The sequence below is a fragment of the Ciconia boyciana genome, chromosome 2, assembly GCF_034638445.1.
Source record: "Ciconia boyciana chromosome 2, ASM3463844v1, whole genome shotgun sequence".
Taxonomy (NCBI): Eukaryota; Metazoa; Chordata; class Aves; order Ciconiiformes; family Ciconiidae; genus Ciconia; species Ciconia boyciana.
The window spans coordinates 13,147,562-13,219,159 of NC_132935.1; the positions used below are offsets into that span (position 1 = coordinate 13,147,562).

General features: G+C 41.3%; 3 protein-coding genes across 5 annotated transcripts in view; 2 read left to right on the forward strand and 1 right to left on the reverse strand.

Moving 5' to 3' along the window:
- Positions 1-2,530: 2,530 nt before the first annotated feature.
- FAM91A1 (family with sequence similarity 91 member A1) lies at positions 2,531-31,002 on the reverse strand. 2 transcript variants are annotated; one of them, XM_072851927.1, is made up of 24 exons: positions 30,818-31,002; positions 28,806-28,890; positions 27,931-28,082; positions 26,969-27,026; positions 25,223-25,290; positions 23,881-23,994; positions 22,732-22,822; positions 20,397-20,459; positions 19,215-19,321; positions 18,376-18,414; positions 18,158-18,270; positions 17,151-17,269; positions 16,618-16,730; positions 16,335-16,421; positions 15,429-15,561; positions 14,575-14,723; positions 13,974-14,108; positions 11,720-11,833; positions 10,711-10,783; positions 9,292-9,441; positions 8,677-8,784; positions 8,254-8,377; positions 7,112-7,181; positions 2,532-5,670 (listed from the first exon to the last, which is right to left on the reverse strand). In XM_072851927.1, the coding sequence occupies exons 1-24, from the start codon at positions 30,887-30,889 to the stop codon at positions 5,494-5,496; spliced, it is 2,514 nt and encodes an 837-aa protein (XP_072708028.1). In that variant the 5' UTR covers positions 30,890-31,002; the 3' UTR covers positions 2,532-5,493. The 2 variants fall into 2 exon arrangements, with proteins under 2 accessions (XP_072708029.1, XP_072708028.1); XM_072851928.1 differs by lacking the exon at positions 9,292-9,441 and having other exon boundaries at positions 2,531-5,670.
- A 6,117-nt stretch (positions 31,003-37,119) lies between these two features.
- On the forward strand, positions 37,120-62,995 carry ANXA13 (annexin A13). The gene is made up of 12 exons (XM_072855055.1): positions 37,120-37,198; positions 38,861-38,967; positions 50,967-51,045; positions 53,549-53,643; positions 55,342-55,512; positions 56,183-56,216; positions 56,298-56,377; positions 58,299-58,367; positions 58,586-58,687; positions 60,634-60,709; positions 61,553-61,665; positions 62,870-62,995. Exons 1-12 carry the CDS (start codon positions 37,120-37,122, stop codon positions 62,987-62,989), a joined length of 1,125 nt encoding a protein of 374 aa, XP_072711156.1. The 3' UTR covers positions 62,990-62,995.
- A 7,171-nt stretch (positions 62,996-70,166) lies between these two features.
- KLHL38 (kelch like family member 38) overlaps positions 70,167-71,598 on the forward strand; it is a 6,791-nt gene continuing 5,359 nt past the window's right edge. Inside the window, exons 1-2 of one of the 2 annotated variants that reach the window (XM_072851929.1) lie at positions 70,167-70,368; positions 70,918-71,598. The exon at positions 70,918-71,598 is cut by the window's right edge and continues 792 nt beyond it. In XM_072851929.1, coding sequence (XP_072708030.1) covers positions 71,044-71,598 — 555 coding nt within the window. In that variant the 5' untranslated portion in view covers positions 70,167-70,368; positions 70,918-71,043. The remainder of the gene's footprint in view (positions 70,369-70,917) is intronic. The other variant, XM_072851930.1, reaches the window with a different exon arrangement.

The following is a 71,598-nucleotide window of genomic DNA, read 5'->3' on the forward strand; positions in this document are numbered from 1 at the left end:
CCATTTCTGTTTACTCTTTACAGTCAACAACACTGGGCCAAGACTCTACTCACTAAACCTCCTGGCTTATATACATGCTATATATGTCACAGGCTATACACAGCTTACAGATCACTGCAAGTTTAGCACTGATGTCACATGGAACATTTTATTCCTGACGAGTGACTTAATTTTTCCCATTGTTTCTGAATCTCTCTCTTCTCAGGACTGGGGACCCCCCTGTCCTGCAGCTTTTGAAGCAGCATACTTACAAATTGAAGAAACAACAAAACAGTGTCTTGCCAAGCCAAATCATTCAATCAGAACCCATGTCTGAATTCAGCAGCTGCTTAGAAGTAAAGGCCCAGCTAACTCACAGAAATTTAGAGCTATCAATGTATGCAATGCTACCCCCTTCAAACAGGTGGTGTAAGCAGCAGACTCATGGCTAGGGCAAAAGCCCATGTGCACTGTGATGGAAAACAGAATAAGAGAGGTCCCCCCTACCCCCATATGGTATTTTATGCAATAACTACGATGAAAGGAAGTTTTGAGCTTGCCAAAGGCTTTAGACAAGAAAAACCAGCCACATAAACATTATCAATACCAGGAAATACATAAGCAGAAATTCAGGGTTAGATTTTGCACACACGCGACAAGCACTGTGTAAAGCGACCAAGAGGGACGTGTGGGGTAGCCTCAGGTAAAAAGCCGAGGCTGCAGTGCAAAAACCCACAGGAAACAAAATGTCAAGAAGAAAATGGGCATTGCAGAAAACGTGATAGCTTTTCTGTCTATAGAAGGAAAGCGAGCAAAAGTTGCAGCCCAGGAAAAACAAGTTCAAGTCCTACGACAATAAAACCATAAAAGAACTAAACCCTTATTCATTTACAAACAAAACAGCGAACAGGTTGAAACAAGACAAACACAGAAACCACCGTTCTCAAGTGATATTATTATTCATTCATAACAACACAGAAGCAATTCAGAAGACACAACGGAACCTATGAAAGCCTTGCAACAGATCTTTCAACAGTTTCTCACAGTGCAGTTTTTCAGTTGGGATGTTTCTATGGGTACATTACATCTAGAAATAAAGGATTCAGTCAGTCCATTACCATTTCTCTCTTTCATATGGCGAAAAAATAAACCCCAAAACAGTCACATAGAAAAGTCAATAGAAAAGCAGCCACCTCTGAGGTTAGGAAATCAGGTTAGCTGCCCAGTAACCACCAAAAAACCTTCTGGTATTGACCTACACAACAGAGCCATAAAGGAAAACTCACTACTGGTAGACAGTCACAGCCGAAGCAGTGTTATGGGTTTCTCAGCAGCAAAACTCACACCCAGAGCCTGAGGCCACAGAAGCCATTCACTGCTGCTGGATGAGGAAAGCAGTAAATTCCCCCATAGCAGACACCAGCAGGTAAGACAGAACCTGGAAGCACATCAAGAACTTACAAGTTGCTGTGGCCACATGCCTCCTGGCTACTGTTCTCAGCAGCATCACCCCCATCTCCATCCACTCTCTCCTCCTCCAAGGTCCCAGTCCTCAGCACCTTGCTGCTGCCCTGGGCTCTACCCCCAGTCTTCTTGCTGCTCTCAAGTTTTCTTGTCACTGGCTCAAAGTAGCTGGTACCACACAAACCCCACATTCATAAAGCTGGACTAATGGTGGTAGTTTCGTAGCAATGAACTAGGTAAGTTTCACAAAAATGGGTTGTGCTGTATTACTGTCTGTATGTTCTGCTATACTAGTGTTCTCCAAACCCACAATTTGAATTTTGTCTAGCATTTGACTCTGCCCTACTTAAACAAGTGTATAAAATCACTTCATGTATGTTATAACCAGGAGCATAGAATAACGGAGGTTGAAAAGGATCTCAGGTGGCCCGTAGTCCAACCTCCTGCTCAGAGCGAGGTCAGCCATGAGATCAGGCAAAGTTGCTCAGGGCTTTATCCAGTCTGTTTTTTAAAACTTCCACAGATGGATGCTGCACAACACCTCTGCGCAGCCTGCTCCTGTACTTGACTGTCTTAATTGCAAAAAAGCTCTTCCTTATATCCTTTGTAATCAGTCACACTCTCTGCCGTTGTACTGCTAAGATGAATCCTGGGTCTGGATTACTTTAAAGAAACAAACAAATGACAATTTTGGTCTCATTTCTTCCAAGTTCCCAGTCAAAACTGTCTTTAGTCAAAGAAAATGGATAAGAGAACACATGCACAAGTGCCTTCAAATATCCAATATCAAACACTACAGGTTTAGATTGTGGCTGAAAGAGGAGACAGAGCATACATCACCCTTTTGTACTTTCCCTTCTTAGAGGTTAAGCATACGGTATGGAGGAAACTACAATAAAATAAGGGGTTTCCATTGATAAAATGGCATTTCTGCAGAATTGCATGCATATGGGAAAAAGATATTTTGATGACATTTGGTAGTCTTGAGCACTACAGTGAGAGAGTGACATTTTAGTGCTGTGCCCAAGAAGAGAACTACTGCCTGTGAAGGATTCTGCACATGGTTTGACCTACACCACAGTTTATTTGTACACATTTGTTACATGTGCCAATAACTTAATTGAACACAGACTTTGTACAATTCAATGTATAATATTAACAATGTCACACTAGAAGAGTGCAACTGTATGCAGTTACAGTCATACTTTCAAATCTTCAAAATACAAACCATTCGGAACACTAAACAAAAAAGGAAAATTTGAGAACAATGATGGAAGAGAAAAAGAACTGTGAAATAATAAATCACGATCAAAAAACCTGAAAACAAACATAGCACACTTTCTAGTTGGCTCCTGACCATCTTCAGGTATATCCATCTAGACAGAATACTACTTCGGTTGTGCCAGAGCACAAAGCCAACCTCTCTTCTGCAAGTTAAAAATCTTGCGGAAGACAGAAACTTAAAACAGCTTTACAATGTGTAATGCATGTGATTTTCCCCACTGTCAATAAAACTACCCGAAGAAAAGAAATTTATTTAATTTCTCTTTATTTGCAATACAATATAAAATAGATTCTTTTGGTATGGAGATCTTTGAGATCTTATTTTTTTACACCATATTTAAAACAAGAATCACATACTTTGAGTAAAGCCTCTGGACCATCCCAAGCACTGGAGCTGTAGTCGAGTTTCAGGTATTTTATGGACTTCTTTGGTTGCAATCTATTCCATAAACTTCAGATATGCAGACTTGAACATTTAATCTCTTAAACTAGTGTTGAAGCACCTAAATTTGAGTGGCTTGAGTTCTAAAAAACTGCAAGATATCTGGAATTCTCACCATTAACTGTAAGATTTATGGGTATTAAACAACTCTGAAGAGCAGGCTACTTTTATTTAGAAACTTTACTTTAGACAACCTAATAACAAAGGGTATGCTTCACTTAGTAACACTGAAGAATATGCAGTGAGAACAAGAAATTTTCATCCATTTTCAAACTTCCATACAACTTGTGCTATCATCACTTTACATACTAGTATAGACAGTGCATGGCAACATTCGATACAATACACCAAACTAGTTCATCTACTACAGCTCACTGTAGCACTTAAAGTAACATCTATAGTACGGAAAGTATAAGCCATCACCTACTGCTTAGTTCCTCTACAGTGTTAGATATTGGCTTAATCTCCACATAACAATTCTCACAGTAAATGTTTCCTCTGCCATTTCTAGCAGATTGACATCCAATTCTTCTTTAACTTCTTTTGAAGGAAATAAGGCAACTTAAAAAAACGCTGTGGAGAGTATGAACATCCAGTACAAAAGTCACTGTAGTGTAAATGATCAACTTTATATAGATAACCTAGTTCTGTAATATACACAGAATACTAAATTCAGCTGCTGTTGGTAAAATACAAAAACAAAACAGATGTAAGAAAGCAGCACTGAGCAAACTGAAGTACTACGGACTTCCAGTTTCTTAGAGCACAAGTCCTACACTTACACTTTAGGAATGTATATAAAGCAAAGGAAAAAAAGAAGAATGGAATTTTCACAATTGTAACTGAAGCCACTGCATTATCCTATCGTGGTATGTTTGTTCTTTTCAAACTTCTGTCATGTTTTTTCTTACAGCCATACAGAACAGGATACAAACCCAAATGTTGCCATTTTTCTCCTTACTATTGTCCAGCATCATCTATGCCACAAATTTTTGGTCCATTTTGTATTGTAGGCTAGTAATGGCAGGATGGTTAAGTCTCATTTTTAATTATGACTATTTAAAACAAGGCAGTTCCAGTAAAGAAGAGAGTTGGCAGAGTACTTTAGACAGCTGGGTTAAAAGTCTTAACATTTTACATCTCTTGTTTTCCTTGTGTGCTAAATGGGAAAGACTTTAAGCTGGCAAAGAGTTGTTAATGCCTAATATAAACAAAGTGAAATCATGCTACATAAAATCATCCCCTACAAATAGAGCCAGAACATTATTTTAGATGAAACAGCTCACTCTTAATGTTTGTCATAATCAGCAGCCAAATGCTTCAAGGAAAACAGATTCAGAGAAGTGTCTGCCTACATATCCTCTGCTATTATCTTCCTTTGCTAATGACTGTCATGTGAAAAATCAAGAGCTCTGTTCTTTCAAACATTAATCAGCAGGACAGATCTAGATATCTATCTTAAACTCAACTTATGACATCTGGATTTTTCCTACAGCAATCACCACCAGCTTCAAATAACAATGGGACTAACTCCCAGTGTGATCAAATCTCAGACACTCCTGGTTTCATACAAAGAGCAAGATGAATCCATTATCATGAAGAGCCCCATGAACAGAGCCAACCACTTCAGCCCTTCCATAATTCCACACCTCAATCGAATTCTGCCAGCGATGAAAGTGTACCATTCATCTTCAAAGTGGCCTTAAGTCATCAGCAGGCCTTTGAGTTTGCACTAACTCAGCCTCCTGTAAGCATCAAAGCTCTTCCCATTGTACTGACTTGTCAAGGCCCCGGTGTTAAGCTGACCTACAGAATTCAACAATTCTTAATGCCCCATATCACCATGATACTTTTTTTTTTTTAAACAGTAGGTATCACTGAGCTTTCAAAGGAAGAGCCAAATCTCTTGCCTTTATACACAAAGATTTTCAGTAATACAGTACAAAACTAAACGGAATTTATGTCTGAGTAACGAACATAGAAAACTACTACTGCAATTTTGTGGTGACAGCATAGAAATTTAACAATCATCAGAAAGCCCAGAAAGGGCATGTTTAATTACAAAAGAAAGATTGTCTCAAGATAAAAATAGTGCTGACAGCTAAAAAGCTCTCTGTTGCAGCAAGATATGCAGTAATGAGTAACAGGTTCTAGACGGTTTAAGCATTTCCCCAATACTGCAACACAACACATTTTTGTAACACTACTTTTACACGGGTTATGCTGCAGCAGCAGTACACTTCTTAGTGGTTGGCAACTAGGAATTAACCATAGTAGAAGGCATTTAGTGATCAATGCATGAGAATCCCTATTTGACCTGTTCCTTAGGTGTGGTTGAAAAAAACTGAGGAAGGGGACCATCCGTTCCATTCAGATAATACACCTTCTTTGAACATGAGATTCTTGGCGGGAAGTGGAACACCCATATCTGCAGAAATAGGCTGCAAAAGTGAACTTGAAGAACAAGCATCATGGAGCTGATCCAGTGCTGAAATACCTTCCTAAAAGCAAAAGGAAGGAAAAAATAGTGTCTTAAAAACAAGACAAACAATGAAGGATTTAACAGGTAGAACATGACAGGCTAATCTGATCTGCAAATACACTTAGTGTTTCTGAAGTGTGTTACTTTAATCCAATAAATACCAAATCATTATGGAAGTAAAAACAGAATAAACAAAGGGAAGCATGAAACAAGCATACAGTAGCCTCAGCTGCATCTGTTGAATGATTATGACAATCTGCATGAATTATTTGGCTTCCAAGAAACCTTCAGGGAAGCCTGAGGCCTAAAATTGAAGGAAAGACCTAGCAAAATGAATGTAAAGCTATAAAATCTTCAGGACAGCTATTGTATTGCTATTTATCCCATGCTGTGCTAAGAGCTATACATTATTTGGAGGCACTGACTTGACCATATTTTGAGTAGTTGTATTTCGCAGAAGTTTGGTTTTCTCAGCTTAAAAAATCACTTCAGTACCTTCTTTTTTTTTTCCTGTCTATACAGATCATCATCAAAAAAAGTGTATCTCAGAGATAACGTCTAAGAGATTAGGACAGGAGTCACTTGAGACTGTTTGACAGATGGTTTCAAGGCTTCAGACCTACTGGAAATCTCCAACGTTCTCATGAGGAAGTGGTTTCAGGGTCACACCATCCATAACACTACCTCGTTAAGTAACCTGCAAGTTCCTTACCTTACTGAAAAGATAGAATTTTAGACAAAAGTATCATAAGATATAAGCAGCTAAGCAGATTCCATGTTACATGTGAATATGCCTTGCTAGCATACACCTCTATGCAGAATTATAGCAGGCTGTGGACCTGGCACTCCTCTCTGCTTGCTACACAAAACCCCTATTCTCTATCTATATTCTTAAAAAATCCTCCCAGAGTACACAGTTTTACATATTTCTACTCATTCAACACCAAGTTCTAGAAGATCTTAGGACAAGTGCAAAAAGTATACCGGTATGAAATAAATGTTAATATATTTTATTTTTTCCTAAGGGAACACAGTTGACTTGAGATGCAGATAAAAATCTCAAAAGATTAGCGTATCCATGGTTTGCAGTAAATCTCCCTAACATATCTAAGAAGCAACCAAGTAATCAGCAGAGTAGGCTGTGTTATAACAGGAGGAGTGAAGAACAATTTTGCTGTGCATATCCCATAAAAAACAATGAAACTGATTACACACAAGATGCAACCACGGAAGTTAAGAGACAAGTATTAAATAAGGCCAGAAAAGGGATAGGGAAGTACTCACTTTCTGCTACCAGCAGAATTTGAGGTTGATAGTGCTCTTCATACAGTTACCATTTAAAGAAAAAGCAAATAAAACAAACCATGTGTGTTTCCATAAACCCAAGAATGGCAAGTAGGAGGGCAAAAAGGGATAACAGATCATAAAGAATGATTTACATCCGGATTATTGCTCCTTACCTGGAATGAATGAACAAAATTAAGGACCTGAAGAGACAGCTTTCTACTGGAATGTAAGAGTTTTTGAAGGCTGTCAAAAACAAGAGAGAAAAATTATGTCCAAGGTGCACGAATTTTTACTAGCAAAGTAACACCATAGTAACTTGCTCACAATTAACTCTAGTAGTACCTCACATCATGTGACAAAGTTAAAAGCTTTCACACAGAAAGCTTGATAATATTGTCACCACTGAAGAGCTGCTGAACTTCTCAACTGCTCTTGAGTCTAGTCAGCTAAATGCTATTTTCCCTATCATTTACACCATGCTAAAGTGAAACTATTGCAATTGAAAAAATGCCATTGTACATAAGATATATTAATATATTAGATTTCACCATGTCTCATTCTTATCTAAGACAGTCTGGTAACATGACTTTTAAGAAGCAGATTAGTGACACACTGTTAAAAAGCAGGTCAACTACTGTAATCAAATCCCTAAGCCAGGTTTTCAAGCAGCCTTATTTTTGGTCTCCAGAACTAGGCTGGGGGGAGGAGGGGGGAAGGAACACCACACCAAACAAAACCACAAACCCAAAAATCCCATTGTTGAAAGAGTAATCTTTTATAAAGAAAAGCTACAGTAAAAAGTAGAAGATAGTTTGATCATAAGCCATGACTAAACTTAGCAAATAACATAACAATAGTAAAGAAAATTACCGCAAGAGCTAAATGCATTTTACATCAAAGCATTACTGGTAAGCTTCCCCTCCCCTGCCCCGTAACAGGGGCAGGGGGGTTAGGAGGAGGAAAGAAAGCCTGTGCTAGGCTAGGAAGGGGAAATGAGTAGGAAGGCACCCAAATTTACTTTTTTTTCCTGATCTGTTCATAGACAGTTTACTACAAAGAATTAATTTTCAGCTTGCAGAAACTACAAAAACAGCCTAATCTTAACCTTACCACAACTAAGGACTACTAGATTGTACATCATAGCTGGTATCTCTGAGCCAAAAAGCAGCCACCTTACACACTAGAATCAGGTACTCTATGAAACTTAGCTCAGTTCTGCTCCTACAGTCATCAAGTTTAGGTATCATTTTTTGCAGAAGCTCTGGGCATAACACATATAACCTGTTAAACCTGTAGCTGATAAATTACAGCTCACCTTTCTTTTCTACATAATCCATGAGTGGCAATTTTTTTGCAGACTTTCTGATTCAACTCAGAGCTGAAGAGTGGAATGCCAAAGCATAATTCCAGGGGAACCCATTCCAGTTCTGTTGTGGGTGCTGCAAAAAGAAAACCAAGAGACAACCAAATTTTAAGAAAAGACAAAGCAAGAATATTGATCCTAGAACCAGTTCTCTCAGATCAGGCTCCACTGGACAGTTCATACTTTTTAAGCACAGTTCATTTCCTGAACTGCTCAAAGATTTAAGGGAATGTGAATTTTAAGGAGGAAGAACACATTGTGTTGCACTTACAGTCCCAGACAATAATCAAACAACAATACACATTCAGGTCCCTGAAAACAAGATATCTCATTGGACTGAAGATGTTTAGTACAAGCCATTTGTCATGTTTTTACCTTCAAGGCTTTGCTTGACTGCAGAATCCATTGAGGTTTCTTCTATTACCATCTCAAATGATTCTGTGCTCCCATTTACATCAGATCCTGATGCTAGGTCAGCCTCTCCTAAAGGTAAAGTAATTCTTACATAAACATTTAAGTGAATATAAGTTTAGATATCACCTGATGAAATGAACATGACACAAGTTTTGGCCAAAGATGATACAACTACAAAACTGGAGGAAGGGATATGGAGAAAAATAGGGCCTCAATCATTTTAGGACTAAAGAGCCACTTAGGGATCCTAAACACACTTAAAGATTAAGTTCTGGCATATAAAAATGGCACAATTTACTTTTAATGTTCTGAAATTATTTTTTTTTCTTCTGTTGACTGTTCTAGTCCAGTGATTTTCAGCCTGTATTTGCTATTTTTGAGTTAGTCACAAAAAAGAATTAGGAAGTAAGCCTACTGCCAATAGATTCACACTAAAGAAGAGTTCCTATCTGTGTTGGATAGTATTTTGTAGAGTTCCAAATCAAAGAATTATAATCCTTTGTTCAACTTTGCTGAAGTGATTGTATGCAAAATTAAGGGAACACAGCCAAAAAAAGACAATTATTGGTAACTAACCTCTTCCATCAGAAGCATCGCTCAGCTTTCTGTTAGCGTGCCGACTTGTAGGATTCAACATAGTGACATAGCCACAAAAATGCTGCAAGTCTACTTTGTTTCTCAGTATTTTTAAAGCCGTATGAATGCCCATGTTCACACGAGAGAAGTCTAGTAGAAAACAACACAACACATATTCCAGCTTACTTTACTAGAAGCCTCCTCCATAACAATATAGTTTGTCTCTAGGCCAGGCTAAGTTTTTTATGTGCATTTTCCTCTCTTGCAATGCTCCAGGTTAATGATCACATTGGTAGATCTGGGATAACACATAAGTGATCACAGCCTTCCCACACCAAGCACTAACTGGTATTTTATAGTATAGTAAAAGAGCCAAGGAGGAAGAAACATACAAACAGAAAGTGCTCTCTCTCACACACAGACACATACAGTCACACACAGACAGCAGAGATGGCAAGGTTCAGCTAGGAATCAGATGTCCAGCTCTTTCAGTGCCAAAGTCTTTTATGGCAAATTCAATATATGTTCCACATATCTGAAATTCTGAAGAATTAGAATACAGTATTAGAGGGTAACAAGGAGTGTCAACTCTGAGTTGTTCATGATAGAACTTAGAGATTTTGCCTTCAAGATTTTTCACCTAGCATCATGTGGGAAGAAAACAGACATCCCAGAGAGAGCAAATATAAAAGTAACTAATTTTGAACCTAGTAAAAACTAAATTAGGAAATGAGCTTTACTTCTAGTTGGCCCAGCTTTCTCTAAGTAGCAGCTGAAATAATTTTATATTTCATATCTGGAAATTTATACTTTTATGACAGCTCTCAGCCGGGAAGGCTATGGCCTCAACTATCCAAAGTTTGCGTCCTACTCATCAAGGAGTATTTCAGAACGTGTTAATTCCTGCCTATCAAAATCAGTTGAGGTAGGCAGACTTTGAAGGAATAGGAGATTTTGCTAGCAAAGCTCTTCCTGGGGAAAAAAAACCTCTGTAATAGTTTCTAGTGTTACTAATCAAGATAAGCTTGTTCAGTTTTGGTCTCACCTGTCTTATAGTGAAGAGATGCTGAATAGAATATATGGAAGATTTATTTATGCAGTTAATAAATATGCTAGTTAATAAGCAAGTATGCACAAAGAGAGGTGTTTGTGGAAGTTACTTCTTTACATCTGTGCTACGAGAGAAGAGAGGCAAGAAAACACATTCTAATTAGGACAGAGAAGATAGAAAGGACACTGCACCTCTAAGCTCAGAACAGACTAGTCAGCCACTTAAATATTCTTTCCATTTTCTCAAATTCGACTCAGAAGTCCAAGAAAATTTGTATTAAAAGGACTACTGCAACCTTATTGCACAAGGTAATGTGCAAGAAAATTAAATATGGAGGTGTAGAGATTACATTAAAGACAGTCAGTTACCTCCCTGCTGCTCAGCTTCATCAAATGGGAAAGGTATGTGCATTGTTTCTCCCATTCCATGCATGCCATGCCCCTGAACATCAAGAAATTAAATTAGGAACAGAAAAATATACTCATCAGCTTAGCTTAGTCCTATTTGTGCTCCCTTTTAAGGGGTACCAGTCAAGTTGATGAAACAAATAAGCAGACTGAGATACATTAAAGTTCTTGCTTAGCTGAAGTAAGTAATTAAATAAAATACCCCACCCTTCCCCCTAAAATGCATGCGAGTAAACACAATGAAGTTAAACATCTGTGAAGAGGAGCAATTTTTCTCTCCAATTACTGGTTATAAACAGATTGCCTAATCGCTGAGCACTTCTGGAGCAAAACAGAGTTTCCACTCCTAAGTACAGAACATTTTTGAGCAGTCAAAGCGTTCACAAGTGGGCCTTTGAAAATGTGTAATTTTGTGTTTGTTACAACATTAAACACCTATTTATTTGAATGATTAATTCTGAGAGTTCAGCTGAACCAAAGACACAGAAGAGGAAGCTATTTTACTTCTCCCAAATAGACAAACCCACTCTATTTCTGCTGTTTGTGATGAAGAGCATATTTTGCTCATACTTTACTGTAAATACCAAGCACCCCAAAAAAGTGCATTTCTTGAATAACACTTCATATTCCCAGTTACCTTATACCACTGCTGTCTAAAATACCTGTGGGCTCTTCAATTTCATTCCAGTTTCCTACATCCCCACTCTCATAAATCCACATCTCATTTTTAGCTAGCAAAACTCTATTATGTCTGCCCTTAATACAATAATGCATACATAATATGCATTCAGTTCAAAACCCATGTTTTCACCACCACTGAATCATAGCAGCACTGGCTACAGAAGTTAAACATATTTTTCAGCTCTTAGTTAAAGTGTAGCTCTCCTACATTGTTAATCTCCTCCACCATGTAATAGCTTAACTCAAAAAATTATGCATGTTTTCATCATTTATACAGAGGACTCTGTACCTGAATTAGAACAGCAGAATGTGTTAAAGCATCATTCAACATTGTGAGCACATTTGAAGTAGGAACTACTCCTGGGTCGTGACCCCAAGATGTTATTAGTAAGCGATCATAACCCTAGAAGAGAGAAGTTAAGAGTATTTACAGTAGTAATGGACTTTCCAAGCACGTAAAGTGAAATACTAGAGTTAGGCATTAGCATATTGTTACAATTAGGAAGTTACCACAGGTAACTACAACTCTATAGTGTTATACTTTGTGCCAAGGATCACTCATGTTCATATTCCTGGTAAAGACAGAAGTTTGCCAATCTCGAAATTAAGATGCTATTTTGAACAGAAGGTGTATGTGGCCATCGCAGCAGTCTCCTAGCAAATAGGAGATGAAAATAATCCCACATAAACTTAAAAGCAAAATATAAGCTAGATAAACTCACACCATCAGAGAACAAAAATATATCAGTCCCCAAAATACCTATCCAAGGGGGAGGGACAGGAAGACAAGAACACTGACTAGGAAGTAATTTCCTAGTTTCTGTTTTCAAGATTGAACTCCCCTGCATCTCCACAAGACTTCTAGAAATGTCTTGACAGTTCCCTAAGAAAATGACACTGCAAAACAGTAGCAAGAGAGAAGCATTCACATATGCACACAAAGAAAAAAAAGCTCCAATAAGTTTGCGATAGTGCAGAATGTGAGATCATTTAGTACAAGAAAACCTGACCTATCAGCACACTGAGATTCATGCAGTATTGAAGTTTTCCAAGGCTACCACACTGAATGCTTTTTACTAATAAAAGCATAAAATCCATACATTTACTGGTAGTTAAGCTAATGACAGACTAAGGTTTGAATCAAGCTTATCACCAATGGCCTTACAAAATGCCTTCTGCGCTAGAAACTGATTCACTTAATCCTATGTTATCTTAAAGGAAGTCTTAGAAATAGAAGTATTTACAAAATTTTTGAAATCAGAAAGGGAAGGGACACGTCAAAGAGGTTTGAGGAATGGAAGATATATCTACAATTCCTAGAGCCAGAGATGACTGCTGATGTAGGTACACCAAAGAATGCACATCCCTCTATGAATGTCTCCATACCATTCTAATATATTTAGCTCAAGTGTCTACTCAGAATGATGAGATGAAAAATGTAGAGGCCTCTCTGCAATTATAAATTTGAACAATATTATTTTACAAAATCCATTGTGAGCAGCGAGACCCAAACACTGCTAAGCGTCTGCAGCATTTCAAATTAAAGTCAACAGATACAATGATTTTTGGTTCAGGCAAATTTAGAAGTTGCCATGGCCACTTCCACCTAGGTTTGCTAGTATACAGAATACCTAACAGTACTCCTTTGTGGCACATTTGTCCTTATTAGCATCTCGGAGACAGAATGGGAGAAGGCAGCATCTGAAGTCTTTCAGGCGTGAGTTGATCACCTGCACTGTTTTGTGGGACTCCTTGCCAAAGCACTGTATGGATGCTAATAAGTTAGGTAGATCAAGGCTGGAAGGAATTCGGGAGAGCAACTGATCACTGCAGAGACAAGAATTCCAGTCACAATCTCTATATACACAAAATCACATACAGCTCAGGAAGTTCCAGACCAGAACATGGGGAGGGCTAGAAAGGTCTTAAAAGGAAGTATTACATATTGTGCTTATTCTTCCTACTTGCAGCCACTGCTAGAGACAGGCTACTGGTCTAGGAAGACCTTTTGTCCAACCTAGTGCAACCTTTATTAAATTATTCTGTTATTTAAACTGCAGGGAGAATTACAGCCGAGAACTTCAAAGTCTCCATCAGATTTCTACAGTGTACAAACTGGAAGTGATAATCTTGGCCATCTTCTAAACCAGGCGAAGTTGTATGTAGAGGTGTCCTTTCTTATATGATACTAGAATGAGCACAACATACTATGTCTCTATCTTTTGATATAGCTCTTCTACATCTTTGTAACACACTCTAGGGATGGGCTTACAAACCTATATTCACAATGACTGCAGTACCACATTTTACAGTAAAATTGAAAGACGTGGCATCAAATGCACTGGAGTCACATTGTGACAAGAAGAGACATAAATGGCATTCCTTTTTCAGAACCCTGAAATAAAAAAACCAAGATGCTACATAAAACTTGCTTCTAGAAAAGGTATGTCTTCGACAATTAATTATACCTCTGACTTCAACTGTTATCCCTGAATAGCATGCAGCATATGAAGGGAGGGAGAATAAATCTGTGCATATGCTACCTGAAAAATGTCTGGAAGTTTTCGAAGACGTGTTCCTTTAGAGAGCAACAGAGAGGGTGGTCCTTGTCCAGTTATATGGTAAATATACAGTTTGAACCAAACTGAACTGACTTCTGGTATCGCAGGTCCAATATGCTGAAGAGATTATTCAAGAAATGAGAAAGAACCTAATATTGCAACTGTTATATGTACAGATATCATTTAAGAATAAACAGTTTTAGAGAAATATAAATCTAGTTTTGCAAAGGAGTTCAAATGTATTACTCTGCTATTCATTATATTCTAGATACTTAGTCCAGTATTGCAAGACTCTACAGAAAGGTGATAGTAAGGTGTTTTCTATGAATATAAAGTCAAGAACAAAATATCTGTCATTGACTCTACTTAAACAGATAAATTGTTAATAAATTAAGCAAACTTAATTTACTAAGTATTCACATTTTTACTCACTGAACACTTTTTTAGATGAATTGCAATACTGTTCTACATGCCAATAATTGAGTCACTTTAAAAGGGACATCTAACATGTATCCAAAACAAAGCTCTTAAGAAGATATTGTATTACTAGATACCAGGGGGAAAACCCCCAGTATTTTTTCACCTGGGGTGTACAGCTGCTAATAGGTCGAATTTCATTGGTGAGTGGTGCCATGGAAACCAGGAGAGTATAATTTTTGTTGAGAACTCTGCTGCAGGTAGCTGGATCCAAGCCGAGCAAACTCTCACATCGTAAGAGGTCCAAGGGAAACCCTATGTTGAAAATGTAAGATTCTTAAATTATCACTTGAGATGGAACATACAACCCAAAGTATTATTTCAGATTTTCCATTCTCCCCTGCTAAGCCATAAACACTGTATTTTCCACAAGTAAGTTTTAAATTATTAGGGTGAATTTGAATAAATCTGTACATTATTTTAGCACTACAGCTTGCTCCTCACCAACTAAGTGATCCCAGCAAGTAAGCACAGAGATACTGAGGAAGTTAGGTAAGATTTTAAAATAAAATAAAATAAATCTACCCCCATTAGAAGAATACACTTCCTTTCATGACTTTAAAAATGTTTCTTTGACAGAACAACTGTGTCTGAAAAAATGACGACTCCTTTATTATGGCTTTCAGAAGCATGTGATTTGAAACCAATCTCTTCCGCAAGTTCAGCTTATCTTGCCATCATTATAGAATCATAGAATCATTTAGGTTGGAAAAGACCTTTAAGATCATTATGCTTGAATCTGTTTCTTTGGATGTTAAGTCCGAGCTGTGGCAACCAAATCTGTCATTCAACAGGCAAATCCAGTAATACAGGATGAAAAAGTGATGTTTTGGCTTCAAAATACTTCTAAACAAGTAGGATACAGATTGCTTTCTGAAATAGCAGCTTAATCAGAAAGCTGAGTCCACACCAGATAAGTAAACAAACTTAGAAGGATTTCTTCAAAAGTGTTCACAGTACCGTTATTTGGTTGATCAGGCTGTACAGCTTGTGCCCCTAGGTCTTTATTATGCCGCAGAAACAGTATTGTGTTTCTCAGTGTAAGTGCATGATCGAAGTATCGCTGTGCTTCCCCTTCACCTGTGCTTTGAACCTACACAAGAAGCAAAATAAATGCATACAAGTGGCAAGTTGTTTCCACAAGCATCAGTTACACAAAAGGACAGATTAACAAACTAGCATTTTAAAGCTTTGTACTGAGTGACAACTCTGCAGGTTATATGCTAAGGTGATTTATAGCAACTGTTAAATGAAAAGCGAGCCTCGGCCATGCTAGTCAAATGGTCAAAAAGTACACAAAGACAACATCTATAAATCAGAACTACAACTCAGCCTTTAGGTAAAAGTATTTAAATGTCCAGTCATCCTGACTGGTATAAAAGGATACAGCAATTAACAGCAGTCCTCCTACATAATTCTACAGTTGTCCTTCTAGAATTATCTTTAAGAGGTGGATAGGTTAAACATTCCAGCACATAATGGTCAAATTTTCCTACAAAAATGACATGCAGACTTTCAGAAATATTAACACCTTACTAAAAAGAAAGTGATTTCTGTTGAACAAGCCCTAATGCACGTGTGCATACACACAGACTCAGGCAAATGTAGTTCATGAACTCACTTTGCTCACCAGATTCATCACATTCATATACATGCATGGTGTGTCCCTGAAAGTCACTAGAGGCATAAATGCTGTGAATAAGAAACATTCTAACTGAACCACTTAGGTTCAGTATGATAAGGCGTTTGTTCTTATAATTTTATTGCTAAATAAGCAGTTTTAGACAATGAAAATACTGGGGGGGTTTGGCCCCTTTACACTTCCAAGTGCTGAAAAAGCTTTTGGTCAAACATGTAACAGATTACCTTTTCCAGCTCCACCAAGAAGCTGTCAAGACTCTCATCTGACAGTTTGCCAACTTCAAACATAGTGACTGCATGACTTTTCAAGTTCTGGAACAACAAACCAAAACTGTCTTAATTTTTTGAGAATGGGCAAGCAAAAGTTTTATTAAGGAAAAGCATTTCTTAACAACAAACAATACAGAAGTTTTTTAAAACAATTACAGCTGTATTATATTGAAGTCAAAGTATTTTAAAGCTCTACGTATTTATTCTTGGCATAATAGATTGAACAATTTTGACATACTGGTGAAAGATTTCCCATCATTAAAAAGGCAGTGAGAGTAGAATCAAACAGGAAGGCGATACGCTTTGTGTGTCCACCAGACAGATTCAGGCTGCTCACGCTGGCTGTTTCAGCTAATAGAGAACAAAAAGAAAATATACGACCACATTTGTTTTATTTAAAAATAAAATCATCAAGTTTAAGTCAAAGCTATTAAAAAAAATAATTAAAAAAACATTAGTTATTGCCATAGTGAGTAGAACAGAATTCCCTTATCGCTACTAAACTACTGATTGACTTAATTCAGAAATTGGTATCTTTGCATCAATTGATATCCATGATTCAGATTAGCCAAACAGCCTTTTTCTGAAGATGAGGCTGAAGAACTTTAAATCAAGAAGGAGACACCACCTCCCCCACTGTATATTCCATATGAAGAAAGGATCTACACAATCTGTGTTTCACTTGTTTCTAGACCCCTTTACAGCCTATGGCACTCAAGAAATACAAAAATAATTGATCCTAATGTATTAAAATTTACTGTTAGTGCTAACCTGGATCATCTTGACTGTTGGTATCTGTATCTGTGGCTGATGACCCAGCTTCCTGTATAGGACTTCTGTTTTCCCCACTGTCCCATGAAAGCAGCATCTTTTGAGGGTCCAAAGTACTCCTATTAATGTGAATTAAAATCCACATCTATCGTTCACTGTAGCACCAGAGAAGTATCTCTGTCTTCCAGTGCTAGTAGTCCATGCATAGGCATACCCGATACATGCCTTTCAATACTTCTAAGCCCTAAACCAGTCAAGCTTGATGTCCCTCAGAGTCCTGCTTTAGCTTCAGCAGAAAAGTTTATTTGGGGGTTGAAAATACCAGATTTTGAAAAAGAGATCTGAAAAAATCAAACCACCATTGTTGAAGAAGAATCCAACAACAACAAAAAAAAATCTAATTCACTTTGTTCTCACAGTCTGAATTAGCATTAAAGAAAATTCAGGCATAGCAGTTGTTTTAAATGGCTTAATAGATGTTGAACTAAAAGTGCCTGACAATTCTTAATTAATGCAACTTGGCACTCCAACTTGGAGAACCCTTTTTTGACTGGTATTAACATCGCTTTCCCAGGATTTGATTTAGATACACATATATGTCAGAGTGTCAATGACAGAACTGCAATGGTACCTGACAGCAAGCAAGCAAACTTTATGTACATATTCACTGACAGCAGTGCCAAGAGACATTGTTTCTGTAACTAGCACAGTAACTGCTGTTATTTCTGGCCCCAGGAGTTTAAAGCAAATGCACACTTGTCTGCTTCAAAAGTGAGCAAACTAGGCAATAAAAGTAGTACATTGAACTTACAGGGTAAATTACCACCCCTTATCCTCAGATTAAAAAGAAGATCAAGTATTCTTGCCATTATATACATTAGAAAGCCAAGTGAGATCAGTTGTTGTAGAAGTCAAAGAAAGCAACCAATAGCTTTACAGTCAGATTTTGTTTCTAGCTTTCTCTTCAATGAGAAAAATAAGCCTTGTGAAAAAATGGAGATACTTACTTCAGTTTGTTTACCGAAGGAACATTCTTCCATGATGGATGAAGGTTATCCAGGTTTATTACTTGGCCTTTTTTATGAGCAAAGCCTAACCGACAATACATGGACACAGCATTCTGGAGAAACACACATACAAGTAATAAGGAACTGCTATATGAAATCAGGTTGCAAGACAGTGAACTTTCCACATCAAGTTCAACAGATGCATTATACACGCATACCTTTACTAAAGACAAGTCAATCTCTAGGACATTTGCAAGCTAAAAAAAAAAAGAAAGAAAGAAGAATCAACAATACAGTATTAACAATGCAGGGTAATTCACCACTTGTGGGGTTCAGCATCTTTTTGTTGGTTTTCTTTATTTTTAAACCCAGCCTGTACCAGTAGGAGCAATTTTGTCTTCATCAAAAGTGGTGAAAAAAAGGGGGATGAAGTCTCATAACTGTCCCACTTGAAAGCATGCAAAAGAAATATGAGGCTATCTTCCACTGCATAATTTCTAGGTTAATCATGTGTATCAGAAGACACGCAAAGAGGAGAAAAAATCCTGGATATATTTAATGGGTATTTTTCAGGTGCTTATTCACCAAGTTTTGAGAATAAGACCTTATGAAAACATATTTCTCATATTAAAGTTATAAATATTTACGCAAAAGTTACAGTCCTACTTTAAGCCAACACCCCGCATGTTTTCACTGCCAAAGAAAAAGATTTTAATTTTTTTTATTTCACACTAGCAAAACAGAACCAATCTCATTAGGACAGTGGGAAAAACAGACTCTGTTCCAGTTCTAGCCCATATAAAACAGCCTATATTAGTCACCACTGTATAAATTAATCCCAGCTGATAGAATTGTTTCACTGAATTGAAGGTACTCCTTCAAGCTTATAAAAGTTACATTCAAGATTAAAGAAACAGGTTGGATCTTAAGTCTTGCAATACCTCTGAATAAAATCACTTGATATTGACCCATATCTCTGCCTTAAGTATTTTCAGCACTGTGCTTTGGGCCCTTCCAAGTTTTCCTATCTGCCTGACACAGGGTAAGTTTTACTTACCTCTGCCACATTAGTGTGTTCATCTATTGAAACAAATATCTTGTACAGGAGTGTTTCAAAGTAATCACCTTGCACTCTGTTCATCACAAAACCTTCAAGTGGTGGCACTGAAAAGAAGAGTTACTTGCAAAATTACAATTTGGTAACTTTCTTTATTAAACCGAAACTGCATAAAACCAGAGAAATAAATTTACACTTATTTAGTTTCCATGGTACCTGTAATTCTGAGGATTTCCCAGTCACAAAGAATGAAAGTCTAAAGATAGCATACACAGTATTTACAATTCTCCCACTCATTAAGAAAAGTAATGGTTGTCAATGTGTTTTCTTATAAAAACTAAAGCCACTCTACCTCATATCATAGCCTTGCAGTCTCCAGCTCATCCACTACAGATAATTTCCAGTCACCCAGCCCATAAAATGATTTTGTAATGTGGATGGAGATTAAATCATGGCTCTGATTGCAGTGGGACACAAAAAACCCACCCCACCCACACGATCCAGAGCTGAGACTCCCAAAGCTATTATTTGAGCAGTAAGTCTCTTGTATTTAGAGGACTTCCACTTAACTGATCTCTACTACAGCAATGAGAGGTACTTCTGCATGGCCAGGTTCCAAATGATTTATGTCTTTGCAGATTATACTGAACTTGGAAACCCCTGAGACCTAGCACAGCATAATGAGTTGTTCAAAGGGCAGCCATAAGCTGTGCTAGTTTAAGCTCCTACGTAGTCGCCAGACTCAGCGCATGACTATAATTGAGATGACAAGACCATGAAGGATGGAACCGATATCCACAAAAATGTTGCATCTGTCTAGAAAATAGGAGTCAAAAATCCTGGCAAGGCAACTACGTTTCTCTATGCTATTCTTTCTTTTCATTACAGACATATAGGAGGGTACTTATTGATTCATGCCATGAACCTTTAAAAGAATCTCATGTTACCTAAATAAGTATACAAAATAACCTAAGAATTCAAGTTGAAATAAATCCTATATACAATAAAAACAATGTTTTAATAGGGTTGAAAACATTCAGTCAGGAAGAATTTTCATAGCTCAACTGTTTTGTTTAAGCAAACTCATGCACACAGACAAGCAGCTTCCAAGACAGACAACTACAGGATAACCGAAATTAATCCAAGAAAACATAGGTATAATACCATTAAATATTTACTTACCTGCTATACAGCTGTCATCAGATATTGGTACATCAAGGTAAATAAATCCTTTGTTATACAAACCTTTATAAATAAAAGCATATCATTTTAGAAAAAGCATTTTCCAGAGTGCTAATGATACAAAGTAGACTTCCTCATCAGCCCATTCAGAATTTAAAGTAACTTTTCCTAATAGCCTCCACAGTAGAATATTACTTTGCAATGCATGGATCAATAAACCACATCTAATATTAAACAGGTGTAACCCTAATATAGAAGTCTTTACTTGCAGTCTGATGCAGTACACTTGGAGCTCTACAAGTACTTTCTACACGTACATTCAGCATAGCAGAATGCCCACAGATTGAAGCAGCTACATTTGACAAAGATGAGTACGTCCCTGCCTAAATGTTAACTTAGTTTTCACCATCATCACTGTACTGTCAAGTGGGTTTTTTCATCCTGAATTAGTTTTGTCAGTTGAGGATGCTGGCTGCATTTTGGTCCTGCCCTAACTCAGGCTAGAAGTCACACACTGTAGCAAGGATATAAACTAAATCACATCAGTTCTGATGGTCCTCACATGTCCTTCCCACACATCTTCACTGAAAGTCTTTTTTACACAACTGTAAAAATAAATGCTGGGGCAGTTCAACACCAGGTGTCAGCAAAACTGCAGCAGATACAGAGGCACATTGCATACAATAAGGACAATAACATGGTAGATTTTAAATGACACTTTCCCCACATGAGACTTATTTGAGCACTAAGCATCTCAACTGAGTTCTGCAGAGTACATAAGCCAGGGAGAAGTTTTTAAGGAAGGGCAAAACATTTCTGCATTATTGTCTTTAAAGTATAAGGTTTGTAACAGCTGAATTCTAATAGTAAAGCATAAAGCTAAACTATACAGTATAAAATAAGCCCAATTTATTGTCAGTGGTTCCTTTGATGTTACCCAAGATCACTCTATCTACATCATATTCATTACATCAGGGAGGAAGTGTGCCAACAACCCTCAGGCGAAGTGTTACTAAACACGTGAAGCAAAATTGTCAGGATGTATATACACACACAGCTCAGTCCAGCTGTAGTGTGCATGTATATAGGTATATATCTATAGTATATATAGTAAAATTACTACCCCCAGTCAAATCTTAAATAAAATGCCTGCAGTACACCAACAACTAACCTGAATTCATGCTGATACAACTGCTGTTCAGCATGGGCAGTGACACGTACTCAGCTATGCAAACTGATGTGTACCAAGAAACCAGCTTTAATGGATCAGGATGACATTACAAGCCACCAACATGCTAAGGGTGCTTTTCACTGTCTCTCCTTCAGATTCAGCTCTCACAGCTGATACATTCTTACTGTACCTGAAATGTATTGATAGCATCATAGTTTGGACTAAACAGTCCTCTTTCCCCATAAAATCCCATCCTACTGGCAGTCCATTATATTAACATCTGTACATTCTTTCTCTACCCATGAATTAGGGTAGCAAGGTATGTTAGATCCTTCTAAACCTACTAAACCTGAGCTGTAACCCTCTCCGCAAGCAACACCAGGCCACGTATAGAGAAAGATCATTAAGTGTTTCCTGAATTAAAATTTTCTTAAGCCCTATACTGTTTCAGATCCACTCCAGAGCTTGAATTTCACCTATTTCACTTTTGTTTTTATTGTTTTGTTCTGCTTCAGTAACAGGCAGTGAAATTCTGCCTCAATCTCTTAAGAAAAGTACAGTGCACAGGTTCGATTGCTTGTAGTAAGCCAAGCATTTACAGACCAACTTCTCAAGAAGGAGTTTGTCAGTGAACTTGTACTCCCTTGCCTAATATGATTTGTCTAAATCTAATACTTGTTACACTAAAACAGGGAGACATGTGCACACCATTTTTCAGTAAGAGTTGCAGACCTCTGAGAAACAAGACAGCCTCTTAGATTGAAGCCCCATTTTTATGGTGTTCAAACAGTACAAAAATCACAAAAACTGTCCTTCTTTGAAAAGCAAGGAGTGAAGTTTTACCACCCAGGATTACTAACTCTGACATTTTTCATCTTAGTTTCTCTTGTCCTCATCTACCCTCCCCCACAATCTTTACTGACAGTTTCTAATTAAATAATTTGTTGAATCAAATAATAACAGAGCAACAGCTGCTAAGGGCTCACTGTTAAACCCTTTAAAAGATCTAGACTGCAGTCTGTACAAGCTCTTGAGTATTTTCCTCCACCTCCTCTTATGCTTCAGCTGTCTACATCCCATTTTATTCGTAGTTTTTAGACACTACTCTCAGAATTTACTGAGCAAGATCTACAAACAGAAAAGGAATGTTCATTAAAAACTTACTGTGAACTACATTGAAGTCTAATGAACCAGCAAGCTGAGGACCCGAATCAATTATCTTATCAATAGCAGACTTCTCCGATGTAGTACAAATCTAGGTAAAAGAAATCACGTTAGTCTTTTGTAGAAATGAGTCTATACAACTTACTTAATACCACTCAAAAAAACCCCCAAACATTTCAGCCTCAAATCAGTCATAAGTAATGTAAGAATATAGGAAGTATCCCATGTTCTTAATCAAAATATTTACACTGAAGAATTCACTGCAGTTCCTGTTAAAGTCTTAAAAATTTTTACTCTTGTCCCTGCACAAAATTATGGATGCTTTAGGAATGGTACTTAATTGCACAGGTATTTGGCAAGTGAAGTCCACAGTATAATAGGTTTGCTCTTTAAAACTTCCAAACTCGGTGTTTAACCACACAACTGGAACCATTCTAGAAAGAGGTCTGTTATAATATCAAAGTAATGTGCTTCAGGTTAACTATTCTGGGTTGATGGGATGTCAGAATATAAGTAGCCACCACCTAAGATATTCCAAATAGTAGCCAACAAAAGATTCCATCACTGCTTTAAATATGTTCCAATCTAAACAAAAGACAAAGAAGGAATTAAATCCAGATCTTATGACTAGCTGACTGTGAAAAGAAACTGTGAGAATGCGGATGAAACATTAAATCAGCTCACAAGTTTTTAATGTGCAAACAATTAAAAAAATAAAAAGACACGAGGAGCAGAAACAATGAAAACACATATCAAATTAGGTCCCCTAACATTCTGACTCTAATTATACTGAAAGTGAAGATTCAGTCAAAACTGAGCTGTCAGGGCTTAAATATGAAATTTAAGAAAATGTATTTTGTTGCTTGTTCCCAACAAAGCACGTTATCACACATGTTAGTTACCACAGATTGGTTGATGCAAAACCACCTCAGCACTGTACATAGTACAGAAAGGACAAAGGAGGGAGAGGGCAGAATATGTCAACAAAGAAAACATCTCCATTTCCATTATGGAAATAGAGATTGGAACTAAAAGAGTTGTTATAAACCTGCAACATAATCTTTGTGTATTCTACACAAAGGGAAGCCCCTGTTTTCAGGGACTATCAGTATTCAACCAAAATTAGAGGTGCAACCCATACTAAAATACCTTAATGTCATCCTCAGTGATGTAGCCAGACTGCACGACCCACCAAGCTTCTATAGCAATCTCCACAGGTTTCACAGGTAACAGATCATGAGCAGTTTTCCTTCTGAAAAATTTCTGCAGTGGTACAGTCCATTTGAGATAGTAATAAGGAGCACTTCACGTGTGCAGACAGCCATTTACTTTTATATAAACTGATTTTTATAAGCATCCATTTTTAAGTACATCATATTCACAGACTGGACACACACAAATATCTGTTATTTAGTAAAAGCTTCCCTCCTCTCTCAAATCATGTGAAAATGCGAAGGAAAAAAAATTATTTACCTCTGATACTGTTAAGTCTTCCCATAAACCCATATTTTCATCCATATTGTATGTGTCACTAATTAAAAACCACACTATTCAAAACATTAGGATCGAGTCCAAATTTTAACTATTTATAGCATTTTCTAATGTGAACAGGTAAGAGAGCACAGCAAACAAATTATACAAATGGGGTATTTTAAAGTTCAATGATCTTAAAAAAATTTAGGAGTATATTTTATTTACTTTAAAAGATGAAGTACCCCACATTCTCAGTAAGCATAGTGCTAAAAAAGTACAGTGAATTTCAGTCCAAGAAAGAAAAACTAGAAGATACTGTTTATTTATAGGCCTAAATAGCTTCTTTCCATTATATGGCCATTACTTTTTGGTTCACACTTATCAACTTCATATTTTGGTAAGTACACTTTTGGTTGAAGGAGCACTGTGAAGCTACTGCAAGAGCACTTATGAGTTTCCTGAAAAAAGGAACTGTTGCAAACTAAAGGGCCTACTTTTATCAACAGTAATTACAGTGTTTTCCACATGTGCAGTTCACATGCAAGGATGCCTGTTCAGAATCATTACCGTTGTCTCGGAGATATACATACTACAAAAATTTACACCTAGTTGGAGGACTGTCCCAGAATAAACTCTAATCTCAACTGCACCCATAGAAACATGGAATAATTCTTCCAGAATCAGTATCATTATTCCATGTTTATACTGGCCAGGACACATTAGTTATCAGGTGCCAAAGAGTAAATACAGCTCTGAAAAATATACGGTCGGGGTGGGAAGGCGGAAGGACCTAGGCACTGAATATCTTTTTCTTTAGTATACTTCGATTTTAAATTAAAAAGCTCTTTATTAACTTCAGGAAACACAATATAATTAGCAATACACTATGTCGCATTCAATTAGCCATACTATTAAACTAACCAGATCCATGAAATTATTCCATTCTTCATTTCCTATGAAATAATATGGGGGGAGGGAGTGGGAAAGGAAAGGGAAAGGAAATTAAAGACAAACTTACTTTTGAAGACCTACATTGGTTCATTAGATCTATATACTGGTTTCTTCCTATACCAAGAAGTCTTAGACCTGAAAAATAAGTAAGGTTTTATTTCTCTTAAGACAGGTTTAAGCTGAAGATACAAAAAACATTCTTCAAAGAATCAGACCTACTTCTATAAAAATATTTTTAATTACTCCTTCTTCCCAAAATAAAAGGATAGTTATAGGAGCTAAATTCAGTTTTAAATTAATTTGACAGATAACCACGTGCATCTAAAACCAGAATCCATCCCCATTCATTTACTCCGTACAGGTTAAAAAATAACCCCATATCTCTCAAGTCACGAGGTAGCAGGGAATAATCCAACCCCTTTCTCTCCTACACTCATATCAACGTGTAATAACTATGCTTCAAATTAACAGGACTAAAGTTATACCAGATTTTGGTCAATAGTTTTTCTTCCCCCTAATAAATCCCACACCACGCACTGCATTAGAACTAAGAATTAGAGCACAAAAGGCCACATAAGCCTCTAAGAAAGATGATTAAGATCTAGTTGAGTTAAACTGAATCAGAATTTAATTCTATAATCTCTAGCCTTCAACCATGAACAGATACTGGAAAAGTACTCATTAATTTTAAAATTGAGACAGAATACAAGTTAATTCCAACTTTCTAGTCTGACACTAGTTTTTATGATAAGATGTTAATAAAGATGTTTAACTTAATTATACCTCAGCAACTGACCTGCAGCTGCTACTAAAATAACAGAATTGCTAGGAAAAACAAACAGGGAAGCCTTTCCTCTCTTCATACTCCAGAGTAACACTAGATTTCCAACAAGCTATGTGGCACTGAATAAAAAAGTTTTTCCTGACCTGTTTTCCCAGTGTGAACATTACATAGAGGCAAATTAGTACAGTTAACTGACAATATCATTTTAAAACAAGAAAAAAAACACACCAGAAAAACCCAACTGTTTTCAAAAGCTGCAGGCTACTCCTCACCTGACTACACACTATCCTTAAAGAGAACTATATAAATTCATACTGAAGGTGAGGAATTAAGTCTTTATCTATGAATAACTTCTCAGTGGCAGGTTTGATTAACACCCTCCCTATGCCAGCAGTTTGCATCTTCCTCTATAAGACTTATCAGTAGGCTATTGCTCTTACTCTGTTCTCCTCCACCAAGTTGAATGTTTTTGCTTTCCTAATCTCACCATCCCATACCCACAACAGTCTAACAGAAAGCAGGATAAAACACCTGGCACATCCAGGAGTGTCATAAAATACCAGATTCTCTTCTCTCTTTTCTGGTACATCATTCCTTGATCCACACTGATGCTAATTCACAGGAGTGTTAACAGCCTTTCGGTGTCTTCCCAAAGCTTTCTGCCCAACACATGCCAAAAAACACACTAGGAAGGGACCAGCAGCTCAGATTGCTAACGCACAACAGCCAGTAAGACTTTCCACCCAGAAGTCCAAGCAACCAGGAATGCAATACAAGCAAGGACAATACAAGAAGCTGCACAAGGTTTTGCATCATGCCTATTTGTACTCAAACTATCCCAATTCCAGTGCTGACCATACGGACAGAACTCTGTATGGAGAGCACAGGCTCCTTGATAACACTATTTAAATGCTTCTACACCTTCATTCACACACTTATGTTCAAGCAAACAGATGCCTGCAAAACCGTTTTCAGAAGCTCCTTATTTCCAACTCATTGAAAGCAGTAACACAACTAGATAATACTTACAGTCAGCGGCAGTGAAGTTGGGTAATGAATCATAGCTTTTTTCACTGTTCATTATATCCTTAAAAAGACAAGAAAACTTAGTTGCAACAAGAAAGTCGTCATTTCAGAGAAGCAGGTCCGAAATTCTACCTGCCTTTTTTTTTTTTAAGAACAAAATGAAATTAAAACAAATCTATTAAAGTCAGTACCTTATCAAACTTGCCAATTACTTGATTAATCAGTACACAATAAGTTAAATACATTAAAAGATACTTGTTTAATGTAAGCTTTACAAAGAAAAATACTGATTGACAGAATAATAAAGATAAAATCCTGTATCTGTCTTCACAAAAAAAAAACCCCACAGCACACGGAATTGCTAACAGTAATAACAGAATAAGCTAACAACTAATCCATTATGTCTGCAGTCACTATACTCAAACTAAAAAAAGCACTTCTGATATCCAATGAAAATAAAAGGTTGCCAGAGTGCTGACAGAAAACAGAACCATCTTTGTTCTCATAGAAAAGGATCTGCTTCAAGCCTTTGGAAAAGCTTCTAATATGGTTAAGTGTCATTTTTTGAAAGAGAACAAAAAAGAAAATAATTGTTCAAATGTACTGGATTTTAAAAATGGAAAATCTCTTTGTTTTATTAATCTAACAGAATGAGCTATTGGTTTTACAGTTTGAAGTGAAGAGTCACAATCTCAAATATCAAAAGAGAAAGACTGGCCTCAGAGCAAGTCCCACCCTGTTCCACATGACAAAGTCCAGCTCTTGAAAGGCTTATGGGGGCAGAAGGGAAAAAAATGCAGGTACAGGTAGCTCTCTAGAAAGCTTCCTTACCTTGTCCTCACTTGTTAGCTAACCCTACCCAAAAGCGAACAAACTACATGACACCGCCTCGTATGTATTACAGGGCCATCACCAACATCTCTAGGACAGAAAACAACATATTCTCGCCATAGTTCTGTACTCACCTCCATTATGCCCGTGTAATATGAAAAAGGTGTTACTCTCAGACCTTTTACCATTATGTCAGACAAATGATAAGGGTACAACATGAGATGATCTCGACTGTATTTTAACAGATCTTCATAATATTTACGTTCGTCTTTCTTGACATGCTTAACTACAAGGGGATAAAAAAAACGTTACGCTGTTCTGTGAAGTTCAATTTACAAAAAAAAAGTGTTACAACAAAAGGATTAAAAATAGCATAACGGTAATTGACAGAAAACAAAAAACAAAGGAGTAATGCAGGGCATTCAGCATCCAAGTATTTCTACATATGATACAAGTACTCTCAGAGCCTTTAAGGATGACATTAGAACAGAGTAGATTTATTTTACAGGTTACCAGGAAGTGGCCCATTGAGACAGAACTCATGGAGGCTGTAGAAAATTATCTTTTAATTAGTGAAACTGTTATCTGCTTTGGGAGGATGAATGGATGCAGTCAATGCAAAATAAATTGAAAGTCTGCAAACAAGTCATAGCCAATAGCTCATGTGAGTCAGGGCCACTGCCTGCATCTCATCTAGTGACAGGCTTTATTTTATTAGTCAAATCCTCTGTTAACATCTCTTTAATTTCTTGGAAAAGGACGGCATAACTACAGCAGGAATTCAGTTCCACCTGCCAACTCAGTAACCTGAAAGAGCGCTTCACTACAAAAGCTGCCAAATGCATTCAAAAGTCATGACTTTTCTTGGTGTTTTATCATTTAGAAGTATTTATTTTCAGGGAAGGAGGGACCTTTGAACAGGGCTAGTTCTTGCAGTTTTACAGTAAAGACAAGCTTCCACACAGAAGTATCCGTCAGCAGTTAGAAGTTACTTAGCTTCTTTACTCACCTAAGTTATTCCGGTATCGTAACTGATTGCGGATGCTGTAGAGTACAACCTGCCTTTCATATTCCCTCTGAGAGTTTCCAAGACCCTTAAAAACATAAAGGTCTTTTAGCTGACATGCACAAAACCCCTTTTAGTTAAACCACTGCAAAGTGTCTTAGGAGGAAACATATGAAGGCAGTTGACATTACTCAGGGAGTCCCCCAGTTCAATACAGTGATACTATCTCCAGTCTCTGTACAAGATCAAAAGTGTCTTTAGTTAAATAGGTCTCTCTACATGGGATGCAGATTTAAGCAATAATCTTTAGATTTTTTTTTCCTAGTACCATTCTGATAAAAAAGGAAGCATCTAATTCTCAAATCAAAGGTTTTAAACCTTCTTTTAGATGGCATGAAGTATCAAGCATTTTACCAAGCGTTCAGCATCTTGCAGCCTTGAAGAATTGCCCAGAATTAGTGTAGCATAAACCAAGCATGGTGAATGACATGTGAAGCTTCAACTGCTGCACCTAAGAAGCTTATAATGTAAAAAATAAATAATGAAATAGCTCAAGTTGTAGCTTCACACAAGTAAGGCAATCAAGTGATCTTCAGTCACAAGATTAAGGCGTAAAGCACAGCACATTACTTGACTATCATGAAAGACAATAAAAAGAGAACTTTGGTTGATGCTTTAAACGCCTTATTTCAAAAACTGTCCCCTCAAAATTCTTCATGTTCTTCATCTTCAAAATTCTTCTACTCTGCATCTGCAACAAGTGATCTGTTCATTCCCCCCCTCCCCCCTGGTTCCCTCATTGATGCTCATACTAAAAAAGATCCTTAGATAAAAAGGTACTTTACTGCATATGTGGGATAAACAAGTAAGTTGCACACATCCTGCAGAATCAGGTATTAGAAAAGAAACACCTGATATCACAGACAGGGTCTATAATTTATTAAATAACCAAAGAGGGATCCAAGTATTTGCTCAAAGTACAAAAATATTAAAGGACTATTCTAACACTAAAGTAAACAACACAGTATTCCAGAAGTTACATTAAAGAAAATAATGCATTAAATACTAGTATGTTTTCTACCCAGAATCACATAGCCAACAGTACAGCACTCAGCTGGGCAGATAAAGAGAAATCATCATTCATGTCCCTCTCACAGCTCCCAAAATCTCAAACGCAAGGAACTCGGGGCCCGCAGCCACTACTCATCCTCTCCATCCTTCCTTTGTGCAAAAGCAGGAATTGTTTTTCAGCATCTGCTTTCAAGCAGCATAAGACTTCGGAGACAAGAACCTCCTCTCAACTTGACACAATACCTCCCCCTGCTATCAGAGGCCCATTAAATCCAGCAAATCAAAATTTCATGAGGTTTTCTTTTCCACAAGCCTCTCACTGCAACAGTTCCCTGGCTACCGAAACGGAGGGCTGCACAAGTCTCCGCTGACACCAGTCCTGGTTCACCTCAGCCTATACAGGGCTTGCATGAGGGATACCCGCCTCAGCTGGTCCTGGTCTGCACAAGCTGAGAGAGCACCCCACAAACCCGCATCCCCCTCTGCCCACAGAGACCCCAAACCACCCGTACGCCCCCCTCTCCTCACAGAGGCCCCCACGAACACACACATATATCCCCCACCCCTCACGTACAGACCCCACACCGCCCTCATACCCCATTCTCCTCACAGAGACACCCCCACACACACATCCCCCTCCCCGCAGACGGGCCGTGCACCCCCCCGCCTCCCCCTCTTCACGTGCAGACCCTGCACCCTCCTCATACCGCCCTCTCCCCACAGAAAGCCCCACCACACCCGCCCTCACGCCCCCTCTCCCCACAGCCACATGCCTTCCCCCCACGCCGGCGCCCCACGGCCCCCGCGGCCAGGGCCGCCTGCCTTCGCCCGGGGCAGGCAAGGCTGAGTCCCCACGTCTCCCCGCACCCCGCCTGGCGCCCTCCCGCCCTCCGCTTCCCCGAGTCGAGAGCTCGGCAGCCCGGACCCCGCCCGCCCACCGGCACCTGCTTGACGCTGGCTGGCAGCCGGCCCCAGGGGTAGTTGTGGCGAATGTGGAACTCCACGTCGATGTTCATGGCGAGGAGGCGCAGCCGCGCCGCGGGGCCCCGCCGCTGGGAGGCGCTCCAGCCCAGAGGCCGCTCTGCCCTCGGCCCGCCGCCGCAGCCACCTCCCGCCCGCCGCCGCTTCCGCGTTACGCCCCCGGAAGCGCCGGCAACATCAGTTCCGGCGGGGGGGGGAGAGGGGCGGCGGTCGCCTCGGAATACTACGGCCGGTGGCGGGGGGGGGGGGGGGTGTGTGTGCAGCTGCGCGTGCGCGGGGCGGCAGCCGGGCGGCTCCTCAGCGGCGGCGGGCGGTGGCCTGGAGGGAGCCGGCAGCCGGCTTCCCGCCCGGGGGAGGAGAGCTTCGGTCGCCTGCTACCTTCCCCCGCTTCGTCAGGCGGCGGGGGAGCGCGGCGAGGTTATGTCTGTCGGTTTTAATAAGCCGCTGTAAGCGGGGTTGAGGCCTGTGCTTCGTAGCCAGCGCGTTCAGTCACTGCACCAGCAGCAAGCGGCGGGAGCGTCGGGGCCTTACGCGCGTTGTACCTGTACGCGAGCTTTAAGACGCAGGTGCTTGTGCCTCGAAAAGGTTATCCCTCACCTTGGCTGCTTCCCCCATACACCAGTGCAACCATGCGTGGGCTGGCACTGGTTGGGAACAGATCCAAGCTTAAAATACCGCTGTTAACCTGCTTGGTTAGTTTTAACGTTAGTTTCCTAATGCAGTTCATGATACACCTGGACAAATGCTAGTGCCTGCTCAAAGCAAGGGTGGGTACAGGAGCAGAAATAAACATTTCACAACAAGGAATGAGCACTATCGTTTCACTTAGCAGTGGCCCTGGGCTACGCCAACTGAGTGTGTGTGGTCTGCATAGTGTGAGGTCTGAAAGCTTGCAGACCCGAATACCAACAGCAGCCTGTCCTATTCATACAGGGTTTTGAGCAAGTGGATTAATATCATCAAGGAAGCTGCTTCAAATAAAATAGCAGCACGTACCTCTCCTTGTCTTAGGATCTAGGTTTTTGTGAGTCATTTAAAGTCTTACGAGTGCCAAAATCAGTGCCAACTTTCCATGCAGAAGCATTTTCTTATTGTTTAAGTGTCAGAGAATTAAAGACGGGGGAAGGGCTCTATATTTTTAACACCACGCAACATTTTAGTGAATGATTTGATACATAAGTAGAATAAACAAAGCAAGTGAGCCCCTGACCACTTGTGCCATTTAATTTTTAAGGCTGTTATCCTGTATGCTCAGTAATAACCTTGGAGCAGTGGTGACAGAGCTGAAAGGGGACCAACAGCAATAGAAAAAAACTCAGTGCTCTGTTATCAAGTAGGTCCCCAGAGAACTACAGACCCAGTTCTTCTTTGGCGTCACTGGTATCCTCAGGATCACACTTCTGTGTAACTATAGAGGCACAAAGCCTCAGCCTGCAGATGTGCCCCATGGTGCTGCCATGCAGAGATCCCTGCAGCTGAGGAGATAGGCTCATATCACCAGCAGGATTCATTCCAGGAACACAGTCACAGCCTGCCAACCTGACCTCATCCTTAATTCTTTTAACCCCAGTTGTCAGGTTTCTTATGCCCTTTCTCTCACACCCTACATTGGTTTATAAATAAACGATTAAAAGACATTAATAAGAAACCCTTTTTGCCTTGCCCATTGCCACATAAACCAGATGGTACAGGCCTTGGCTGGTACTGTCTGTTTGCTTTTGATATCAGTAATTAGACACACCTCTCAATAGGGCAGGACAGTTTTCTTCTTGGATGGTTCTGAGGTAAATTATCTTGCTAGTGGCACCAGCACCTGAATAATACTTCTAGTAAGACACAGATAGGAGAATCCACAAGCTAAAAATTCAGGTGCTCAGAATGACAGTAATGTATGCAGTATTCCTATTCCATTATATCCCTATTGGCTGCCTCAGACTTTTCAGTGATAGCACTGGCAAAAAGGAAGAAAAAACAAGACAATTAGAAACTATAAATGTGGAGTATATCTTCAGAGAGGCAGAATAATTGAGCAACTTTTGGAGTTTCATTTTCTTAAGGAGCACTTGTCGCAGACTTATTGCTGCACTTTTTTCTTACTATACTTCCTATCTTTCCTTCCTATAGAGAAAATTTCCTTTTTGAGTTTTAATATATTTGCTTCCAGTTATTCTCAGCAGCCTTAATTCTTGAGATCACCTTCTCAAAAGACATTCCCTTTTGGTTCACTGACTTTTCAAAAGTCTGCTTTTTTCCTTATTCCAAGTCTTTTGTGCTTTTTCCTTGTGATAAGTTAACTCCATCTGTCTTTACCATTTTCAAACAAACTACCTCCCCCTTCTGAATTTTCAACCCGTTCCTCCTTGTTTAAAATCAGAAGTAGCAGCTTGGCTTCGTCTAGTGACTTCCTGTATTTCCTGTGACAGGAGTTGATTCCTGTGTGCTCAACAAGCTGGTGGGAGGACTGGTGGGGGCCTGCCATTTTGCTTTTCCCACTGATAGGTAGCTGAGGCATATCTACAGAGTAAAATACAGTGCTCTGAAAGAGGGAGCTGAGCTGAATCAGTGCAGCTCTTCTCTGAACTGAGTACCTGCACTGAGAAGTTGCAATGAGATCTCTTACTTGCATTCCTTCTAGTCCTGGCTGGCCTGACCACCTACATGCCATCTTCACCAACATGTGAAGAATACTCTCCAAGATGACTCTTGTTTCTTTCTCAGGAGTGATTTGTGCAGCACCCCTGAGCTGCTTGCTCAGATTGACAGCTGTTGATCGGATCTCAGGACCAAATAGTCCCCACTGAATTATTTCCTCAGAAATAATGTGTTTTTGCATATCCAGGAATGGGACAGTGACTTCCTTCAAGGACACTGACTTCCAGCTGGAGACAAATTCATTGTAAATGCGTGGTTTTAGCTGAGTTTGTTGGCAGGCTGAATTGTTTATTTAGGACTTCCACTCCAGTTTTCAACCCCTTAAATTCCTCTCCAAAGTGAACATTTGAAAGCTTAAGTCATTCCTGCAGCTTATCCCTGTTGATGAATGCCTTGGTAAACCTGTCTGAAAATCTTTTGGTCCCTGATAGTGCCTGATCAGTCTCTGGTCAACCCACTGCCCTTTTTGTCTGGTCTGGATAAATCTCCAAATACTGTTCAGAATTCTTGTGGTTGTCTTTACTTTCCGAAAACTCTCAGTCTCACACAGGTTCACCAGGGATCAGCAGAGTTGAACAGGAATGCCAGGCACTGCTACCACTGTAAGAGCCATTTCACGGCTCATACCAATGCTGCAGTCAAGGTTAGTGAAGGCATTAATTCTGTTGACTCTGAGCCATGTTTCTCTGTCAAAGAGAACATGTCAACATGTCAAACATGTCAAACAAGCCATGTTTCTCTGTCACACAGAAATCCAGGTGCCTGTCTCTCCAGGGAAAGTTCTGCCTGTTCTTGCAGACAGATGAAGCATCATCCCACTGCCCAGCCATGTGGGCATGCTGCTACCACAAATATCCTCTGCAAAAAGTGCAAAGCTCAGTTTCACTTAGTTCTTACCTGTTACCACCTTGGTCCTTTATTATTTCACTTACTTCACTAGACTGAAGATTTTAATTGCCTCCTCCATTTAGCCTCAGTTAAGGCCCATCAGCTTTAAACAATTCTGTGGTTACCTTTAGAGTAAGGACTTGCTTGGTGGTAGCCAGCAATAATCTCCAGAGTAGCAGTGTTATCAGTCTACAGTGGTGCTCTGCACTGTGTGGTGTTTCTTACCAGGTATAATGTTTCATCTCCTTTTCATCTTTTTCAATTCTCTCCACTCCACCTTTCAGAGGAGAATGTCTGTTTATAGGCACCCTTTTGATAAGCCCTTTGTGCCTTCTCTGCATCCAGCCTGCTTGATCTTGCAATGGCATAATACCTATGCCTCAGTTTTCCATCCTGCTGGCAAAAGAAGGAAGAAATAGATGGAGGCAGACTCCATTCATTAGATACCAAGAGATGTCCCTATCTCATTGCGTGGGGTATGTCACCCACAGGAGTATGGTCCTCAGGTCTTCTGCAGGGAGTCAGTCCTGTTATTTACAGAGCTGAAAAGTACCATACAATCCTTAATTTTTGTTAATTATACAAACCTTTAAACTCCCAGTACATATACTAAGTCAACCAAATTGATGAGTGGGAGTAGCACACAGGGTATCAGTTTTCCTACTGATACCCTATTTGCATGTTTAGGCAGACCATTTGCATGCACAGTACGATATAGTATGACTCAATCTGCTGTTTGTTTTAAATCCTTAATGATTTGCGCCTTCTGGGCTGCAGTATTTCACTCACAACCAGTAAAAGCAGTAGGATTACCAATCTGTATTTGAGTTTACGAGTGCCCTCTGACCTGACAGATTCCAGAGAAACCCTGCAGTTGCTTTCTCTCCAACTTCAGTATTTCCTTTAATATCAGTTGGGATGGCTTTATTCCCAAAAATATTATGAAAGAAGTGGGTTGTTCTCAGCTCAGTAAAGGCTTTGAAGATGCCTTTGAGACAGTATGTTACCACAAAGCATTGAATTCTGGATAAAATTCTTCATATTCACATTTGATTTTTACATTGCATGTGTTCGAACACCATAAACAAAGCTGATCATTTATTTTTAAGTGTGTTTGAATGGTAGCGAGGTCTTTGCAGGAAAGTACTGTCTGTCAAACCATTTAAAACCTAGAATTATTACTGCACTTTTGGTAACACAGTGATTTTGTTTTGCTTGCTGTTTAGATAATCACATAGATATCCCCCCCCCCGAACTGCTATAAATTAAAGTGTACGTGTTTTCTTCTCTTATTTTTCTCTGGGTGTCCTACCTGAGGTCTAAAGCAGGACCTTGGCTGTCTGCCAGGTGCCCACCAAGCTGCTCTCTCACTCCCCCTCCTCCAAGGGACAGAGGGAGAAAATAAGATGAAAAAGCTGATGGGTTGAGATAAAGACAGGGAGATTGTTCACCAGTTACTGTCATGGGCAAAACAGGCTTGACTTAGGGAAATTAATTTACTTTATTGCCAATTAAAAATAGAGTAGGATAGTGAGAAACAAAGACAAAACTAAAAACACCTTCCTCCCCCCGCTTCTTCCCAGGCTCAACTTGACTCATTCATTCCCAACTTTTCTACCTCCTTCCCCTGAGCAGTGCAGGGGTCGGGGAATGGGGGTTGCAGTCAGTCCATCATACTTTGTCTCTACTGCTCCTTCCTCCTCAAGTTCTTCCCCTGCTACAGCATGGGTCCCCCACAGGGTTACAGGTCCTGCCAGAAAACCTCCTTCTGTGTGGGCTCCTCTCCACGGGCCATCGTTCCTGCCAGGGGCCTGCTCCAGCGCAGGCTCTCCATGGGCTGCAGCTTCCCTGAGGGCACATCCACCTGCTCCAGCATGGGGTCCTCCATGGGCTGCAGTGTGGATATCTGCTCCACTGTGGATCTCCATGGGCTGCAGGGGGACAACCTGCTTCCCCATGGTCTTCTCCACAGGCTGCAGGAGAATCTCTGCTGTAGTGCCTGGAGCACCTCCTCGCCCTCCTTCCTCACTGACCTTGGTGTCCGCAGAGCTGGTTCTCTCCATTTTTCTCATTCCTCTCTCACAGCTGCTGTGCAGTATTTTTTACCCTTTCTTAAATATGTTATCACAGAGGCACCGCCAGCGTCACTGGTGGGGTTCAGCTTTGTCCAGCGGTGGGTCCATTTTGGAGTCAGCTGGCATTGGCTCTCTCCAGCATGGGGGCAACCCCTGGTCTTTTCTCACAGAGAGCACCCCTGCACCCCCCCAATACCAAAACCTTGCCACATAAACCCAATAAAAGCAGTGAGATTCTGTTCAAAATATTTTGTAGGAGCTGAGGGTCCTCAATGACATATTAAATACCACTAAATCGCATAAGATCCAATATAAACTCTTCAGAGGAGGCATCCTTCTTTCTGAAATGTTTGGAAAGCTCGTGTTGGACACTACCATAGCTATATGTTTTAAATCATGGTAATAGCAATTAGATAAATTAGTATGTATAATCTCGAGGCTTATATTTTGAAACCCTGATTTTCCTTGGAGAAACCAGCCAGCTCCATGACCCAACAGGATGTGATATTAGATAGTAGGTATAATAAAGCCACCATGTAACAATGAATACACCCCACCTTGAAATGACTAGAATTTAAATAATGTCAGAAGTTATTGATTAACCCAGGGCTGGGTAGGATTTAGCTGCTGTAATAAAAGTTGACTATTCCATGTCAATGCTTGTTTTACTGAAGAGCAGAAGAGTTGCATCTTCTACACTCAGGCTGAGCAAAAATGGGCAGTTCACAAGTAAGTAGTTATTTAATTTGGATTGTCAAGAATGCAGCAACTTCCTGGTTTTATTTTTGTCCATTTTCACTTTAAAGGACATTAATACAGCTGCAAATGAAGATTTAACCTCAAAATCTACTTTAAGTGTGGGTAGGAAACTTGTATGTAGCTGCTAACGTTGCTTAATTGCAGTACATGAATAATGAAACTATTACTGTAACACACAGGTTCTGAGTGTTTTAATGCTCATTATGGCTTAGTTAAAAAGGGCAGCACTTTAATTTTGAGAAAAAGAAATTATGTGTAGGGTATCACGGGAAAACTAATTTTAGTTGGTTTAGCAAATTTGTGTTGGAACATTCTGAACACTAAAATAATTCCCTAAAGATGTATGAAAAGGTTCCTGTCCCAAAGGCCAACACTTTCAAAATTTGGTTAAGTTTATCTCTGAATAGTAGGGACAGGAGTAATCTCAAAGTGTGGTGCTCACAGAAGGGCCTGATTAAAATCCAGGTGTCAGGATTTACTACATCAAATTACCGTATGAGTTTTGACTGAGCCAATTTTGGCTAACATTTGGGTGTTTAATAATAAATATCTAAATCTGCATAAAGATATTTAACCTGACTGTCAAAAGTTTGTGTGTGGTAGCTGTGAATGATCAGTCCTTCTCAAAGTTAAGTAGCTTGTGCTGAAGAAGTTGGGGTTTTTTTAAAACTAATGGATAAAAGGCAATATTTATTCAGCAGCACATTTTCTCCTTGAATGCTGAAAACCTGCAGTTTTACAGTATGTATCCATAGAAGACAGTCTGTCCGCTGATACAGGCTAATGTTATGTTAGTTTCTCTAAGATTTATATTATTTTATTACATGACTATTTATTTAATTCAAATTCAACAAGGCCTTGAGAGATGCCGAGCATCTGCTGCTTTTGGACCGGCTCTTCAGGACATTTTCTCTGGCAGACTGAGCAAGAGAGCCTGTACCACTTGCGCAAAGCTCCAGCTACTAAGCCAAGGAGCTTTTGGTCTCCCTGTGGAAAGGTAGATGGCCCCATCTCCTCACCATCCTTTTGTGGCCTGGCTGCTTGCTTAAGGGGAGAGAAGCAAGCAGTTCAGCAACCTATCTTTGCATAGGAAAGAAGACCAAGAAGGCTCCTGCCATACAGCCCTGCGTGTCCACATAAGCACACATCGTAGGGTTGTTGGCAGGCATCTCCAAAGGGTCCTGACCCTGAAGACCCTTTCACTGGACACTACACTGAATGCAGTGTAGAGCAAGCATATTCAATTTAGGTTTAAACTAGCCAGTTGAGGTCTATCTATGGCAAGAGAGACCTCAGCACTGCATCTCAGGCAGGTTTAGCAGTTTTATGAGCTCTATGCTGGACTAGGTAGCCTGAACGTAGGTGCAGGACACCGGAAGTGTGCTGTAGGCTTCAGTGGACAGAGGTGTGAGCCCATGTTGGAACACAATCCCATGATTCAGCCCGTGACTCATCTGGGAATTGCATCATTCTGTGTTTGTCCCTAGGAAGTTACAGGCAATCTTGGAGAAATGCCTGCGTCTGTATCGGAGAACTGCTTCTGGAACAGCCTGAAAATATTCTTAACAGAGCTTTTCAGCTGCAGTTTGTTTTTTCTCCTAATCTCATGTTTTGCAGCCATAGGTTCATGAGTGTCTTATGTATTGTGTTTTTTACACCTCCAGAGCAAGTCTTACAGACTCACAGAGGATATACGGAAACCAGCCGTAGGGACTACCAGTTTGTCAGCAGATGACCCAGTAAGCATTTTTTTAATGAAGGATGAAAGGGGCACCGTAGTTTTGCAGCACATATTGCTGTGCTTTATGGTGGCTTTGGGAGGCACTGCAGTGCACAAAGGCAACTCCTCTTTCATGGTCAAGACTGACACTGGAAAGCTGGGTAAAACTGGGTTGTTTCGTTCTGTTGCGTACTGCATCTTTCCAAAATTTTGTCTGCTTTGAAATTTCAGAAGTGAAATTTTATTGAATAGCCCAAATTCTGCTGGGAGAAATATCAAATTAATCATCTGTGTCAAATGAGGTATTTTATTTGGTTCAATGGATTTAGGTTTTAAAACTTTTTAAAAAAATGTCATTATTCAATTAAGTTTTCACTGAAAGCTAAGCATTGGTCAAAGAAAAGGTTCCATTATGTGTGTGCTAAAATGGAACTTTTCAGCTGCATCAAAATGTCTCATTTTAAAATGGCGCTTTCATCAAAATTAGTATCTCCCTGAACATGTTAATTTGAACAAAAGTAACAAATTTTACTGAAAAAAAATGCTTTCAACAAAAAATTTCCAACCAGCTCCAAGGTGTACCTTTCTCTTAGAAACTGAGCTCTCAATTAAGAGCTGCACCTGATGCAACATTACAGCTCCAAATCTGCATATTTCCACGCTTTTTGCTCTCGGTCCCTTTTTCTACAGTCAAAGTTTTTGACTGCACATCCTTAGAGATTTAAAGTCTCTAATTATTTTCTCTGTTTGCAGTCTTGCATCAAGCTTATCTGTACTTCTGCTGTCTTCAAAATTACAAGTAGAATCAATCCACCTGAAAATCTGGGTAGCTGCTCTGCTGTCAGCAAGGTGCTTTGGGGACATTTTGGGAATAGCAGCAATGTTTTTGATGATATGATGGTTTGAAAAGTTTGATGGATTTTGACTTTTGTGAAATTGTGTAATTGTTTTTTAACCTTCTGTCTCTCAAGAATCCAGGAAGACTCTTCATGCATTATTCTGTTGTTCCCGGTGATGTTTGTGACTTGAATTAATCTGGGGGCTGGGCGAGTTCTTTGTTTTTAATTTAAACCACTTTTTGAGATTCTCTGGGACTCCCTTGAGTTTCATCTTCTCATTGTAAAGCAGCCCAAACCTTCTGCCAGGGAGGACTATAACATAAGAAGGTGGCAGGTTGTTGTGGGCCAGATGGTTTGAGAACTTGAAGGTAAAAAAGTAAGTATAATGTGGAGAGCACATCTACCTGAGGTGTCCTCTTGGGGATAAGCTCACAAACATCACAAGGGCCTCTGTGTTGCCTCTGGACATTTCTATCCTTGTAGAAATTTTTCCTTAGTACAAGTATTATTTACCACAGCGTGATTTTATTATGTCATCACAAAGCTTAACAATTGCTATTTGTTGCTTCCCCTGGCAGACCAATATTCGGTGACAGTCGATTCTTGTTCAGTCCCTGGCCATAAGCCCACAGTCAGCAGAAGACAGAAATACCTTCTTGTTCAGCCACCCAACACTGGGGAAGAGCTGTGGCAGATTCTTTTCGTTTCCATGGTCCCCTTTTATCCAAGATATTTGCTGTTCCTTTTAGGTCTGAGGCTGCCCTGTGAGTGCAGCTGTGGTAGGTGTTAACAAGCATCTACCCATGAAAAATTTATGGTGTGTTTGTGGCAAAAAAAAGAACCCATCTGAAGTATCAAAGGGTCATTACATTTATGTTTTACATAATGTAAACAGGTCAAACAATTATGTTTTACAAAAACATAAGAAAAAATCAAAAATATCTGGACTCTAATGTTCTTCTTTTTTCAACATTTTTAGTATATTCTACCAAGTTCTGTTGTTACTATCCAGAAAAATTACCCTCCCTTCATTGTTAACTATGCGTACTGACTGAAACAATGGACTGATTACTGCTGTGCTGGGTGACTCAGCTGACCTGGGAGTATCTTGAGACTTCCTTCACCCTGTGAGGTGGAAAGGAGTTAAGACACAGACACTTCCAAGTTCAGTAGACACAGTTGGTTTGTCGGACACTAAACATGAAATGTCTGTATAGTAACGGCCCTTCTATGTGTCTATGAATATATAGATGGTGTTTAGATAATGTATCTTGCAGAGGAATGTTGTAAAAACAATGAAGGGACCAAGGGGAGAAGCATGTAATCTTGGAGCTTCCCTGATGGGGTGCAACATCCTTCCAGTTCTTCTCCTTTTAAATAATTCAGCTTTAGAACACATAAAAGAGTCAGCATGATGTTCCCAAAGATTGTGTCCATGTTTTTCAGCCCTGTGTAGGTATACTTAAGTCATGCTAGCTTTCATGCTGGCATACACAAGAATTTACTTCAGTTCCATGAATGGTAACTTACCAAAACTCATCATAAGTCTTAGTTGAGGTAATGAGTGTAAAATTCTTAATGAAACATAAGAACACATGAGCTATCTCTGTATGAGTATGCAAGTCAGAGATTTGGTATCTCAGCTGAAAAAAAGGCAGAATATGCCAGTTTCCAGTAATTTTAGTTATCATTATCCCTAATGGCCCAGCATACAAAGTGTTTTCCAACCAGGCATTATGGTCAATAAAATAAAAGGAGACAAGTCCACCCCAGCGTAACAGAGAATTATTCCAGACTTGGAATCCTAGATTTGTCCTTGGTGAATAAAGCCATTTGTTTGCTATTTTTTTGTGGCTTCCATTTGCAAGATAAGTATTAAAAGGAAGTTATGTGAGGCATGACTCATGACTAAACATGGGCATGGTGTCTCTGGAGATTCCTAGCATCCTTTCCTGCTTCGGCTTCAGCTGCCACATCCGGGGAGTCAGGTCCCTGTCAGCCTTGTGTCACCTCTGCCAGCCCCACGCAGGTACTGGGTGCTCTGGCACGTCTCAAAGGTGTGTGTGTTTAAGCAGATGAATTGAGCCCTTTAGAAATAAAAGCTGCAGTTTTGCAACTTTGGCATTCCCACTGCATGGTACCCTGCTAGCTAGCTGATTTTAAATGCAATCTGCATTAAGAAATTCCACCAGCCACAAGAGGGTTTGGACACATTAGAACTGGACAATGTAAAATTCAGCCATGAGACAACCCCCTCCAAAAATTCTTTTCTCTTCATTGTGGAATTCTCTTTTGTGGTGATGAGCATGAATAAATTGAGTGGATAAAAAATTAGCCATAAGCTAATTTTTTATAATAATAATATTAAAAGGTACTTAGAAACGGGAGGGAAGTTTTAGGATAAAGATGGTTTTAATTTTGCAGTTTAAATAACTGTCAGAGCAATTACCTTCACTTTTGCCACTTGTTTGTAATAGGAAAAAGTAAATATGACTAATTCTATTAGGATCTTGTAGTCACTGTAGTTTTGGTCTCAGATGTAGAAAATAAGGTTATTTGCACCTCTCAGTTTGGAAAGAGTCCAGAGTCATTGCAAAGGCTGTTGAGTAATGAAGTCTAATCTACATGACTTACATATATTATATTATCCAGTATAGACTTCATATAGAAATCGTTTTGTTCTTGATAGCTACAAATTGTCAGCAACAAGCTAGCCTGACAGTGTGTGTTGCTGTCGTACAGCTGTTAGACCTAAAACAGCTGTAAGGATTTGGGAGAGTGACAGCCTGCCTGCCAGATGGCGGATGGCATTCGGAGACGCTGATACCATTTTCTGAGCAGTCAAGGAGGCAAGATGGCAAATTTCCAGTTACATATTGTGGTTGACTGAGAAAATTGCTCAAACAAACAAAAATGACAGGTACCTTTTACAAAACAGCAGAGGAAGAAACCTTGTGGTCAAAAGGACACACATAGTCCTTAAGGTAGCACTTGCTAATTGACATACGTGAAGAAGTATCCCCAACCCCATCTTTTTATTACCATAGCCCAAACCCTGGTGCTTGCTGATACTGCACCGCTGCCAACATGCCACAGCTGTTCATTTCTGTTTGATTTTAAATGTTAGCGCCCATCTACTCTGACCTGTGTGCTAAAAGTCTTTACATTTCACATAAATTCCTGCCTGAATAATTGAGCCCAATTATTTGAATTTCACTGAAGAAGAGCTTGCAGAAGAACATCTTTCTTTGATGCAAGGATGATAGGAGATGGTGAACCCACCATCCGCTCATGACCAGATATCCTCACCCCTGAACAGCCTTTCCTAGTTAGATGAGACCCGACCTTGCATACCAGTAATTGCTCTTTGTTTCTTTTGCTTCTCCACTATATTGAAAAGCTCTAATATTTGGAAGTTTTTCTCACGGAAGTACCTATACACAGAAATGAAATGGGCTTTATCTGCTTTTCTGCCCTTTCTGATTGATGGTCTGGAGCTTTCTGAGCAAGTCACCCTTTTATCCCCCAGGAATATTTGCAGCCCTGTGCCAGGCTGGCTGACATGGCCAGGAACAGGGCTGTGCTGGTGTCCCAGGGCCTTGCTGCCAGAGAAGGCAGCCACAGGTCACCAGACCCCATTGCCAGCTTGCCCCAGGGCCCTCATACATCCCACAGCAAAGCCAGAGGCTCCTGGTGGAGGGGCGATCCTCTGCCTGCCAGCTCCGAGAGCTCTCCCCCCCACAGCTCTGAAATGTGATGTGTGTCTCCAGGCTCTTTGCCATGGGTGAGGGAGGTATGTCGCTTGTCAGGCAGGTTGGATGCTACTGCTGAAATGGCTTTTCCTCCTCTCTGTTGATGTTCATTCCAGTCTCAACTGCATTTTTAAGTGACACAAGCAGGAAGATATATTTTCTATTAGGAATGCATAGGTTTAAAATAGGGTGACGTTATTATATAAGAATAATATACATTATATAGTGGTAGGAGGCTGTGACTATTCTTGTTATGCTCATACCTTCTGCTATGATCCAAAAATTGACCCAGTTCAAAGGGGCCTAAAGTAGCATTACAATAGGTTGAAAAAAATGTTATGACTGGAAATGTCTGTTTTAGTAAATCAGACTATTCATGAAGTACAAACGTAGCATCATGTTTTCAGTCTGTCTTTGGAAGTAGATCAGAATCAAAATACAGCAGCCTTCTCCCATGTTTGTTCTTGTATTTTATTCTCAACACACGGAAATGCTTGAAAATTATTGATGAGATTTGGGCTTTTTGTCACTAAGACTGTCCCTTTGGGTGGGAGTTCAGTTTGTTCTGCTAACAAGATGTTATCCTGGCAACGTGTGACATACTAGAAGACTAAAACCACAAGATCTAATGTGGTTTGCCCTTTTTAGTGCAAACATGCCTTTTTTTTTTTTTCCTATCCAATACTGTTAGTCTAGTTAACCTTGGATTCCAGTTGTATTATAGCTCATTAAAGGTTTCTGCCAGGATAAATAATTAATCTTGAGTATATGTGTGTTGATAAAAAATTAATCACATAGGTGCTTATTTGCCAAAAGCTTTCTTCCATGATCATAGTATATTAGATACAATTTAGATAACTAATACAGTTAGATAACTAATGAGATTAACACCCCAGTCCTGGCGTTTATTATGCTAACAAGATGACTAGATGGTTTGGGACATTTCTTGGTAGACAGAGAAAATAAATTTTCCTCTCCACACAAAAGAGGAATACAGAAAATCATAGAATTGGAAGGCACCTTGAGATGTCAGCTCACTTATCCATTGCCTACAGCAAGATCAGCTCTGCCCAAACCAGTCCTGACAGCTCTAGCAGTGCTGAGCTGGAGGAGAACTGGTTCATTAGTTGGAGACAAGGCTCCCCAAAGGTCTTTGAACTGGTGACTCAGAGACTGTGCATGGTGAGAACTGAGAAATCTCAACAGGTTCCACAGTTTCCAATCTGTGATGGGTTTTCAATTGTTTTGGCTTGTCTGGTTTTTGTTCTGGCATTCCTGTGCTCACCTTTGGGACATTATGGATCGTTTGGGGCTTGGCTTGGCAGTGTGTATATATCTGTTACCCCAGCTAAAAATATTTGAACCCACTGGACAATTTTCAGATTAATTTACCAGCAGGGTGTTAAGTCTCAAAACTATTAGGTGCCTGTTACGTTTCTTGAAAATCTTGAGAAGAGACTGTATTAGATATCCCCTGAATGAAAGACTGAGGCATGAGCTCAACCCTTATTAGACACCAGAGAATCCACACAGTGATGTGCCATTATGCCTGTGCCCATCACAGGAATCACTTCACCTGCAGTAGGCAGTAGAGGCACTGAAATCAGCCATCCAGGAGATGTAAATCTGTGGGAAACCAGGCAGAGGGGTTTCTGGTGCTCACCTGCTTGGTAGAAAGGAGAGCTCAGATTGTTGCATATGGAACTCATTTATGTAAATTCTTTTTTAAATGGTGGTTTTCTCCAATGCATTTTTAGAGCAATATTAAATGTATGTGAAGAATAACAAAACTGGTGAAATAGCTGGGGCTTGATTCTGTTGCCCATCTCCAATAACCACTGGAGATGCCCTCGGGTATGTGAGATATCTGCACAGGTTGACAGATGCAGGTCCCACAGGAGACCAGTCATTTCTGACAGGCAGCAAGCAGCTTACCCTGGGGCACCTCTAAAAGCACCAGATACCTATGTTTAGACAACTGAATACTGCCCAAAATTTTATTCCAGACTCCACTCACGTGCAGTAGTCAGCGCTGTAAAGAGCAGGGCTGGGTCAGTCTGCCCTTTCTATGTGCTGCCATTTTGAGATTTAATTTTTATTTTGGTTAAGCCAAAGAAAAATAAAAACAGCAACCAAAGAGAAGCTTGAAATTAGACATCCACTAAATAAAGCACATAAAATGAACCTGGCAAAAATGGAGACTGGGGTAAGCACTCAACATCCCTGGATCAATCCAGCCCTTTTTAGAGCTCTGCCCATCGCTATTAGACCTGTATCTCAACTGCTCTGGTCAGCAGCCACATTCCTGCTGGCTCTTCCTAGCGATTTGCTTGTAAGGGTCTGCGTCTGCATTTATCCATGCACATTATCAGCATCGATCTGTGTTAGAGCTGCAGAGGGTGAGCACTGTCAGCAGCGTCCCAAGCAGCTACCCCTTCTGTTGTTTTGACATTATTCCTCCATAAACCAGAGCGTGGCTGTGGCATCTGCTTGAGATGACGGAAATGAAAAAATAGCTGTGATTGCTCAGCTGCATTATCAGCTATTTTCAGGTAGGGTATGTTGCCTCTCTTTTGCAATACAGGAAGCTACCTGGCATGCTCATGGTAGTGTTTCTTCTGTTCTTGTCTACTGACAGATGAGCACTTTGTATCTTCTGCAAGCTTAATTGTCTTTAGCTCAAGGAAGATATTAGATTTTGTCTTCAGAAATGTCTGAAATATATTGCAGCATCCCACCAATTCTAACTACTGGTGCCTTGAATCCACCAGAGCTCTTATTCGCCCTGCCACCATGCCTGTCTTGATTTTGCTGACCTTTTTGTTAAACTGTTTATATGTGCACTGTAAGGGCTCCACATGCTGAAATATCAAAGAACAATCTCCAAATGCTTCTCTAAGCATTGCAGACCATCTTCCACTGTAAACTCATCTTACATCTCCTTAAAATCAAATGTAATTTACAGTAGGAAAAACTACTTGGTGTGCTTTACAACAAGGTAGAAGTGTTAGTTTTAGATCAGTTATAATCTATCCAGTTTAATAGAAATAAATCTGTGGCAATTCTAGCCAAAGCTGCAAGGGAAATGATTGTTATCTTAGAATATGCTTGAGTGAGGCAAAAACTGTTTAAGCTAAGGACCGCTGTTGGCAGAAAAAACAAGTGGACACAGGCCATGAATACAGCTAGACTGGAAGTGAAAAGAGGATTTCTTACCACCAGAACTCTGGCGACACTAATTAATATAGAAGTATTGAAGAGAAATGTAGAAGAAAACGGAGTAACAGAGCAGATGGAGCTGGACCAATTTATGAGACCAAGTTCCCTTACATCCTATGTCCCACTGCAAAATTTGTATGCAGTCTCTCCACCTGATATTTCAGACTCCACATCACACTATCACCAGAATTGCTGTAACACTTGTAAGTCATTAACTACTCAAATCTAACCTAAGATCCTAACTCTAAAACAAGAACTGTATTAAAGTGATTCTGCCCATATTACAAATGTTACAAATGGTATTAAACATCAATTTCTTTTGCCATTTGTCCCTTGCAGGAAAATCCACCTGTCAAAATCCACAGGGTAGGAAGCAGTACTGTTCTGAAACAGCTCTCCCTCTCCTGCGTGGGAAGGCTGTGTCAGTTGGCAAGAACAAGGCTGGGACCCAGCAGGTAGTGAATTTTAACCAGAGCTTTCCAGATGACGCAGGAGTTGGCCTTGACAGTCACTTACCCAAAGTATCAGATTTCTTATCTATAAAGCTGATGCTAGTATTACACACAGTCCTATAAGAATGGTATCTCCCAGGCACATCATTTAATGTTTTACAGTGATTTATTTGAAGAGGGAGGCTTCTTCTGGTGCTTTAAAACAAATGTGTCCTGAACATCATTAAGAAACAGGCCTTCCTTCCCTTCCACATGATTTTCCCCTTGAAAAGAAATACATTTCTTTATTTATGTCTTTATAAATCCTCATAAATCCACAATATTCTTTCAGTTGCTGGTGCTACCATTTTCCCACCTGTTGCAACTGTGGTACACACAAGCACAACAACTACAATGACAAGTTGCACCTAGGAGTTAGGGACTCGCTAAAACCTGAGCATAACTGAGCAGCCATCAAAGGCATAAGAGAGCAAACCACTCTCCCGAACTCCTGTAATTACATTATCAGGACCCGGTGCATCTGATAGAGTTGGGGCAGTGGGAGCTGCGGAGGCGGCAGCATTAGCGTGATAAGGGCAATACCCACAGCCCAGCACTGCTGGTGGGTAAGGCAAAGCAAAGTACAAAGCAGCTCCTTGCCTTTGGGTGTTTGTGTAGGTGTTTCTGTCCAGGCTGAATGACTGAAAAGTGGGAGGGAATGCCAGACGAAGCCTTTTTCCTCTCAATTCTCAACACTGCATCTTCTGTCCCAGGTCAGAAGGAAGTGAATGTGGAGCAACGGTTCTCAACTCATATTGTTGGAGTGAATTTGAGGGTCTATAAATTAGAATAGCACTTGGATACTACAAAGTAGTCAAATCTATGCATTTGGTATGTTAGCACTTTGCTCTGTATTTTGTGCTCCAGAATTGTCCCTTGTTTTGCTGATTTTTCATCTGCTTCCCTGGTCCTTACCCTCACAAAGAAATGCTTTGCAAGCAACTCTAGAATAACTTCAGTACTGGCTGCTTAACACAGACAGCAGGATCAACTGTATGAGTGGCATGATGATCTGAAAAGCATACTAACACTATAGAGCCAAAATAATGATAGCTTAATGTCACTATCGTTTACTCCATTCAGATATTGTACCCTGTTCCTACAAGCAGCTTTCCACATGGCTCAGGGGAAAGGCAGGGATACTGTCTCTCCAGCTTATAGTGTCCTTTGGGATTGCTCCAGGGTGAATGATACAGATGCAAGTAATTGGGAGCGCATTACCCAACATAGTGGTAACTCTGACAATACTACCAATCATATGTTAAAGTATGGACTGAAGTGTTTAAAAACAATTTGCATGTTAAACTTGGTATTATGGAGAGGGGAAAACCATACTGGCACCACACACTGCTGTCTGCGAGGCACACTTGATTGAACAGGCAGCAGAGCATCCTCCTGAATGCTATGCCATGATGCTCATTGAATCCGCCACGCGTTGAAGAGCACTTGGACCACGCTCCTTGTGTCAACACCGTGCCTGTATGACTCTCCAGCAGAGAGGCCCATTGTGCATGCAGAATTTGCATCCTGGGGCTGTATATCCAGAATAGACTTCATTGTATTGTGGGATCCCATTATTGTGTTCCCCCAAATTCATTACCCTCCGAGTCTGGTTAGCTGTCATTTGTTTTGGTATCACAGAGAACAAAGGTGAATTTTGTTCTCACAAGAATGGAAATGAGGGTATAGCAATCAGAAAAGAAGAATGAAATTAGAGCTGCTTAATTTTCAAGCATGTTGTGCAAAAAGATATCTTTTGTACATGATTCCACCAAAGGAGAAGCATGTACACCCTATCATAATAGAAAAATGTGAATGCAATTCATTTTGGATAAAGGCAGTCATCAGTGCATCTGTTTTCTAACTTTGTGCTTTTCCCTTTCCTTTTTGACGAAATTCCTGAGAAATTTCAAGACCATTAAGTAAAATCTCCCACTAGAAAATATGTTACTTATATGCATCTATTTCCACCTTATTTGAAAAGTTGAGAGAAGCATGTGTGTGTGTCAGAGCATACAGTGAGATATGTTTACAAGCAACATTTGTGATCATGATGTGGCAATGAAAGTGTTACCTTGTGCTGTAGAGACCAAGAGAAATTACTGCATTGTTATTGTACCTTACTACTTGCTATTGTTGTAAAAATAACTTTCCATTTCAGTGAGATGGCTGCACTACAGCAGCTACCATCAGCAGTAAGTTGTATCCTAGCTGCTAACTGCATTAGAAAAGCCAGGTACCTAAATGGTCTTTAGTCTGTCACAAAGGTACATTGGTAAAGCAGTGTAGGGACTGGATTTGGGTTTTCTCCTTGAGAAAAGACCCTTTGTCTTTGACAGACAACTCCTTTATCCAGAGCTGTAGCTCTTCCACCAGAGCTAGTAGATCACAGCATGAAACTTTTGAACAATACCAACTAATATACTTCCAGGCTATATCTATACTTGTAAATGAAACAGTTTGTTCTCTGGCCAGATGGGTATGTGGCAGAGCATGGCCCACAGCCATATGCCTGAATTCTCTTTATCCCACAAGCAGAATGATCTTGTGCCTAACGTCTTTCAGGAATCGTCTCTGCCCTGTGCTATCCCCAAAGACAAGGAGGCTAATCAGCCATTTAGTCTCTTCTGCTCTTCAGTAGGATGGTGGCATTTTCAGAAGGGCTTAAAAGCAGACTGCCATTCCCTGGGGTATCATAACCCTTAATTAACAGTGGTAGTGCCAGTGCATGGCAGCCCTGCAAAGCATATAGCCTGATCCACATGTTGCTATTTGAATGGAAATGCCAAAGTGCTTGCAATGCCCACTTAGACCCCCCACCCCGAGTACGTGGTGTGCAAATAGTTCTAATTTATTTAGGAGCCTAGGACCTATTTTCCAGTATTATTTTAGAGTCTAGGCATTTAAAAGATCTGATTCATGATATTAGACAGGTTAAAACATTGCTGACCTCCTGGTCTCAGATGTTTCTATCCTTGTCTGAGAAACAGCAGAATAGAAGAATAGAGGGTGTACAGCAGTTCAGCCCTTGTGATTCACAGCTTGTCAGATTAGTAGGAGAGGGCATGGTTTTCTGTTTACGTTGATATGTCAGGCTGTAAACTGCTGCTGTGGTTGTGGACTTTGAGCTATTATCCCCCATAGATTTAGCTCAAGGTAACCAGATGTAATATTTTGGAAAAAAAAAAAAAAAAAAGTCAAACCACCAGCTTTATCATGTTATTTATCCCCAATTATCTTGTTTGCATGAATGCATCAACGCAAGAAAGGTTTGCAGGACCAGTTTTTATTCAGCCAATTGGGATTGTAAGCTCCTAGTACTTACAAACATAGTGCAGACATGGGGCATGGTTCTGTATGCATCTGATAAGGTGTTTATATTGGCCTATTGTTAACGTGGTACAAATAAATAATATTTGATCTGGCATGAAGATGCCTAGTATGAAGTTACTACCTTTACATTATTTGAATAAGCCTGAACTGGCAGAACAAAGTTCTGTAGGATCAGCACCGTGTGTCATGTGGTGACAGCTATTTGTGGACCGATTCTAGGAGCCCTAGTGACAGATACAGTATTTCAGCAAAGCCCAGCATGAACTTCACAGTTTAGATAATATGAACAAAGATCAAGCAAGAACCTGGCCCAAACTGCTGCCATTCGGGGAGACTAACACAAAATTGTTTCCCATGTATCTGTTGTGTCTCTTGTTTTCCCAGTCAACCAATAAACGCCATCATCATGGGTTTGATGCAGACCGAGATGCCAAGAAAATACATGGCGCCTGCAAAGGAGCAGGTAAGAAAGCTCTTGTTTTTTATACAAAGGGCAAGTCAAGATTATAAAGAGTTTATATATAAACTTAGGGCAAAACAACTGATTCAACCAGTTTCAGGTAATCTTCATGCTTTCTGTCACTTACTGACTCAAAGAACATGCACACCCATGAAGTTTTATATGATTAAGATAAATGGGAAGGGAAGCCAGTTTGTTCCTCAAAGACTGGTAAGATCTAGGTTGATAATTGCTTGGCTTCAGGGGATTGGGATAAACATGATATTTGCTCCCTGCGATAGGAACATCCAGCTGTTAAGGCTGATATGACAGTCACGGGGTCACGTCAGATTAAGGTCATGGTTATATGTCCTTTCCCAGGCCTTCAAGGACCAATCAAAACTATCACCACCTCTATATAAGCTCTTCAAAGCTCACTGCAGCTCCATCAGCTGAAAGGAATATACAGCGGTCCTCAATCTGCATCAGTGATTTTTAACCAAAAATACTGGCTCTCACCATCTTCTAAGGTAGTTTAAAGTAAGCTGCCTGACTGTGCACTGATGTGAATGAGAAACGCACAGTGTTCATGGGATCCTCAGGTTCGTGGAGGTGACGATGTCTGGCAGAGGAAGAACAGCCAAGCAGCTCATGAGAGCAATAAGTTATTAATCCACTCCAGGCATTTGCACAGTAAACATGTATTTAAGCATTTCTTCCTGGTGCAGAATTGACATTCAGGATCAGCTAGTTAAGTGCCTGAACTTTAGGAATTGTTTGTCCCCTATCAACTGAGCCCCCTCAAGACAGTTCCCCAGAGGACTCTCCTACTGAGAGTAACCCCACATTGTCAGATAGCAGTGCATTTCCTTCTAAAATTGGACCGTGCCTTCTGTATTGGTGCTAAGCAGGAAGAACTAGACAAGATGCCCTAAACTTGTCCTGTATGTACCTGGTGGTGATATGCAGGGATGAAAATGCATCAGCTGCTGCTGAATGCCAATATCATTTGTACTTTTATCGTTTGTACTGGTGGCTCCTCAGAAACCCTTGTTGGTCCCTGCTCCCAAGAGCCTGCGATGAGGCATGGCACAAAGCCCAGTAGGTGGATGCAACAGATGGAAGACCACAAGGAGAGCATGGGGCAATGTCCACCAGCATGACATGCATGCATCAGCAGACCTGGCATACAGCTTGATGCCTTTGATCAGCCATCTAAACCCTTTATATGCTATGGGCATTTTGGCAGTCTCCATCACATGCAGGGTCATAGGTCCCTCCTGAAATATGTTCTCCATTTCAAAACCTGTCTTGAAGAAATAATGCCTGAGGCAAGCTGCTGGCCCTGAGATGGAAGTGCACCAGATCATGTGTGTTTAGATTGGATATTAGGAAAAATTTCTTTACTGAAAGGGTGGTCAAGCATTGGAACAGGCTGCCAGAGAGGTGGTGGAGTCACCATCCCTGGAGGAGTTCAAAAAACGTGTAGATGTGGCACTTCAGGACACGGTTTAGTAGGCATGGAAGTGTTGGGTTGACGGTTGGACTAGATGATCCTAGAGGTCTTTTCCAACCTTAATGATTCTATGATTCTATGATTCTATGTTAATGCAATAGCTACTCTATTGTGTCTTCCGGGCATCCAAGTAGCATCGCTGCAAGTCCTGTCCCATTAGCCACAAACATAACGAATGCCTTCCAGCAGCTTTGTTTACTGCAAACATCTGTTTATATGGCTGAGGGCAAGAAAAGTACAAGAACAAGGTCATTGCCTTTAGTAAGCTGCTTCCATCCATTGCATGTTACAGCTCAAAGCTGCCCGAGGGCTTTCTCCTGGGGGGATGCTGGTGTTCAGTTCCCCTGTGGGTTCCCAGGAGATGCAGCTGCTGCAGTGCCCATCACCGGGACACCCCATGCTCCCACTTCACTCTCACTTACTTTTGCCAAGCAAAACAGCATCAGCAGAGACTCAGTCCATGAAGGCTGGTTCCTGCTCCTCTTCCTGACTCCATTTAGCACAAAGCACAACCCATTTTGTACAGGCTGTACATTCCGGCTGTGGGTTAATGAAGCTGATGTAAATACATCTTCACCTACCCCGGCCTCTCGCCCCACACCGTTCGTTCTGTTGTGCCAGCACACGTGTTCGCACACTTAATGAACTGGATCTGGTGGCTGATCCCTCGGGCCTACTCAAACAAGCATTGCCACCAAAAATGTGTATGTCAGCCTACGGGCACTGGCATAACCCTGATTTTAGGAGCAGTTTCTGACCTTCTGAAAGAGAAGACTCAATTTCCCTGATAAAATATGAATGACACAAGATGGTGAACTTTTATTTCATGGTCTGAACATTGTAGCACACTACAGTTAAATATATCCTCAAAAGGATCTTAGATGCTACAAATCCTAAGTTAGCACAGTGGGGATAGATGTATAGTAATTTTTTTCTCTTTAGAGATGATGTTTTCTTTTCTCTGCATTAGATTCCTGATAAAATAATTCCTATGCACAACTTCTTTTTCAGGAACCGATGAAAAGAAAATTATTGAAGTCTTGTCGAGTCGAACATCGGAGCAGAGACAACAAATAAAACAGAAGTACAAGGCTCTATATAGCAAGGTATTTCAAAATAAATGGCCCCTCTGTTTCAAACCGCATGCCTGCTAGAAATACAGCCTACAGGCCTCTGCTTTTGAAAATATCAAGGGCACAGTGGATTTAAGGAGGACACCAGTTAGTTTCTGATTCAGCAATTTATTTTCTCTCCTAAAATACCAATTATGTTTCTAATCTTAGGCCTCAGAGTCTTCTTGAAATCAGCCTTAACCAGATCAGAGCATTTTAATCAAAGTTGGGAGAGCTAGAAAATAATTCATAACTGAAATAAAAAGTATTTCAGCTTGTGTTCATCTTCAGCACATTCAGAAAAAGGAATTAATGTAAAAGGGAAATTTTAAGTCAGAATCCCTCTCAGAACAGATGCAAATTCAGAGGAACTATTTGATCTTACATCATTATATTTTTCTTGAGTTTAATAGACGTAGTACTGATTTCTTCCAGTGATGAAGTAGAATACCCGTTGTAAAACTGAGAAGTCTCATTGGGCACTTGATTTCTGGAGGAGGAACCGTAGACTGCCTTAATGATTTTGTGTGTAAGAAAAATAAAGCTTCCAATACATTATTTATGTAAACAGCTGAATCCTGCAGAGCTTATTATTAAATTGGTATTTTCTTAAGGTCTGCTTGCTCATTAGTCATTAATCAATGTTAATAAGACAGGCAGCACTGAACCTGAAAGCCTTCTATATGTAAAACTTACAGCAAGCATGATAAAGATTTTGGTTGCATAAATACTATAGATTTAGTTCTATAATGAGGATTAATAAAAATAGGCATTAGAAATGAGCAAATGCCATGAGACATCCCGGTTACATCAGCACGGAGCAACCCTTCTCGCTTGCCTGGGCACCCTGAATCTCTCAGGAAGGAGCCACAAATTGTACCATTTCGCTCTCTTGTTGCTCCAGGAAGCAAGGTTCATGGTGCAGGCATTGAAACTGCTCCAACACCCATGTCAGCCTCTGACTTGAATAGATTGAGTGTTTACTTGCGATTGTGTAAGAGGGTATTTAAGAACAATAGATTTAGAGCTGGGCTTCTCGTTCGTTGTTCTGAACTTGTCAAGTACTTCCCATACTACAGGAAATGTTAACTCCAGATAGGACTTCAAATAAATCATCAGTAGGCATCCTTCTCAGCGTACATACACTAGCTAGTTCTCCTCCGGGGTTTTACTAAATTTTGAATTAAGTAAGTAGCTCATATCACAGAAGGTTGGGGGGCGGGTTTGGTGGAAAAAATGCTGATTGCTTGGTACCAAAGCACTTTGTAGAAATTTGTTGCTTTTTCCAGTAAGTCAATTTTAACCAAAACTGTAAGAGAAGTTTGGTAAGCTTGATCCCTTCTGTTGCAGCTCTTTCAAAGCAGGAAGTTTCTGCGTTGCATTTCAGAGTAAAGTCTCGTGTTAAGCTTTTAAAAACACTAGTTTGCATTTAATTAAACAAGTAAGAGTCAAAACTGGACTGATATTGGCTGGTATTTGAAGATGGGACCATCATTTCATTCAATCTGAAACAAAAATTTTTAGGTAATTTATTTTGCAAAAAAAATTTCCACGTATTTAAAGGTGGTTTTATGTTTTTGTCCCTTTTTGGTACAGAAGAAACTTTGAAATCATGAAATTCCCCAAAACAAATTAAGAAACCCTCTAATCACACCCCAGCTTTTGCGCTAACCCTTCTGACTATCCCTGCAGGATTTGGAAGAGGACCTGAAGGGAGACCTGAGTGGGAATTTTGAAAAGGCTGTGCTGGCTCTGCTGGACCTGCCCTGCGAGTACGAGGCCCGAGAGCTTCAAAAGGCGATGAAGGGCGCTGGGACGGATGAGTCACTGCTGATCGAGATTCTCTGCACACGAAACAATAAGGTTGGGACACCACGAGTGACCTTCCTTAGGTAGCAGGGCAAAGAGCTTGTCAAGAGCATCCCCCCAGAAGGAGGAGGAGGGATCAGACCAGCTTCTGCAGCTGAAATGCCTGTTGTCAGTGGTTGCAGCTATAACATTGCCATACCGGGGCTGAAACTCTTGCTGGAGTTCAGAGCAATATAATTCAAATTCCTTCCTTGGTTCGACTCATATCTCCCACGGATGGCACAGAGGTAATGCTGATGATAGAGAAATGCCCGGGTGCCTCTTAAAGGCTGCTTTGTCTGACTGTTCGGAGGTGGCTCCTGCTGGGTACAGGAATGTGATCCTCTCCAAAAAGCCCTTTAGCTTATGCCTAAACGCAAGTGAAACCAGAGGGACACCTGCACAAGTCAGGCATCCCTCGAAATGCTGTCCTGAACTGGGCTGGGTTTGAGTTGTGTCTCTGCGCTGCGGTGAGTCCCAGCATGGGCGGGGAATGGGAATTCGGCTTCTCCTCCCTCCACGCCTGCTACGCCTCAAGCAACACAGGCATGGTACTGACTTGCTGGGGTTTTGTTTGCTTCTTTATTTATTAATTAATTAATTTTTGTACTATTATTTATTTATATATAAGTATTTTTCCTTATTTATTTATTTATTTGCTTATTTATTTGATTTATTTGCCTAGGAAATTGTAAACATAAAGGAGGCATACAAACAGCGTAAGTAGTATTGTCTTTCAAACACCTTCATTTAAAGCTTTTATCACTGGGTGAACCCTCACAGATTTTTTTTCTCCACAGTCTTTGATAGGGATCTAGAGTCTGATGTTAAAAGTGACACAAGTGGCTCACTACAGAAGATATTAGTCACTGTGCTAGAGGTAAGGCTGGGGGCTTTTCTCTTATGCATCTACCTGATAGAGAAATTTCTTTTTCTCTATTCTGCCTACCCTGGGTAATCATAATAAGTATTAGCTGGTATTGATAATAATGTAATTATGATATGTAATACAATAATGAGGTAATTATAATAAGGAAAAGGCATTCTTCAGGATAAGAGCCTTCTATATTTATAGCTTTTTAATATAACTAAAGGAGTTATATACAATCAGATGTAATTTTATAAATTTCAATAATTTAAAGACAATAGCATTGTTTTATTACTATTTATACCACTGTAATGGCTAGAATACCCACTCAAGGCCATGGCTACATTATGCTGAATTTGGCCTAAAACAAGCAAATTCTGATTTCCATCTCAAATGAGGAATTTACAATTCAGATAGATACAGAAAAAGTAAGGAAGAGATGGCTGTTAATTTTCCATTCACAAAAAGAAGCATATTTTCCATTAGGGGACACTTTATTTTAAACCAGCTGCATAGAATCATAGAATCGTAGAATATCTCAAGTTGGAAGGGACCCACAAGGATCATCGAGTCTAAGTCCCTGCTCCTCACAGGACTACCTAAAACTAAATCATATGACTAAAAGAGCATTGTCCAGACACTCCTTGAACTCTGACAGGCTTGAAAAAAATTAACATCTCTTTAAAGACACAGTACAACTAAGAAGAGCGGGATCATGCCTAGGAACGCAATGTGGTGGCCAGTTTGAGCAGACAGCCCTTACAAATGAAAAGATTCAATAAATAGAAGCATCTTTAAAGACCTAACAGTCACATTGCTAAATACACCACAATTAGACTCCCATTTTGGAAAGCATGGATACATCTCTCTTCAACCTCTTGGGGTATATTTTCAGGATTGACAAATACATATTATTCATAGATTATTTTCATAGGTTAGTCCTTCATAATTTCTACCAGTGTTACATAGTTTCTACCAGAATTACAGTGTTAGTGAATACTCAGAGTATATAGGTTAGTCAGGAAAATATTTTGCAGTTATCAGGGCATATCCAGCACCACAAAAACCATCAGCACTTCACTGCAGGTACTGGGAACCTTTTTGCAGTAGCTGGATGATGGATACACTAACATTTCTCCTAAGGAACTTTGCAGTTTGAGCCCACGGTGCTGTACATACCCAGCAGCTCAGCCCTCTGGGGGTGAAACCAAAAGCAGTGTTGGGGCAGTCCTGCCCCAGCCCTGTCTGCATATTTCAGCTCCATTTCCCACCCCAACATCTGGCCATGCACACTACCACTTCCCACCAGTGGAAAAATACCCACAAAAAATGGCAGAAAGCAGAACCGAAGAACAAGCCAGGTGGGAAGGTACCTCTGGAGCTCCTCTGGTCCGACCCTCCTCAAAGCAAGGCTAACTCCAAACTCAGATCAGGTTTTCCTCTGATTTTGTTTTCTGCTCCAGACATGTGCTGGCTAGGGGAGGGAGCAGGAACACCCATGGGAAGGCAAGGAGGCTGGGGACAAGGGGGGCCAGCAGGCCAGCCTGCTGCAGGGGAGCATCCGCAGGTATGGTCTAATGCCGTACAGCTGCCCAGCCCCGATAGTCCCTTCCTCCTCCAGAGGCATCAGAGTTGCAGTCTCGTAAGGGTCCCAGCACACAGCAAATAAAATTGCGAGACAAACCCTACCATACAGGCTTCACCTCTAAAGCCAGCAAAACCAGGGGCTGTAGTAAATGTGAACAGACCGTTCAAAACTGTACCACCAAGTCCCGCCGTGCCCCATTGCTAGGCATTGTCAGCAGATGGCAGCAAAACTATAAACAAAATATTTGTGAGGGGCACAAGCTGACAATCTTCCCTTCCGCTATGAAATGTCACCAGCACTTGGTTTGCTTTTTTTTTTTTTTTACTGTCATGTCTTTTCCTGTAGGCAACCCGAGATGAGACCCAACAGGTCAATGCAGAGCTCGCTGAGCAAGATGCCACAGATCTGTATAAAGTAAGTGCAATTGTGGAAAAATCCCTGTTTGCCCCGTGCTGTGCAGCAGGGGCTGCCTCGGGGGTGACTAAACACACCAAGTAGGGGGGCAATGGCAGTGTAAGGAGATGAGCAAGGGGGGCAGAAGCTGGAGCTTGGTGGATCAAGGGCTCTGGTTGATTTTTTCTCTCTACTGTGAATAAACAAGCGCTTCAAAAAAATAACATGCAATCTTTAAGGCAGGAGAAGGCCGCTGGGGAACAGAGGAGCTGGCTTTCAATGTGGTCTTAGCAAAGAGAAGCTATAGTCAGCTGAGAGCTACTTTTCAAGCCTATGAAAAGGTGAGTTAATCTCTTCTGCGATGTGGGTTGCGTAGGGCCCAACATGTAGTTTGCAGACCCTACAACGACATGTAGAGCGGGCAATCCCTTATTTGCCATTTTAAAACTTCTGAATGCTTTAAGAATCTTGGAAAAACATTTCTATACAACTGGATCCTGATCTTATGGAAAGACGCATAGGGGATAACAGCTGCATCTTCTGCCAGTGAAGAACCTATTCCCCTTCATAACCCACACAAGATCCAGCCAAATAAATGTCACGATATCGTTTCCTTCCCACAGCTGCACAACAGTGGGTGTCCCTACTCCTGCAGCAGGACCAGCAAAGGGACAGGTTCACAAACTCCTGTCCTGAAGCAGGGTTTTGCTTTTCTGGTCTTTTCTTCTCCTTCTCCAAAGCAGAGCCTTGACAAGGTCTCTCTTCCTGATCCCCTTGCTTCACACACTCATATTGGCTGGGCAGAGGCGCATCTCCAGCCTCTTCCTCTCTGCCCACGCTGGGCAGACAGCCTGTGCAGGTACTTCACTGTACTCTCCTCTGTCTCCACGCATAAGGCAAAGTAGGTAGCAGGATCCCGGCTGTCTGGTACTTCTCCCTGTGTCACCCACCAGGGACATTTTGCTCATGCCTGGACCTGGAACCAACCTCCACTGAGACCTCTCACCTGGAAATGACCTGTGAAAGTCAAAGCAATGGGAGATCTAAGGTCCTTCTCGTGGCAGCAAGGTGAAAGCTCAGCAGAGACATTTATTTTCAGGAGAGGGTCCCCCCTCCAGCCTGTGGCTTATAGGCCTGAACATCCCTAGGATGACTCTGAGTTCATCAGAAAACTGTAACCCTAGGCACTGAAGATGAAAAAAAATCCAGTCAAGGCCATATTTCGGTGTCAGCACAATAAGGAACCCGTAGTTGGAAAAATGTTTGCAGCTTAATCCAAGTTTTGGTTTGTTGCTGGCAGGAGAACAAAACCAGTCACTAACTAATACTCTCTCCCTCAGAGTGGCCCAAACCCTGGGGGTTCAGTTAAATGGTCCGATAGCCAAGCTACCTTGGCTTTTTGATTCCTAAAGGCAAGCAGATCAGGTTGCCCAAACCGATCTACCACATCCTGCCTGGCTGTATTTGAAGTAGAAGTGGGCCAAGATTAGAGCCATGCAAACATCAGTCCTTCTCTGCATTTGGAAAGACAAATAGGGCCAGATCTAAACCAGGTTCAGGGTTTGCAGAACTTCAGCCCAAATCCTCAGAAGGTACCCCTTCCCGCCTTGTACCCGTGGTCTCCCAGCTCTGACCTAAGAGTCCACTAGAGTCTTGAACCATGCAGGGCCATCCTGATAGGCCAAACAGAGCAAAGTAAAAGGCTCTGAGGTTGACAAAGTTCACAAAAGTCAGGATAAACTCTGGTTTGAAGTAGCAGTCTGTTTTTCCCCTTTCCTACAGAATAATACAAAAACTTGGGAACAACTGCAGTGCTTGTAAACTTTCCCTGGGAAGCCAAAGACAATAAGTAACAAAACTTCATAGAGCTGGTAAAGCTCCAAAAAATTATCTTATTTGTGTGGGAGCCATCCAGAGCCTTTGATTAGAGGGGTTAGAGGAAGCTCGAACAGTTTCTCCTCACTAGGAGTCACTCAAGAAGAAGCTGCAGCTTCTTTGTCCTAGAAGCCCTCTGATACGTGCAACTGCTTGATTTAGGTTGTCCATCTCTTAATCATTGTGCCTTACCTGGCCACATAGACCTTTTTCTCTTGGTGCCAGTGGATCTGTGAGCACTTACACCAGAGAACTTCATTTGCCCTTGAATTACTCCCTTGGAGTAATTTACTCCCTTGGCTCTAAAGGATCTGAACTGGCCTTTTGCCATTGGAGCTGATGCTGGTTTTATGGCCGTGGGAGGACATGCACAGACAGTGGCTCTGATGCCCTCTTTTTGTTGTCCTCTTAGGTGTGTGGGAAGGACATAGAAGAATCCATTAAAAGTGAAACATCTGGAGATCTGGAGAAGGCTTATCTCACTCTTGGTAAAAAAAAAAAAAAAAAAAAAAAAGAAAAACGTGTCAAGAGCATTCTTTTCTAGTTCTTGCCATCATCTGACATTGGTTGTTGGGGGTCTCTGTACAGCCTGGCAACAGATGTCGAGATAGCCCTAAACTGAGCTGACATATCTGCCAGGAAAAGAAGAGCCAGTTTTCAGTAGTGATTTGGACCCCTTGGTTTTAGAAATAAAACTTGCCAGACAGCTCCTCTCCACGCAGCTAAATTATTTGCCCTCCAACACAGGATGGCCACCTCCAAGGTGGCTCTGAGGCCATGGCTGTTGATAACTTCCAGCGGATGCCTGGGCATCATCGGAAGCGTGCTAGCCAGCCACCACAGGGTCCTCAACAGCAATTTAGCATTGGGGATGACTGTGACCAGTATTTGAGCCTGTGCCCTGGCTCTGATTAGCTTACTGGTATTGCTGTTATCCTTCTGGATCTGGGCTCTCCCAGTTCTTGCCCCTGTGAGCTGTGGAGTGAGCATCTACCCTAAGAATAGATGGACAAGAGGAACTCCAGAGGGGCAAATGCTCGTTCTCATTCATTTCATTTCACTGTGGAATGGCAGAGTACTCAGTGCTGATCATCTCACTGTGTAAAATGCTTTCCCGTGGAGAAATGTAGGTCCCCGTTCAGACTCCAAGATTTCTCTTTGCATGCTGACAGGGGACCAGTCACAGAATAAAAGCCCTACCAGCTCATATGTCTGAGCATAAACCCTAGAGAGTTTCCTTTATTTCTTCCTTATTTATTTCCTTCTCATTGCGGGTGTATCACAAAGTGTAAATATACAAATATAATGAAGCCTCTTACTGTTTTCTCTAGTCAGCTGTGCCAAAGACTGCCCAGGTTACTTTGCTACACTTCTGCACAAGTCGATGAAAGGAGTTGGGACTGATGAGGAGACCTTGATTCGCATCCTTGTGACCAGGGCTGAGGTAGGGTACCCTGCAACCTGTAATACCTCACATCAGCTCTGGGAGAAATACAAATGCAGAGGGTATGGAGTGAGTCCTGGTAGATCACGTGCTCAGTCAACCCATATCAGCCCAATGACATCAGTGGTCACACTCTGCTTTTGTACCCAGGCAACTCTAATTTTGATATTGCATCTATTTCTGTTTTCAAAAGAACTACACCAGAAAGCATGCAGGCAATTTCAAGTGGAGTCAACTGTACCTGGTTACAACTAACCCATGGGGAGGTCTGGCCCCAATAGGATGTGTAGAAGTAAATTCCTAGTTAAGTAATGATAAAGCAGCAGTTCCCAAATTGAGAACTCCTTATAAAGACATGTTGCCAATTCTCTCTGATTTCAGCTGGGAAAAACAGATGGGGAGGAGGGAAGAAAAATAAAGAGCCGAAGGAGATAATTGTAATTTTAAAAAGCACAAAACTGCACAAGACATTTGAGATCTTAAACACAATCTTTAAGTCTTCCTTCCTTGTAAGCTAAGCTGTGTAGGTTGTAACCCCAGGGCTGTTTCAGTCTTGACACAGAGGAGGAGTCGTTCACAGGGACTAGGAGAGTGTATTTCTCAATGATTGGCAGTGTGAGAAATTAGGCGCTCTCTGTTAAGACATGGTCCAATCATGGTAACATTTAAAACCCTCAGTGATAAAGATCAGACCCGTGCCAATGGGTGCCTTTTCACAGGAAAGCTCAAGACATGGCGTTTAATGCTCCCCCCGTAGTAACCAGAAAATTACTTTTGTGGGTGGAACAAAACTCTCTTTTAGCCATACTCCTGGAAGTGCCTCCTTCCCTGCTTGCCACTACAGAGTGGCCTCAGGAGCTCGCAGCAACCTGTGTGAGTTTGTCCAGTACCAAGGCTGTGCCCGCATGGCACCACTGAGCGCCGGGCAGAGATGCCCCTGGCCGCCCCGGCACTGCTCTCCACACAGGCCCTTACCCCTCTTCGCAGCTAGCGTCCCCTCGCCACACCATCTGACATGGGCTTACCTCAAATCCCAATGTTAAACTGAAAGTCCTCCAAGATTTTTAGACCTCCTGCTTTCTCCTCTCCTCTTCCCACTGGGTGCGGTGGACCTTGGATCAGACCCCAGGGGTCCTGGTAGGAGCAGGGCATATTACTCAAAGCACGTCCCACTCTTCTAAAGAGGCTCTTGGTGTCTCCTTAGAGCGACCTGCCAGCAATAAAGGAGAAATTCCAGCAAATGTACAAGAAGTCGTTAGCTGAAGCTGTCCGATCTGATACCTCTGGGGACTTCAGAAAGTTGCTGCTGGCTCTTTTGCACTAAAAAGCCATCAAGAATGAAGAGGCATGCTGAGCAGCCACCTCTTGATTAGTTTCTAAAATAGCATCCAAAAAATGTGGCATTAGCACAAAGAAAAAAATCCAATTTATTTTCTTTCCAGCTGGGAAATGTGTTGCCAAGTAATGCTGGACGTGAGGTTTATGTTATGGCTATCTTGCCAAATGTCCTTAAGCAATAAAGACATGTTAAAAAACCTAAATCTAAATTGACCTCTTTGTGTTTGCATACGTAGAGGAATCTTCTGTCATTGTTTCTTCTGGGTAGATTTTCTGTCTTGCTCTCGTTTTGAAGATTAGCCCTGTTCTTTCCCCAATTCAACGGGTGCCATGTCATGCTGTTACAGGCCTGCCAAGAGAAAATGGATAGTAATTTCTTCTCAGCCCATTATCGCAGCTCTTTAAACAACCTGAGGGCTGTGAATTAATGATTTAAGTCAGGCCCTGATTAAAATCTTGCTGTCAACGGGGAAGGTCAGAGTGATTTCCCTGTCTGTGAGTTGCCCTCTCAGCATAGTCACCTCCTAAGTTACCCCATGAAGGAGATACGGACTTGCAGTCCCCATCGGCACCACCTCCTGGGATATAGTGCAGGAGCACAGCTGGGGAAGAGACGGGGCTTCGTGAGGTGGATCTGTCAGGCAGGGAAGTGCTGTTCCCACCAAGGCAGACGTGGGCCTCAGGACAGCTGCGTGACCTCCATCCTTGGAGGTTTCCAAGAGCTGACTGGATAAAACCCTGAGCCACCTTGTCTGATCTCATGGCTGACCCTGCTTTGAGCAGGAGGTTGAACTAGAGACCACCGGAGGTCCCTTCCTCCCTGAATTACCCTAAAATCCTGTAATCATATGACAGAAGATGTAGATGAAAAATAGCATGACAGGGCCTGACAAATAAGAAGAGAGAAAGGAGAGTCTGGGTCAAGGAGATGGGTTTGTGAGTGTTTCTCTGTGTCTGGCCCCTTCCCCCTTTTGAGTGCACTGCTCTGTGTGCAGTGGGGAAGGGTCTTTCAGACCTAGATCCTCTGGGGTACGATAGCTGATGGCGTCCAATTCCCATTGAAAATAGTATTTCTGAAGCACTGGGCCTGTTTCTCCCTGCTTGTGTCAATGTCACAGCAGTAGTACCTGGCCGTCTAGTCATAGTCTGTAAAGACAGGGCAAAATAAATGGGAGATGGGAAAGATGGAGGGCTTTTAAGAACGATGATCTGTGTGTCACACAGGTGTAACAGGGTGTTCCAGCGTTTTAGAGGCCTGATCCCCTTTCAGCAACTTTTCTAGCAACCTAAAAATATCAGGGGCAGATCCTGAACCTGCAATGAACCATCTGATTCCGGATTTGACTTTATCAAAGTCATTTTAACGTTCAGACCCAGAAAGAGTGGAGCAGTGCAGGATCTGCGTATCTCCTTGTTGCTGTTGCCATGGGGCTCTTGTAACCAGAGACTATAGAAAGGATAGATGAATAATCTACTTAGGTGTTCAGTGTTCCTGGGGATATTTTATCCTCCAGAGGTCACACTGTATGTTCAGTCCAAGATAAGCTGGCAAGTACCCATTCTCAAATGATGTAGTTTGAAGAAAAAGCCAGCGGGTGTCTGAAATGCACATGAAGGAGCTGGTTTAGGCAAAGGATTTGTTTTAAAATATTCCAAAAACAGTGCCCAAAGCTATATGAGTGGTTTCTCTAAACCCTCTAGAAGCTCAGCACACTTTAAACGTAGCTATGTCCTTATTTAATGTGAAGCGCATAACTTTGGCAGCCAAATTTATTTTTGCCTGAAGACTGTTTTAATTAACGCTAGTAGGTCATTTTGACTAAAGAAGGAAGAGTACAATTGCTTTCATCTTAATCTTTCACTCTTTAATTAGAGATTGGCCTGAAACCAAGCCAGGAGCCTACACATCTTCACACCCACACATACTGGGCCAAAGTCATTATTGAATTACATGCTATATCTCTCTATCTGTACACAATACATACAGTGATGGCAGTGACACTTGTTAAGATGCTCTGTGTCTCCAGTGCTGTAAGAGTGAAACTTGTCCCTATGCCTCTATAACAAAAGTTTGTCAGGGGTTCAAAAGTCAAGTTCAGATTTCAAGACCAGTGTCTACAGATGTAGTCTGTTACCTCACCTACAAAATCAGAACCAAACCCAGATTCGATCAAGTCTTAAACTAAGCCTTAGTTCAGAATTAAGTATCATACCAATGTGAACAACTGCTGTGGTGATAGGGCACTCAGGGAAATCATGTTTGCTGAGCAGCTAAATAGAAAATGATTAATGCAATAGTTACAGAGGAATGAGAGAGAAGGATTATAAGGGTATCAGGACTTAAAGAATAGGAAGAAGACCAGATAGTTGGCAACTAGTAGCAGCAGAAGGAAGTTAGCAGACTTCTCTGTGGGCAAGAGGCAGCATTCACAAGTTGCAACAAAGGAAATTCCTATGGGGCATACAGAAAAAAAGTCTTCACCAGGAGAGTGGTTCAGGACTGGAGCAGGTTGTCCAGAGAGGTTGTGAAATCTCCATCTTTCAAGATTTCAAAAATTCAACTGGACAAGTCCCTGAGCAACCTGATCTAACTCTGAAGTTAGCCCTGCTGTGAGCAGGAGGTTGCACTAGGAGAGCTCCCAGGGGCTCCCCAACCCAATCTTCCAATGACTCTAGGAGAATTAGGTAGTTTGTGAGCAGGAGACCACATCTGGCAGTGCTGTGTGGAATAGTAATTGTATTTCTGTTGCCTGAAGTAACACAAAGGACTTCATCTTATTGTCACATACAATTGTCCATCAATTCCCCATATTCACACTGGATTCTGTTTACTTTTCCATGTCTTCTCCACTGCTTGCTAGCTTGGGGAGTTTCATTGCCTTCAGTGAACCTGAGATGTCAACCAGGGAGCTAGAGGACAGGATCAAAGGGCTGTTTTCCCAATCCAGTGAAGCAAATGGTAAATCCACACTGGGCTCCGGCTGAGCGTGGACAGGACTCAGGGAGGCTGCTTCAGTGGGGAATATCAGGATGAGTCCAAAACCAGGTGCTGGGTATGGGGAAACATTTCCTTCACAGGTCTGACCCAGACATCACATGTGGAGTTAGGTCTCCTGGTGGTGTTATCAGCTGGGTGAGATACAGACATATGTGTTGAGGGCCCTATCCATGCTATCTCTTGATAGTAATTTGCTAGTACAGACATATCTTTGCTCTTTCAATGCACATATTCATTATATACATTTACATGCGTGTGTAAATATGCAATACATAAATCTAATAATTCCCCAACACATTTGTCTTCCTTTCTGCTCCCGTATTTCTCTCCCCTCCAGCTTATAATAAGCAAAATGATGTCAGGTGCCGTCCTACTCAGGTCAGGGCCCACCGACCAAGCTCCACACCGCCAGGGCACGCAGCATTCCAGGCAGAGCTGGCTGCTCTCCCAGCCTGGGCTGAAGGCTGTCACCCCAGCCAGCCACCACTGCTGCTTGGGGCATCTTCCCATCCTCTCCAATTCATGGCATCTGATTAATTATGATCCCTGTAATTGTCTCTTTTTACAATGAGGAATGTTAATCCTGGGTTTTGTTCCCTCTCCCAGTTTTATAAAGACCATAATAAGGAATATTTTTTCTTGTCCCTCTGTCTATTTAGACTGAAAATTTAGGGAAAGGGATGACCTCTCTCTTGATAACTGTGGGGGCTGGTAGTCATTGAGGCAGGGCACGTAACACTGAATAAGCTCAGTGAAGTCTCTGCCTTGAACACTCCTTTTTCCTTATCCATATTTGTTCATTTTCACCTGAATTGTAACAGGATCAGTGTATGAGTTTTAGAAGTTGTCTGACATCACTAATCTTCTCTGTGCACCTGTCTGCTGGCCGATTAGATTACAGCTTTTTTCCACTCTGTTGCTTAGTGGATGATAATAGACATTTCATCATCCCATTACATTAAAACATAAGAAGAGCTGCTCTGGGGCAGATCAAAGGTTCAACCATCCTAATTCCAAAACTGAGCAATCCCAAACACTTGAGGAGAGAGAGCAGAAGGAGCAGGGTGAGTATACAGCATTGCAGCAAAGTGGTCATTCTTTGGTAGACATTTCCATTTTCTAGAAACTGGCCATTGATGGAGTCCATACAGCAGCGGTTGCAGAGGGTCGCTGTTTATAACAGCCCCCAGTGGCTCCAGCCTCCCTCAAGGGCTATGGGGGACCTGCAGCATCACGTCCCACAGCGCTGCTGGGTCACATAACCTGCGAAAGAGCCCACTTTCCCACTTGCATATGGTGTTCAGAGCAGCCCGTTACCCATGTAATATCCCACTCCTGTGGCTAATGCAGTATCCTGTCCTCCCAAAAAAGACCGCTCAGACCTGGTTCGGTCAATAGCATACCAACCTAGGAAACCCACCTCAAGAACTCATTCAGAAACAGACTTTCTCAGACAAGTTACACTGTCCCACAGAAGAAACAGCTCTTCCTTCTCACCAGGGGTCATGCTGCAGCAGTAGGGGCCATATAGGACATACTGTTCTAGGGTATGCCATGAAAAATGATTTCTAGTTTATTTATAAAGGAAGTCCTAACTAAGCAGCGCTGATGTGCCCACTTGGTTGGAGATGTGTCTGAAACCATAATCTCTGGGAAAGAAAGAAGAGAGAGTTGTAAAGCACGCAGTAGGAGCTTCATTGCTCTGGAGCCTTGGCCCCAAATTGGCAGGGACCTGTGTGGGGACTCAGCAGGGAGCAGCGACCCCCCCCAAGAGCAATAAGCTATTTAAACAGCACACGCTGTACTCCGGGTTAGCAGGAGTTTGCATAACCGTGCAAAGCCCTCGAGCCTGGGATCTTCTAAATAAATGCCACATTTATCAGTATCTAAAGCAGAAGAACATCCCACCTACCCTTCCCCGACCCCATAAAACAATGTCATTAGTGAAGTCAGATAGCATCATTTGTTTCTTTAAGGGTTAAAAAAATAATCCACAGCCACTGCCAGGAAGAGGCACAACTAAACAGGCAGCAAAGAGTTAGAGCCAGAACAGAGATGTAAAGCTAAATCAATCATCAAAACGGACCACAATGAGAGCATATACATACAGAGCAAGAAAGAAAGCAAGAGGGCGTTTTGTTTGGGTAGCTAATGTTCTCTGGACGAGGAGAGAGAAATTCTCCTTTGGGTTTTTAATACCACTCTAAATATTTATAGCAAGATCATGGCCAGCTGGTGAGGCAGCGGCAGTGGGGAGTAGGGAGGGGAGGGTGCATTTCCCCCAGCACCCCAACATCATCCTCTGGGGCGTCTCTTTACTCGAGGAGAGGGAAAAGGCTGCACATTGCCATGTTTACCCTCAAAGTGACTCGTCTGCAGGAGTCAAGTCCAGTGGCTCCTGCCCTTCCCCTCCCTCACCTCGCCTGGCCGTTCACACATGTGTGTGCACACACACACACAGATTGTGCAGGAAGGGAAGATGCCACAGCCTCCAAAAAGCTATGCCAGCCCAACTCCACCCTGTCTTTAACACGGGTCTGAGCCTTCAGGGTTTTGTCTAGCCTTCAGGCATTTCACCATGTTGTTACGCTGCATTGAAAAGTCTCTGGGAAAGGCCACGTACGGCATGACCTGTGATGCAAAGCTGCTGTTTTTAGAGGAACAAGCTGCCCCCATCCTTGCAGTCTGCTGGGCCGTGGACGCTGGGGCAGGAACATATGGAGGTCTGCAAACGCCAGCGCAGCACGGCAGTTGACATAAGGGCACTGTGGCTCCCAACGATTTTCGCTCATCTGCCTTGCTGTGACTAGACGCAGACATGACTCACCCATGAGCTTTGGCTTTGAAAATATCAGAAGGAGTTTTGCTTTAACCTTGTGATTCCCTGTGGTAGCAATGCTTAGAAACAACATTTTGGATTCAATCCCATCCTAGAACAAAGGGAGTAATTTCAGCACAGATGAGGGGCCCAATCCAGTTACCCAGGCATGGGCAGCCGATGCCATTTTTCTTGAAACACCCAGGAAATTGGCACAGTGCTGGGACACATCACACTGGACCTGCTGGAGACCCCGGCCGGGGGCCAGCTGGCGTTGTGGAGGATCCTCCGCTGGCACGAGGTGCTCGACTGATCCCAGCCCTGGGGATGGCTTTAGGCTCATCATCACAGATACCTACATGGGAGTGTTAAATATGGACACCTACATGTGATTGAGGCATCTGAGCACCTGTGGAGACCTAGCAGTACCTGGAGGACTGTTCACCTGCCCAAATATAGGTTGTACTTACTGGTGACCTGAATAACTCAGCAGACTTGGTTGTATTGACTAGACCTCACTGGCCGCAAAAGAGCTCAGACACCTTGTTCATATGCAGGCATCTGCAGTTAGGGACCCCGTCGAGGTGTCTGCCCTGGGGAACTAAGTGCCACCCTGGGACCTGCCACTCTGGGAACCTGGTTTCCACCTTGCTGCACTCACTTCAGCAACCCGCTCCAGTCCTCCCATCCCTGATGCTGAGCTTCCTCAAGCCACCTGCTTGAGAAGTCCTTTGCTAAGGGTTTCAGAGAGCTGAGGTCCTTACACAAAAGGCCACAACCTGATATTTTCTATCTGAAATATCAAGCAGCATCATAAAGATAAACTGCTCCGAGAGTGAACTTCACTCTCTGCTTGGCAGAGGTAGCTGGGGTCTCCCTGCCCATCTTGGGGCAGCCCTGGGCGCAGGGGTCCCGGTGCATCAGCATCTCCCACCAGACTGCAATGGGCCGATGCTCCCCAGATCTCTCCATAAGGTGGAGACACGGTCCGTCCCACCGGGGTCCCTGGAAGCCCTTCTCTCTCCCTTTTTCTCCATGAAACTACAGTGACAGTGCATTACCTAGCACGAGGCGTTGCAGACTGTTTACAGGCTTCTAGAGTTCCCAGGCACTTTAGGACAGGGTCCTGCTGCTGTTTCCAAAAGGACGGCCAGGACTTTTATAAGTGAACTTTCCTCTCCGTGTCTATTTATTATATGTAAACATTTGCCAGAAAAACACCACTCGGGCATGCTCAGTACCGGCCAGGTCATTGCAAAAGGCAACGGCGGCGTCACATGTGATAACAGTGAGAAGCCCGTGTGCGCCTATTCTTAGCGCTGGAATGTATACAATGCCCCACCACCTCGCTGCTCCTGCGCACAGCTCCCGAAAGCGGCAAAAGTGACTTCAGAATAAACACATCCAGAAATCACCCTCTATGAATCACTTACCTACTGAAAGAAACGTCCTGTGGGTTTATAAGTTTTTATCCAGGCTCTAGCTATGGAAAATCTCAGCAGAGAATAAACGACAGAGAGTAAGTGCATGCAGTGAAGGACAACAGAAGGTAAACGTTTCTACCCTACCATTTCACTGCAGGTCGAGCAGTTAGCCATGACAATAGATACTCATCATATTGCTCTGCCTGGCACTTAATTTAGTCATTGTGTGTCTGATTAACATAAAAAAACCATAGCTAAGCAGAGTTAATAAATAACCATTTTAATGCAGATTCCCAGTCTCTGGGGTTTCGTTTGCCCTGCTGCAGAGTTCAGCTCTGCCAGATTTACATTCTTTGGGAGTGACTAACTCTAGGGGAAAGAGGCGCAAGCTACTAAACTGCTAATACTTGAAAATAGTGAATAAATGTCTAAGTGCATTTATTCAACATGATTAAAACGAACAAACCAATTGCTTCAGCCGTCCAGCTTTCATCCCAAATCAGTGAGATAACTTCAGTGCTTTTGCTTCTTGCCAGGGACACAGGCAGTGCTGACCTCAGAGCTGCAACCTATCTGATAACTTTATGAAAATTTTAAAGGGTCTTAGTGACCTTTTAGCTTCTTTATTATTTTCCCACTGTGCTTAACCCATGTTCCATTTTTATGCATAACAGTGAATGGATATTTAGAGCAACATCAAAGTCCCGATTTGTTCCCTTGGAGCTGGATATTTCAATAAAAGCTGCTAAGAATTTGTTTTTTTCTGCCAAGTCCAGAATTCATCTCTCTCCTATTTTGCTATGGAGGAGGGATCCACTGAGGAGTTTCTCTTCAAAGACCAGGACTTCTCCTCCGAACTGCTGAGGCAGCTGAATGCTCTGCGGCAGAGCAGGATGCTGACTGATGTTACCCTCTGCTCCGGGGGCTTCGAAATCCCCTGCCACCGAAACGTGCTGGCTTCCAGCAGTCCATACTTCAAGGCGATGTTCTGTAATGACTTCAGAGAGAGTCGCCAGGCTAAAGTCATCCTGAAGGGCATCGATGCCGAGATTTTGGATCAGATTATCCTTTATGTTTACACAGGGGAGATTCTTATATCTGCTGAGAATGTCCTATGCCTGTTGGAGATGGCCTCCATGCTGCAGTACGCTAAGCTGTTTGAGGCCTGCTCTGCCTACCTCCAAGACAAGCTGACTCCTGACAACTGTCTGAGCATGATCAGACTGGCAAAAGTCTTGAACTGCCAAAGCCTGAATAAGAAAGCCAAGGCTATGGCTTTGAAATGCTTTCCTGAGGTGGCCTCTTCTGAGGATCTGAAGGACCTTTGTCCCTTGGAGCTCATCGATTACCTTGGG

Bases quoted from the DNA above. Each gene is read 5' to 3' on its own strand.
- FAM91A1 (XM_072851927.1), bottom strand. From the start codon at position 30,889: ATGAACATCGACGTGGAGTTCCACATTCGCCACAACTACCCCTGGGGC. The intron at 23,995-25,222 runs GTAAGTTTGTCT...GTACCACTGCAG, and splicing joins ACCAATGTAGGTCTTCAAAA to AAATTTTTCAGAAGGAAAAC. The intron at 15,562-16,334 runs GTAATCTGTTAC...CTTCTTGTGTAG, and splicing joins TCTTGGTGGAGCTGGAAAAG to GTTCAAAGCACAGGTGAAGG.
- ANXA13 (XM_072855055.1), top strand. From the start codon at position 37,120: ATGTCAATGCTTGTTTTACTGAAGAGCAGAAGAGTTGCATCTTCTACA. The intron at 56,217-56,297 runs GTAAGTAGTATT...TTTTCTCCACAG, and splicing joins AAAGGAGGCATACAAACAGC to TCTTTGATAGGGATCTAGAG. The intron at 56,378-58,298 runs GTAAGGCTGGGG...CTTTTCCTGTAG, and splicing joins TATTAGTCACTGTGCTAGAG to GCAACCCGAGATGAGACCCA.